Here is a 72089-nt window from a genome sequence, read left to right as displayed (position 1 = left end):
CTATCAACACCAGAGAGGCTGCCAGCCTGAGAGATGCCACCTAGCCTCAGAGGAGCTGGGTGAGGCTGCCAGATTCAGAAGAATACCGGGACATATGTCCTTCAAGAAAGCCCTGCCTAATGGACTTGGTGTGTAATTGACCAATACCCATCTATATTATGTACTGAAATCACCCATTACTCTCAGACCTTTTTTTTTTAAATAACTTTTTATTGACAGTCTCTCAGACCTTTTAAAGAGGAGTCTCTTACCCGCTCTTCTCTCTTCATTTTCCTTGGAATGTGTTCATAATGTTTTTACTAGACTTCTCTTTTTTTCAAACTTGCAAAGTGGTGCATCCCACATTGTACCACATGCCCCTTTATAACCTTCATTTGCTCTAGAATCCTCTCTCTCAAATAACTGATATAATTCTCCAATCTATGGAAATTACACTGCTATGGAACCATTTTTCCCCAATACATTTATTGTAATTATGTGGGAAAATGCTTTACACTATCCTGCATCACAATGATCAAATGTGTTGTGTACCTTTATTGCCCCACAGAAGCTTCTAAACAAATGATTTGGGTGGATTTTAGAATTTCACTTTGATTTAAATAGAGAAATGTTCATGTTATCCTCAGATTTTTATATAGCAGTTATTTAATATGGTATGACTGCATTATACTTGGGATATAGAATATTTGACTTATTTATATATTTGATTTGTCCAGAGCTAAAACTTTGTGAGAATGGTGAAAATCTTTCTAGGAAAACTTAGTAATTTTTCTGCGTTCCTCTAACGTAACTTACAGTTTGAGACCTGTTTCTGCAACTTATTATTAGCTAGATCATTTAACCAGAATAACAATTCTATTATTCCCTTCTGCAGGGCTGTTGTGAGGCTCAAATAAAAAAGTATGTAAAATGTAAAGCATTTAATCTATTAGAATATAAACTACTTTCTTTTGTAGCCTCAGAATTTAGCAACGTGGATACACAGACAATTAACAATTACTTGATGAGTAACTAATTTTGTAATCAAGAAGTATTATAAAAATATAAGCTAGTATCAAAAACATACAAAAGCAACAAGTGATTAGCAGTCAATGTTGAGAATAGTTATTATGTTTTATGTTATTTGTGCTGGCAACTATATAGTTACATCATCAATTTCTTAATGTCAACTAATAAGTTGGGGAAATTCAGAACAGGGATCTTAAAGTTTTCATTGCATTTCCAGTAATAAGCAAGCATCTACAAGAAAACAATAGAACTTTTCCTTCTCATTTTTCCAGTGACAAAAAAAAAACAACCTTGATACAATCCAACCAATAAATCTCTCTTTCTAGATTGGTTTGAATTATCAGTAACTATTCATGGTATATGATAGAAAAAAATCCTATTTTATACCTATAAAAAAAATTCAGGGAAATGCATGTTGAAGAAGTTTAGCTCAACGTCTATAGAATTTTCAGGGATTTGGTGTAACTTAAAATTTTTCTCTTGAGTTTCAAGACTATATCTGAGACCAGTGCAGCAATATGACATTGGACAGATCATTTAGCCTTAATTTCTTAATTATTGGTTTATGTCTCTATCCATCTCTCTCTCTCTGTGTCTCTCTCTATATGTGTATATATATATATATATATATATATATATATATATATATATATGTCTGTATCTCTCTCTCTTTCTCTTTCTCTCTCTCTCTCTCTCTCTCTCTCTCTCTCTTTCTCTTCTCTTCTCTCTCTCTCTCTCTCTCTCTCTCTCTCTCTCTCTCTCTTTTTCTCTCTCTTCTTTCTCTCTTATTTCACAGGGAGTTCCCTGAACTTCTCATGATAAATCTGAAACTTACCATCAAAGATTTTCTGAGACAGCGAAGTGTTAAGCTATTTGTCCATATTCCCTGTCACAAAATCATAGATTTAAAACTAGTAGGGTATGTAGAAAGTGTTGAGCCCATTTTACAACAGAGTAAATTAGGTTCTTCTCAGAGAGATTAAATGGTTTATCCTAGATCATACACCTAAGTGTAAGAGATAGTGTTTGGATGCAGATCTTCCTTACTCCAAGCTCAGAATTCTATTCTATCTACTGTAAGTACAGGGTAAAGGTTACAACTAATCCTGAGATCTTTTTAACTTCCAGGATGATTTTGCTATAAGCTACATTGTGTTGCCTCTAACATGTGCAGACATACTAGTAGAGACATACATGTATGTAAATATACATGAATGTAAATGTATGTTTATTACATACTGTGCATTATGGAAGAAGCATGGTATGTATATGTGTAATGTATGTGTATATGCAATATGAATGTGCATATATATGTATTGAGAACTAATTTATACCCTATGTAAAAAGAATATTAAAAAATCATGTAGAATAATTTCCTTAATGGAATGCCCCAACATATTGAAGCCATATTGTATAGTTTGGGGTTTTTCCTAGCAAAGATACAAGAGTGATTTGCCATTTCTTTCTCCAGATCATTTTACGAATAAGGAAACTGAGGCCAACAAGGATAAGTGATTTGCCCAGGGTCACACAACTAGTAAGTGTCAGAGGGCAGATTTGAACAAATCTCTGTGTTTGGGAAAGTCAGGAACAGTCTTCCTGATTTCAGGCCTGAGGGTTTATCCACTTCATTACGTAACTGCCCATTCCAAACAATAAACTATAATAAATAAATCAAGTTTTTATTGACTATGTGCCTAACACTGTGTGAAAGATGATTAGAAGAGATGTTAGTTATCTCACTTCTATGGCCTTTCAAGCTAGTTAGGAAAAAAAGATGAAATATTGATGAATGCAATTTAATCAATGTGTAAAATACAAATACGTACAATGTGTAAAACAAAAAAAATTATTTTACTTTAAAAAAAAACAATTTTCTGTGGTCCTACATTCAAATTCAAGATTTGTTCCTTGCTAAGTGTATGATCTTGGTCAAATCACTTCATCCTCATGAACTTATTTCATCCTTATGAACATATATTTGTAAAATAGGGGTGTTATATCAAAATAATAGGAATTAGAGCTGGCAAGGGCCAATGGTAGCATACTAAATGCTAATATTGCCATTATGTTTGTAATGCCAAGCATACACTAAGTGATCAAAAATTTTGTGATCTCTGATCATTATGATCTGATTTTTGGTATGGGCACAAGCCATCTCATTCTATTTCATTTTTTTTTTTTTTTTGGTCTGTAGCCTTCCATAAATCCTCCATAATAACTCTACTCAATGCCCTGGAGGAATTCTGGCTAATTTATACTCTGTGATTGTGTGTGCCCTCCCCAAACCTTCCAACTTTTATCCATGACTTTAAAATCCTTGCTATAAAATCCCTCACAACTAAGGTAAAAATTAATCAAAACGTCAACATATTACCTAAACAAATTTTGAAAGAATTGATGTGAATTCTTTCTGTGCCCACTAGGTCCAAAACAAAAATCTTTCCCTCAAATTGATTCAATTTGTTCTCTGTTAGAAGGAATATTCACTCAGACTTTCATTTCTTAAGATACTATAACCCCCTGACTTCTAGAGCTAAGGTCAAAAAAATAAAAACCTTTCTCTTTTAGTCTTTCCTATTGACCTTTTCTTGTTAGCTTAACCCACCGGAACAATTCTATAAGCTTCATTCTGTTGTTTTTTTCCTGAACCCTGTGATCTCATAGATAGAAAAGTGTCTCCTGGTTGGAAGATAATCCAAAATGAGAGGATTATAATGACACAAATTGCTTTCACTTGGATTTTTGGAGATGAGCTTTTGAAGCAAGAAGTCCATAGAGATTTGATAGGAAGTGGATATCAGAATACCTTAGAAGCAGAAGAAAAAAAAGAAAAGAGGGCAGAATATAAGAGAGGACCAAACAAGTGATAAAATTAAAAAGAGACAGTGAAATAAAGAGTAAAACAAAAATAAATTCAGAGACAAGAAAAAGACAATTTGTGAGAGTCCCTAACTAAATTTCTCAGTAGCAGGTTAATACAATTACACCATCATTTTATCGGGGGTACATAGGAAATTCTCCAAGAACTTTTTAAAAAATAGATAATCATTTATTTTGATTTAAGATATTTACTTTGCTGAAGGCAGGGGTATAAGAAGTATAATAACCTCCCCTATCAACTAAATATAAAAGTCCAAAAGTGTTTGAGAAGCTAAAAAAACATTAAATCATCCTGTCAGATAAAGATCAGGACCCAGAGACCCTTTTCCATCCCAAAGCTTTCACTAAATGGGAATATGAATGTCAACTAAGTTTCAATTGCACAGAAATCTCCCTCTATTCACTAGCATGAATCAGCATAGTCCTCCAGCTCAGGCTCCTGATCCTTTCCCCAGTTCTTGGTACTTCTAGACCCAGATAATAATCCTACAAAACATTCACTATACTGTGCTGATTTAAAGAAAGAATCTCCTGTTACCTCTGGGGCCAGACCAAAACACACTACCACCTTGAGAGGCTAATGTTTTGTGAATAACCTGTGAGTCCCCTATTTCCTTCTGCCAGACCCTGGGGATCAGATTCTTCCTTAAATCTGTGTTGAAACAATGAAACTGGATGGATTACATGATCTCAGAAAGGTTGCTTCCAATTAAATTTAATTCAGTTCAACAAATATTTATTATGTACCTACTGAGTGTAAAAGCACATTTTGAATACAAAGACAAAATATCTTTCCTTAAAGAACTTAGGTTCTTCTTGTAGCTGTTCTACTACATTGTACATAGGAGTTGGATTCTATTTTAAAAATCTTATTGTGAAAAATCTAAATGTATTCAAAAAATGAATTCGGTAAAGATTATTTCCTTTGCAATGAAATTCTTAGGTTTACAAAAGTATTCACCATAGAATTCTTATTGGCTTAATGCATTTAAAATATAATTCAATTCACAAAAGTTCAGTTCACAACAATTTTCAGGAACCTATCTATCAGGTAAAATATATACATGTTTGTATTAATTACTTATAATTATGTTCAAGTTTAAAGCTGAGGGATTTATATTTAAGTTCACATTAAATTCACACCAAATTTAAAGGGGGAAACTAATTTAATACTAGGAAAGAGACAATAAGCAAATGTTCCTGTAAAATTAACTATTTCATAACCATAGAAAATCATAGAGGTTCCTTCCAATGCTACCCTGTTATGATTTTCAATCTCTTAGAATATTTTTCTTTTTTCCTTTTCTCCATGAATTCTCCCCTGATCTCCCAGCTGAAGCTGACTTCTCCTTGCTCAAATTTTTCTACAATCTCAGTTTCTCTTTTTTCCTATCACACCCTCTCTCTTATTTATGTATATACCTAATATTAACCCTTATATAAGTTAGGTATCGTAAGGACAGGAATTGTCATTTTAAAAAAAATTCTCTGCATTCCCAAAATTTAGCATGATGCCTTGCACATAGTAAGTTCTTAATAAATGATAAGTGGATCAAAATGAATTGCATAGTCCTGTGTTTAGTTAAGGAGGCATTGAATTTTATGTGATATTTATATTCTATTTTCCCCTTTCTGAAAATACTTGGGGAAAATCTCAAACTTAAATAATTGCAAATATATCACAAAGATATCATATTCATCATTATATTAAGTATTGCCAAAGTTTCAAATAGCTATATGTACATAAAAAAAAACTAATCAATGTATTTGGAAGAAATGCATCTATGGTTATATCCATTTGTCCAATAAATTTGACTCATACACAATTTAAGCATTTAAGATGCTTTTAGATGGAATTTTTACATAGAATTATATTTGTAAATACATCATTTTATATAGTTTTGCTTTCATAAAAATAAGCTGATCAAAGTGTTTCTTTTAAAATGAATTGTATATACTGATACATAAGACATATAGAGAAATATATTACCAAGGCTCAGGACTTGAGATTTCATTGATATAGGCAACTCCTAGTTAAAGAAACTCCATATACAAATACTGGTAGATATTTTCCCTGAAACTTAAGAGTCTTAGAGAGTTAACTAGAATGATGAGTGATTAAGTGATGTGACCAGGATGATAAGGTCAGTACATATCAGAGATGGGACTTGAATCATGAGCTTTCTGAGTTCAAGACTAGTTTTCTATCAATTGCACCTTCATATTAATTAGAAGCTTATTCTTTTTTTTAAGCAATCAGGGGTTAAGTGACTTGACCAGAATCAGGTACTTATTAAGTATCTGAGACTGGATTAGAACTCAGGTCCTCAAAACTCCATAGCCACTGCTTTATCCACTGTGTCACCTTGTAATCTTAATGGAGCTCGTTTTTAGTTATTATGGGCCAGAACTCTGAAACAAGGATTCTTATAAGGTGTTAAGTCAGTGGAATTGATAAATACAATGGTTATCTAGTTTAGCATGATGATTAATAGTTCTCTAAATTCAATATGATTGATTTAATCTTACAACAAATAATGGTTTCCTAGTGATATAATGATTGGTTTATACTCAGTGTAGAGCATATAAATCAGGGTCAGAGCCAGAGACAGACTTAGAAGGGCTCAGAGAGAGCTCAGACTCAGAGCCAGAGAAGACAAAGGACTAGAGGTGGGAGTTCAAACTCAAGCCAACAAGAGAGATTCATTCTATCTTCGGTCAGGCTCCTGGTAACTCTCCTGGGGTACTCGGACTCAGAACCATATTCATTCACTTCATCTCATACCACTGTGGTGGCAGGCTCTCCTCCTCCGCTTCTCCACTAAAAGCAAGACTCTGGAGAACCTCCAGAAAGCTAGTTGAAGCCCCAGGCAAGGAAGCTAGACTTTGAAGGAGATAATAAAGGATTTGATTTTAACACCTGGCTTGACCTAAAGAATCAAATTCTTCAATCACAGGATATATTGAATCACATATATCCTGTCCTTTTTTAGCTTCAAGGAGTGCATTTTGTAATCTTGTCATAGGGGTGGACAAAGTTCCTGCATGGGTGGTGTCGATGGTGTCACTGCCCCTCCACCTCCACCTTCTCCCTCCAACCATGAAGGGTTAATTGAGGAGAATAGGTCAAGGGATGGGAAATGCCCTAATAGCTCCTGCTGGGAAGTTCTACACTCCTTACTTTCATCAGAATTGTACTTAACTCCTTTCTTGTCTAATTCTTCATTCTTTTCGACTAGTTTGTCAGTATCCTCCCCCTCCTGCACTTTTTTCATTTTTCTTATTTTAGTACTTTTTATAATTCCTTAAAGCCAATTACAATTGACTTAAGTTATATGTATAAAGTGTTTCTTTAGGAATTGAATCGGTACCATTATAATTAAATATTCACATAGTTGCTCTCCTACTAATTTCCACTCGTCTGGATCTAATTCTTTTTTCCTTAGAGAACCAATGAGATGTGTATTTTAATATTCTGAAGAGTTCAATGATTTGCATCCAAGTTACAATCAAACCTTGCTTTAGACACATTTGAAAAGGTGGAAAAGGCACTTTTCTAAATATTTGTCTCATTTCAGCCAAATTACTAGTTTAGCCCTTTAACAAAGTTTCCTTCTTATTTGTTTTTGTACTTACCTTAATTTTTGGGTCACAGATGTAGGTCCTTAGTCCCATGTTTGGATGCCAAAATGTAATGTTCTTGTTTGGTTTTCTAGAGGTCTTGGAGCAACCTTCCTTTCAGCAGATTAATCACAACAAGAATGGTCAGATATTAAAGTCCAAATCCTTTATTATCTCCTTCACTTAGTGATGTTTTGTAGTTCTCCAAGTAAAATTTATGGTGTCAGGAAGAGCAGGACTCATCACAATAACTAATTCATGGCCAAAATCAGATTTAAACTTCATCATTCTATATTTCCTTATTACCTACCACCCTGTTTTCATTCAGTCTTCCAGACGTATTGATACCAACATTCCAATTTCTGACTACCTCTCTGTCTCTCTACTCCTCATCTTAGTTAATGATACTTTTCATTACCTATCAGTTGGATGATTGTAATAGTGTTCTGCCTGTACTCTGATTTAAGTCTTTTACATAATCCATTCTTCATACATTCAGCCAACTCATCCTTCTAATGACTACAAGGCCCCTACCCATAAACATTCATTGTTTTTCTCTTATCTACCAGATAAAATATCAACATTTTAACCCGGCCTTCCAAAATCTGAAGTTGACCTTTCTTTCCAGTCTTGTTTTCATGTTTTTCTTCATCAGTTGAAAAAATACTTACTAAGTTACTATTGACAGACAAATGATTAAAATGAAGTGTTCTTTGTCTTCAAGAAGTTTCCCTTCCATTTGAATTGGAGTAGGGTTGGAAAAGTCAGTGAGAGAATTTTTCGGGTACTCTGTTTCAGTCCCACAATATTTATCTTTGTTTGTTTATAATTAAGTTCCCTGACCTCTGTCTATTGCTCATAATGTCTCCAGTGAAGTCTTTGATCTATTTTTTCTCTCCTGTTAATATCCCTCTCCTCCTTTAGGAATCAACTTAACTGCCTTCTCCTTCATGACATTTTCTGATATTTCTACTTAGGAATGAAACTTTTCTCCTCTCACTTTTTACATAGTCTGACATCTTCTAGGAAATTAATCATTTTCTAACTGAAATTCTAGTGAAACATGTATTATTTCTTCCTTCTACAGTACTATAAATTCCTTGAAAAAAGGGACCACATTATTTTCATCTTTGGATCTCCAACAACTAGCAGTATCTTGCATAGAGTACTTATATGATAAATATTTGTTGAAGTGAATTGATAAAATTCAGATTCTTAAGTTTATTAGTTATTCTTAATTAGGCTTGTGATTTCACTGGGATAGGGACCTCTTTGTAAGGTAATTTTAAATACCATTGTAAATTATCACTTAAACTTCCATTTTTATTCTGACTAGACATTGCCTAGAGCATTGGAGGCTAAGTCACTTGTACAGGGTCCACACACTGGTATATGTCAGCAGCAAAACTTGAATCCAAATATGCTTAACTCAATGGTCAATTCTTTCTTCATTAATCCACACTGCCTCTGATTGGAGTTCAAGTTCAGACATACCTAAAAGAAAGAACAATAATAATCCCAAGAATGTTTAAAGCAAATTAAAAACATGGGAAATCTTCCTTAATAATATAAAGGTAACATAGAAAAATGAGAATGCCATTAAAGATGAAGTATGTCATTGAGTGTCAATACCAATTGGCCCTCATTAAGTTGTCATCATAAGGTTCAGCAATCTTAAACAATAATTAGGTCACAAAAAACTACGAACATGCAATGATTTTTTTTTTTTTGTATCTTTGTAAACTCTTTAGTGAACAACTTCCTAATCCACTGAAATCCTGTCACCTGGAACCCTTCTAATAAGAACATGCTTTTTGTATGTTACTATTTTAGAAACTTCCTCTCCAATCTTAGTATGTGCTGGGTCATTTTTCAGTTGTGTCCAACGCTTCATGAAACCACTTGGGATTTTCTTGGCAAAGATATTGGAGTGATTTGCCATTTCCTTCTCCCAGTCATTTGATAGATGGGGAAAATAAGATAAATAAGATTAATGGACTTGTTCAGATATATGTTATGGGCCAGAACTTGAAACAAGGTGCTAAGTAAGTGGAATTGAGGAGACAGTGGTTAACTCTAGTTTAGCATTGATTTAATCCTACAACAAATAATGGTTTCCTAATTTATATAATGATTGGTGTATACTCAGTGTGGGGTATATAAGGAGGAGCTGTCAGGGCCAAAAAGGACAAATGCACTAGAAGCTTTCTGAGGCTGAGACAGATTCATTTCATCTTCCACCTTTGTTGTGGCTGGAGACTGAAGCAGAAACCTTTGGAAATCCAGGAGATTCAGAAGTCAGAGAAGGCAGGCCTTTCAGAACCAAGGAGAGAGATAGGCCTCCAGAAAAACTAGCCAAGCCCCAAGTGAAGGAGACAAGACTTTGAAGGAGACAGTAAAGGATTTGGACTTTAACTCCTGGCTGCATTTGGAGTGATTGCACTGAACTGAAAGGAAGGCTGTTCCCAGAAGCCCCCCCCCCCTTGCTCCCAGAGAAAATTATATTTTAGAGAAGAATATTACAGATACATACATCTAGTAAATATCTGAGGCTACCAGAGTTTAACTCAAAACAATAAGTCTTCCTGACTCCAGGCCTGGCACTTTATCCACTAAACCACCTAACTGGGGTTATCACCTGGAAAATTTATGTAACCAGAAACTCGGAGGGTAGGGAAGCAGAAGATGAAGGTTTGATCTAGATTTTGGAAGGCCAGGTTAAAATGTTAGTATTTTATCTGGCAGACAAGATAAAAACAATGAATGTTTATGAGTAGGGGCCTCATGTTCATTAGAAGGATGACTTTGCCAGTTGTGTGAAGAATGGATGGAGTGTGAAACATTTAAATCAAGGAGTACAGGTAGAACACAATTGGCAATGATCCAAGTGAGCAGGGAAAATGAGCAAAGAATAGAAAAAAATATTTTAACAGTTAAAAATTACTAAGGTGACAAGGAACATCAAAATACACAGTCAGAAGAAGATAACAAAATCAAAACTCCTACATCTAAAGTCTCCAAGAAAAATAAGAATTGATCTCAGGTCATGGAAGACCTCAAAGGAGATTTTGAAAATCAAGTAAGAGATAGAGAAAGAATTGGGAAGAGAATTGAGAATGGTGCAAAAGACAATACAAAAATCTAATCAGGAGAAGAATGCTTTAAAAATCAAAAATAGTCAAATAATAAAGGAAGTACAAAAGCTCACTGAGGAAAATAATTATTTAAAAATTAGAATTGAACAAATGGAAGCTAATAATTTTTGAGAAATAAAGATACAATAAAGCAAAACCAAAAAAAAAAAAAAAAAAAATAGGGGGACGGGTAGAATGTGAAATGTCTCATTAGAAAAACAACTGACCTGAAATAGATCCAAGAGAGATCATTTGAAAGTTATTGGACTATCTGATAATCACAATCAAAAAAAAAAAAAGATTCTGGAAATCATCTTTCAAGAATTTTCAAGGAAAACTTCCCTGATATTCCAGAACCAGAGGGTAAAAAAGAAATTGAAAGAATCTATAAATCACATCCTGAAAGAGATCCCAAGATAAAAAGCATAGCTAGGAATATTACAGCCAAATTACAGAACTCTAAAGTCAAGAAAAAAATATTGCAAACATCCAGAAAGAAACAATTTAAGTATAATGGAACCACCATCAGAACACAAGATATTGCATTTTCTACATTCAAGGTCTAGAAGGTTTGAAATGTGATATTTTGGAGGAATTACCTACCCAGAAAAGCTGAATATAAATCTTCAGGGAGAAAGATGGAAATTCAATAAAATAGAGGATTTTCAAGCATTCATAATGAAAAAAATAGAATATTTGAATTGAATAGAAAAATCGATTTTTAGAAACAGGACTCTGGAAAAGCATAAGGAGGTAATCAAGAAAGTGATATCATATGAGACTTAATAAGGCTTATCCCTTTACATTCCCACATGGGAGAATGATACTTGTAACTCAGAACTTTCTTTTTATTTTTTATTTTTATGACAGTTAGAAGGAGTATATGTAAGCAGAGACCACAATTGGTGAATTGGATATGAAGGGATAATAGCTTTTAAAAATGAAATTAAGAAATGAGAAAGGGATGTACTTGGAGACAGAGAAAGGGAGAAGTATTATGGTATAAATTATCTGCCTTGAAAAGAGACAAGAAAAATTTTACAATGAATGGAACAGGAAGAAGAAAGGAGGAGTACTCATCAGAATTGACTCAAATATGAGTATAGAAATCTCAGGAAAGTAGGAGGAGAATGAGATATGGGAAGGGGGAGGGTGATAAAAGAGAATGCATATTGGGGAGGGAGTGGTCAGTAGCAAAATACTTTTCAGGAAGGTAAAAGGAGTGAGATAATAGAATAAATGGGAGAGAAATACATTTAGCAATAGTAATGCTAAAAAGAATTAAGAATTTTGGAGCAAATTTCTCTGATAAGGCCTCATTTCTCAAACATAAAGAGAACTGAGTCAAATTTATTAAAAAAAAAAAAAAAAAAAAAAAAAAAAAACAAGAGCTATGCCCCAATTGATAAATGATCAAAAGATATGAACTATCCCCAAAGGGCTACAAAACCACATATATACTTTGTCATAACAATATCACTACTAGGCATGTATCCCAAAAGAGGTTTTTTTAAAAAAGAGAAAGGACCTATATATACCAAAAATATTTGTAGCAGTTCTTTTTCAGGTCAAAGAATTGAAAATTGAAGGAATTCCCATTAATTGAAGAATGGCTGGATAAATTGTGGTATATGGTTGTGATAGAATATAATAGTTCTATGGAAAATGATAAGTAACATACTCTCAGAAAAAAATTGAAAAGTTCTTCATGATCTCAAGCAAAATGAAATGTACTGTGTATAAAGTAATAGCGATTATTATAGGATGATCAGCTGTGAATGGCTTTACTATTCTCAGCAATGAAATGATCCACAACTACTTTGAAGAACTTTATGATGAGAAATGCTATACATATCCATAGAAAGAACTGATTATGTCTGAATACAGATTTAATCATACTCCCTTTTTTACTTTATTTTTCTTAAGGGGCTTTTTTGGAGGGGAGTTAGGATGGGGAATCTGTGTTTTCTTTCACAGCATGACTGCTTTGGAAATGGTTTGGATAACTTCATATGTGCCTTCTTAATTGGGAGTGGGGATGGGGAGGAAGGAAGAGAATCTTGAACTCAATGTTTTAAAAACAATGTTGTAAAAATTGTTTTATGTATAACTATGGAAAATAAAAGCATTAAAGAAAAAAAAGCAAATATTAGATTTCTATTCACCTTTTTTTCAGGTCCTAAATTTTATTTTTATTTTCAGTTACAAATTCTGTTCCTTTCTCTCTCTAACCCCTTCCCAAACCACTGAAATGATGAGAGATATGATATCCATTTTACATAGTCATACAAAACATATTTCTGCATTAGCCATGTTCTGTCCCCCTCTTCTCTAACTCCTCCCCAAACCAATAAAATAATGAGAAATATGATACCTATTTTACATAGGAAGCCATGAAAAACATTTCTATATTAGCCATGTTAGAGCTGGGGAAGACTGGGGGAGGAAAATCGAGGGAAAAAATGAAGGTTGTAAAAAATATGCTTCAGTCTGTATTATGAGTCCATCAATTCTTTATCTAAAGATGGATATCATTTTTTCATATACAAGTTCTTTTAGCATATCAATCATAGTTAATACAACTTTTATAGTTGTTTATTTTTTTACAGCATTGCTATTACTACATATATTGTTCTCCTGGTTATGATCACTTCATTTTGCATCAGTTCATGTAAGCCTTCCCGGCTTTTTCTGAAATTTTTCCCTTCATTATTCCTTATATTTTATCAATATTCCATAATTTGTGCAACAATTCCTCAATTGATGGGCATCTCTGCCAGTTCCAATTCTTTGCCAACACAAAAAGAATTCCTATAAATATTTTTGTACATGTGGGTCTTTTGTATTTTAAAATCTCCTTTATTTTTATCTTATCTCCATAATTACATATTTACCCTTAATTCTCATGCCTTTTCATCTACATGGTATGAGAATAGAAGAGGTTTTTTTTGGGGGGTAGAAAGTCTTATTTGTGGTAATTATGGATATATGCATTTACTACATATGTAATCATAGTCTGTTGCAAAAAAGACTTCAAAAGGCATTCAATTTCACCTATTCAATGCTAAGTGCCAGTAAAAATCATTTCTACAACATCCCTGACAAGTAGCTGCCCACCCTCTGCTCAGAGACCTTTAATAATCTGTCACTTTTATTCATTGATTTATTCCTTTCATTTAAAATGATATCCTATATGTGTTCAAACAATTTCTTTTTCAGTATGAAATATTTTGGATGCAGTCTAAGCCACATTTAGCAGTAAAACAAAGTACCAATAATGTTTACTAAATTTTGTTGTTGTTTTTCTTAAGCCTTGGTCCTTAGGTAATCTCCCTTTAAAAATTCCTGAAGGGTGTATATCTTAATTTTTTAAAATTTGGAATATGACTTTAGTATTCAATAATAAAATTAAATGTTTTATTTAAAGACATCAACTAAAGAAGAAGAAGCATAATTTATCTTAGGCATTGCCATGCTTATGATTGTTCCACTGAGAATCAATGTGATGGAGAATGTACTTGGCCTAATAAATGTGTCCATTATGGTTGAGGGAATTCATTTTTTCCATTTTAGAACCCTATCAGACATTGATGCTGCCTAAGTTTTCAACTGAATATGTGCTTATTGGGGTTCAATTCCATTTATACTTGGTAATTTTCTATTCTCTAAAAAACAAGGTTTGTTAAGCAGATATAAAACACCTGATAGATTTTTATAAATTATGTTTTATGATTTAAGTATAAATGAATTGAAAGCATATGGATTGAAGGTCTCAACACAATCACAATGCATAGGTTAAAAATAAAATGGGAAAGTGTAACCAAAAACAAATAGGTTTTAGAATGGTATGTGCACAAACTATAAATGGTTGAAAATTAGACATGTGCCAAAATCTACACTTGTCCCACCCCAAGATGCCAGTTAATTTTTCAGGATTATGTAGTGCTAGATAATGTTTCCTTTTACTCGATTAAAAAAATTACCTTTTTAAATAGACATTTTTAAAGAATGAATAACTTGCCTGTAGAATCTTTTGGAAGAATTTCTCACTCTTTTTTTTTTTTTTTTTTTTTTGTTGTTAATTGGGTTAGGGGGGAATTAAACTCAATGGATAATTTCTAGATTATGTCCAGTAAAGATAATTCACTGTGCACACTATTGGTTCCACTTGATGCCTTGATATTTTTAGTACTTAATAAAAAATTATTAATACAGATGAGCAACACAGAGATTTTGACAAAATAGTTCCCCAGCCTAGGCTGAGTTTGGAGGGTCCTCAGCCTCAGCAGATATTACATTTGTATTTGAGAATAGTATAGAACACAGGAGGTGGGAGAAACCCTTTGCCTTTCCCTGAGTTGGAGGTGTTCGCCTGCATTTTCCCTCTAACTCCACGAATAGGTAGAATGTGGTGAGTGAAGAAAATCAAAGGCTCTTGTTCACTACCCTGTGTTTTTGGAGTGTGTGCACACTGCAACCTCATCAGAATTTGTGGAACAGAAAAGGGGGATTTAAAATTATTCACCTGGATTTAAGTCAAATAGACTGGTGTTTGACCTTTATTTTCAAACACAAATAGGCAACTTTTAAATAAGCTCTTGAAGACTTGATTATTTTTCACATATGCTAATGGATTCTCTGTCTTGCCTACTTCATTTTAAAGGATTTCTTGGATCGCTGTGCAGCAGAAAGCTAAAAAGGATACCAGATCAATTTCTCATCCCACATATTCCCAGAATCTTGGCCCTCTTTTCCCTTCCCACTCATCCTGTAAACATGTGTATGTGTGTATATGTATAAATATGTATATATACATATATATGTATATTTATAGAGATATACACATGTGCCTATATGCCCATATATGCATATGTATCTGTATTATATGTATACATCTCTCATGTATATTAGTATAATGTGTATACATATTTTTATCTATAAAAATATTATATATACCTACACACACACACACACACACATTTATATATATATATATATATAATTGATGTCACAACACTCCTAAATTCTGGATGTCTCACTTTATCCAAATTCTCTTTTTTTATCTTATAAACTTCAAATATCAGCTTTCTGATTCCTCCCTCTGGTGTTCCCCCCACCACCACCACCAATTTACCTTATATATTTTCATTTATGTATGACTTCCTCTTTCCCACTTGAGAAGCAGGAATTGTTTCATTTTTGTTTTTCTATCCTCAAAACCTAAAACAGAGCCTTTTACATAGTAGGTACTAAATAAATGTTTATTGAGTAGCTGATTTTAGGAAAAAATATATCATTATAAGAATAATAGAAAGCAGAGGCAAAAGAAACTTGTTGAATTATATTGTAACTCTTCCTTCCCTTGTCTTTAACATATGCCCCCTAAAATGTAATTAACTTAGTTTAAATGTCTCAAAAAAAAAAAAAAGAAAGAAAAAGAAGAGTGCACTCATTAGGTACTAAGCAAGGTAGGTACTTGATGATATAGCATTCAGAAAACTTAAGTAAGTCCATCAAGATAACCTCCAGGGCCTGAAGGAAAACTGACTGCACATAAACTAAATTGTAATTAAATTTTGAAAGACAACACAGGAATTAAAGTATTCTATTCCTTTGTATTCTTACAAAATATAAGAGTTTAGTAAGAATATGAAAGCCTGAGATTTGTTGATCCTATTTCAAGGCTGGTTTACTCTGATATTTGATTCTTAATTGCATGGCTTTACCCTTTTAATTGGCTAAATGACGTCTTCAGTTTTGATATGCACACCCAAGTATATTATATACTTACCTATTTCAAATTCACTTAGCCACAATCTATTATTTTGTTATGAGTCAATCCTTCCAGCCCCTGAATTAATTACTTTGCCCTTCTCCAGACTCCTTCTACTACCCTAGGTCTTTCTTCATAATAAGGAATCCCAAACCAAATAGAAAGGTTCAGGATGCTCCTCCTCATTGAAATGAATTTCAAAATGAAAGACAGCACCTTAGCTACTTGACTTATTAACTTCTTGCCTATTTAATATTTCAGTAAACTTATTATTACTGGAAAGTGCCAACCAAAAATCAGATTTTCACAGTAGTTAGAATATATTTAATCATTTGAATCCCTCAATGACAAACTTAGGATATCTGATTTATAGTTATTTAATATTTAAGGATAGTTGATTCTCAGTGCACAAGTCCACAATTCCAATAAGTTTCAGAATAGATCCAACTGTCTTACTTCTTATCCAAACTTTGAGAGCAGAGATCTATACAAACCTCATATTACTTAGATTTCATTACATTCCATGGTAATAATAGTAATACTTCCCCCATACTACACATTTCTTCCAAGTGCTTTATAAACATGAACCCATTAATCCTTACAAATACTGTTTTCAACAAAGTATAATATTAGCAATGCACTATGAAGAATTATAATAAATAATTAACAGCAAACCATTCTGTCAAAATAAGGAAAAGGGCATTTTGCAATGCAGTACTCTTGATTTTTAATGTTTGTTCATACACTCACTAATTTGCAGAATTCTATAATCCACAATGGGTCTCCCTGTCATTAGTGCTAATTAGTGAGCTTCTACTGTACTAATAAATCAACATTACATGAACACACAGCATAGAGAGAAAACTTTTAATATATTCCTGCATGTAATTTTTTTTTAAAAAATTAGATGGAGCTTTACTAAAGCAGTAGTGATTCTCACTTACTAGATTTTAATGTGAAATGCACCATATGACTAGATTAATTTTTTCATATTGAACACAAGTCTTTTAAATCAAGTTTAATTATTCAGACTCAAACTTAATTATTCAAACTTATAAAATCAATGAATTAATACTCAGTGAGTTACACTATGTGCTAGATGTTGTGACCTCAGTTTTTTAGCCTATGTAGTATATCTGGTTATTTGGGTGCTTACTGAACCTGGTGGTAGGGACAGCATATCTTAGTGCCATCTGGAGGCTCAATGTTTTAATTCCTCTCTCTGTGTATGAATCTCCTATTCTCCTCTGAAGCCATGTGAAAGTTTATCTCCCCCAATATGTCCCAAAACTAATTTGGCAAAAAAAAAAAAAAAAAAAAAAAAAAAACATTTTGAGAGGGGAAATATATTAACAAAATCTTTAAATGCTGATACTGGGATCTTAGAAGCTTTTAAAGTGTCAGACTAAAGTAGAACAGAGGTGTATCCTAGCCAAATAAGTATACAGAAACATAAAACTGGAAGAGCTTTGAAAATACTTCTCCCAAATCTATCATTTCATAAATGGTGACACTGAGAACCACAGAATTTACATGTCTTGGCCAAGTTCGTATACAACTAATCAATTAACTCCCAGTCAATCCATTGTTCTTTCCCTTAATATCATCTTCCTTAGGAATAGTCAATTTTCAGATGAAGAAATTGAAACCATGTCTAGTCCTATAAAAAGGTGTTCTAAATCACTATTGATCAGAGAAATGCAAATTAAGAAAACTCTGAGATACCATTACACACCTCTCAGATTGGCTAAGATGACAGGAAAAGATCATGACAAATGGAGAGGATATGGGAAAACTGAGACACTAATACGTTGTTGGTAGAGTTGTGAACTGATACACCCTTTCTAGAGAGCATTGGAATTATGCCCAATGGGCTATCAAACTGTGCATACCCTTTGATCCAGAAGTGTTTCTATTGCTCTTATATCCCAAAGAGATCTTAAAGGAGGGAAAAAGACTCACATGTGCAAAAATGTTTGTGGCAGCCCTTCGTGTAATGGCAAGAAACTGGAAACTAAGTGGATACCTATCAGTTGGAGAATGGCTGAATAAGTTATGGTATATGAATGTTATAGAATATTATTGTTCCATAAGAAACGATCAGCAGAATGATTTCAGAGAGCTCTGGAGACTTACATGAATTGATGCTAAATGAAATGAGCAGAACCAGGAAATCATTGTACCCTCAGTAAGAAGATTATACAATGATCAATTCTGATAGACATGGATCTTTTCAACAATGACATAAATAAGGCCAGTTTCTCTTATGGGCCAGAACTTGAAACAAGGTGCTAAGTCAGTGGAATTGATAGAGACAATAGTTACCTAAGTTAGCATGGTTCTTAAGAGTTCTCTAGTTCAGTACAAATGTACTTAGTACTTACTGTAGTTCTACAAGATTCACTCCTTTGATAAGAGACTATATAAGCTAGGAGCCTCAGCCATTATTCAGTCAGGGACATTCAGAAGTCAGAGAAGGCAGGCAGGAACTCAAGCTCTCAGAACCGAGGCCAGACTGAAAGGCTCTCCAGAAAGCTGCCCAGCCCCAGGAAGAAGATAATAAAGGATCTGGACTATAAGAAAGCTAACCGGGCTGCAGGAAAGGAAAAAAGACTTGGAAAGAGACAATAAAGGATTTGGACTTGAACCCCTGTCTACTCATGTGGTGATTACTAAACTGAAAGGAAGGTTGCCTCCAGAGACCCTAAGAAAACCCCAACAAGAGAATATTACATTTTAAAGAGAATATTACAAGTTCCAATGATCTTGTGATGAAAAGAGCCATCTACACCCAGAGAGAGGACTGTGGGAACTTATTACAGATCACAACATGGCATTGTCATTCTCTTGTATTGTTCACTTGCATTTTATTTTCTTTCTCATTTTTTTTCTTTTTGATCTGATTTTTCTTGTGAAGCAAGATAACGATAAATATGTATGCATATATTGTATTTAACATATATTTTTTCCATGTTTAGCATATATTGGATTATTTGTCATTGAGGGGAGAGTGTGAGGGGAAGGAAGGAACACAAGGTTTTGCAAGGTTTGTTGAAAAATTATCCATGCATGTTTTGAAAATAAAAAAGCTTTAATAAAAAAAATCATCTTCCTTGCTCACACTAAATACAAGAAAGAATTACATGTAGACAGCTCCACATATTCATGTGAAAAATCAATCCCATGAAAATAGTTGCATTATTCAAAAATATAATGCATATTTTCATTGAATTGGAACCAATTACCAAGTTTCACATAAATAGAACTTCTAATAGTACAAATTCGAATACATGTTACCACTTCATGGAATTCATTGTTCACACTAATAAGAATTCTTTGTAAAGGGCTCCAAAAGAAAACGGTTTTCCCTTCATCTAAAGCAAAGAAAATCAAACTCAGAACCACCTTGCATTCAGGTCATATCCATTATTTTGTAACTTCCCATTCCTTTGGTTCTCAATAGTCCATGTATCTACTATCATTGCTAATCATGCAATCATTATTGTGACTTATTGTGACTATGAACATGTGCATAATCTTCCCCTGATTACAATGGTATAAGCATGCTCTAAAGCAAACAGATTTTATTACAAGAATATACCTCAACTGCTCTAGGCCTTTACCTTACCTGGTAATCATTTTTTGAACAATAAATATTTCTTTTAATCCCAGATCGTCATTTAATTATAATAAACTATTTTTTTCTTGGCCAGTTGGCATGCTGCAGGGTCATACAGTTACTGACCTATAACTGTACAGCTGTTTTTCAATTACCATACAGTCTGCAAACCCAAGTTCTCTGATTGGCCAGTAATGGCTTATATGTAATCCATGCATATGCCTTTTGACTCTATAGTTATTTCTCAATAAATAACATTTAATAGTAATGAAATACCTGGTATATCTCTTCATCTTTTATAAGAGGATAGGTAACAAACTATAGTTCTTGGATCCTAATATTAACAAACAATTCACTGACACATAAACAAACCAGAAGTCAATGAATCTCCTGTTTTGTAGAAACTTTTTTAAAAAGTATAGACAAGTCTTTCTCAGGTATGGTTTCAACACAGTCTTGCCTATGGCAGGGAGAATTGACTCAATGACCTTAGAAGGTCTCTTGCGCTTCCATAATTCCATAATTCTGTCAACAATCCCTTAGAATCTTGAAATTGTCCCAAAAACATTTTATGATTTTGTAATTGAATGTATATTTATATACTATGTATAGCCAGTTATGTTCAGTATGCATACTCAGTACATTTAAAATAAGTTTTCCCTCCTCAAAGCAAATTGCACATCTTACTAAAAGACACATTGATATGTTTCAGTGCTTTGTAATCAAAGATGGAAAAAAAACATGGTTTTTATTAAGGCTGGATAAAATAAGAAAGGCTTCAAGACCACATTTGGGCAAGTACCCCAAAGTTTGGCTGCTTATTCAAATTTTTGCAAATCTCTTGAGTGTGTAGCACCAGTCTGGAACGATTATAAGAAGGGTTCTCTTTCAAGGGTTATGGACCTTAACATATCTTTCCATCTGTTGTTATTCCTATTGGATTATAGGATAAACTTTGAGGTGTCTTGATTGAGTGAGGTGATGACCTTTCTATTGATCTGAGGTTGCTAACTCTGAGGAAAGAATGAGAGACTGCTGGCAACCTAAATTTATTATATTGAAGTCTTGGGATAAAAGATATATACTTCTCAGTATAAGATCTTAAGATCTGTTTAATACTTAAAAGAATTTGTAAAAAGATGATCTTTGATCAAAAAAGATATTGAGTCCTTGTCATAGATTAAAAATGTAAAGAAAATGATTTCCATTTCAAGACACCATTACTGTACATTCTGAGTGATGGAACGATACAGTTCAATTTATTTATTTTTTTTTATTTTAAATGTCTACTAATTTAATTGTTTAATAATAACAAGGAAACATTATTAGGCTCCCTTCTGAATAACATATTAATGAAACCAAAATGATCAGTAAATTATGTGAAATTGATTATTTTTTTACTTAATTGCATTTCTAGATTAAAATAATATGTAATACAATTCAACTCAAACAACATTTGTTAAGTACTTAGGGTGTGCAGAACCCTGTGTTTTTAGAGATATAAAGTTAATATGGAGTAGCTCCTACCTTTTTGAAACTTGCAGACAGGTATATGCTGGATTAGAATTTGACCAAAGTATTTTTAATAAATGAAAGTGATAGCGCAAGTACTATTTTAAAAATTAAACATTGTTGATAATTTTTCTTTCATATTGCCCAGTTTTTTCTTATATTTATCCCACTTTTCCTCTCAAAAATGCACTCTTGATAACAAAAAACTTTTTTAAAAATTAGAAAAAAACACATCAAAAATCAGTAACATGTATCAATATATCAAAAATAATCTGATATATATGTGATTTCACAACCATGGATCTTCCACTTCTGCAAAAGAGTTAGAGGGAATGCAATTTTTCATATCTCTGCTTTGGGACCACATATATTCTTTAAAATTTTGCAACATTAATTTTGCTTTCTAAATTGACTCAATTCTCTCAGGTAAATGAATATCCAGTTATGTATACCTTAGTTTTGTCAACTTTATATAAGATATATATATATATATATCTTATACATATAAAGCTATACAGCTTCCTCATAATATATATTTGTAATTTATTGTATTTCCATGTTATAGAATTTTAAATGTGACTCAAGTTAGATATCATACTTTCAATGTTCCTGTACTTCTATTTTCTTTTTTTTAATATCTTTTTGATTATTTACATCACCAAAATTTCTCCCAGCATTCACCCCCTTTCTCCTCTCAGACAGCTATTCTAAATGGCAAATATTTTAGGGCAAATAATATTTTATAGGAAAAAAGAATAAATTAAAAAATCAGAAAATCTCTTTGATACTTTGAAAAAATCTGAAAAATACATGCAAGGTATTACTACTGTGGACCTCCCATCTCTGCATTTAGGACAGAGGTATCTTCTTCCATTTCTTCCTTGGGGTTGTTTTGTTTTGTCATTTTGCAACATTCATTTTCTATCATTTTTTGGTAATTGCAATTGTGTGTATTGTTTTCCTAAATCTACTGACTTCACTTTGGATCAATTCATGTAAGCCATTTCAAGCTTCTCTATAGTAATTGAATTCTTCATTAAATATGACATAAACATTTCATTACACATATTCATATGCCCCAATTTGTTTATTCATTTCTCAGACTATAACTTTGCTTCCAATTCTTTGCTATCACAAAACAATGTTCTTATATTTTGGTACATATGGAGCATTTCTTTCAAGGCACCATTTTTTTTATTTAGTAAAGGAAGGCAAAATAAAGAATATGAATTAAAAAAACTTTTTATGCTTATGCTGTCTTTTATAAAATTATTGAAGTAATCACATAATTAAACAGCTTCTCAGTGTAATATAATAAGCAACAGAGTTACAAGGGAAAGGATTTATAAAAATGGGACCATAGGTAAAGCAAAAAAGAATACTGAATAATCAGCCCTGAAGTTTCCCAGGTGATGTGTATATATTCGAAGGATTAGTATAGTCTTCACCTGCTCAATGAACAACAACAACAAAATGTAGGCAGCTGGATCTAATGATTCAGGACATAATTATAATTAGTAATTACTATGTTATTCTAAACAGGAAGTTCATAAGAAAAGATCTTGAAATGATAGAAGTATTTAGCTCCAAGATTTCTTCATATTTTCAGATGTGGAAAAAAAGATACTGCTGTGTTTACCCAAATAGTAACACTACATCTTACTATTGTATTGAAAAATAACTCCCATTCTAGATTTCTCAAAGAACAAAAAAAAAAAAAAAAAAAAAAAAAAGGAGGATGGAGGAAAATGTTAAAAGTAGGAGAATATACATGTCTGTTTGTATGTTTTTATATTAGTAGAGAGAAGTCTGGGCTTTCTAAAAGATAAATGTTCTGAATATACCAAGTGGATTTTATCAATTGCAACTGTTACATGTATAGTATGCTTCACTAGATACAATATGACATTGATTGTTTCTCCCATCAGGAAATTTGCTGTTGAATTAATGTTGGGCTTCTCATTATGTTATGGTATTGTTTCTCTACTAGGGCATATTCAGGTGGTAGATATTGTGCTTGGATAAACGGAAGTGAGAAGAGGGAAAACAGCCGCCAACGTTAAATCTAACAGAGGTTAAGTGTCATCAGGTCAGTAACATATGATATAAAAGCTACAAGAGAGAATTCTGAACTGAGGCCTCCTTGTGGATAACTTTGATGGTTCTTTCTAGTAGGGTGCAGCTGCAAGGAAATCAGCCCCAAGCAGAAATCCCTTTGTCTCTCCTTATTTATCATCATCATCATTACTTTTTTCACTTTGGTTAGCAGATGTTTCTTTAGTGCTCTGACATCCTTTTTAATTTGCACATTTATTAATTTGGCTGATGGAAAGTACAGTAAACTTTATCTCCTAAATTCCCTCCAGCCTCTGGAATGATGTCATGCAAAATAAAAAACATGAATGGCTTGCCCAAAACATCCTACTAAGACATTTTCAACCCACAGAATTTTAAAACAGTATCATTTGATGACCAATGCAATTTTGGCTTCTTTGCTATCTGGCATTCCAAGTGAAAAGAACTGATTGCTCCAGAGTCCATTTACTCCTAGACCCCAGGGAAATTGTTTGGAATCTAATGTGTGTCATCACAACATCCCATTTATAGCGATGACAAAGAAATAAGCAATTAATCAGAATTCATTCTAACAATACTGACCTGCCAGCATTCAAATGCTTTAATTAAAATCACAGTGTAATATATGCCAATATTAACAGCATCTCAGTTCTAGCACAGGATAGAAGTATGTTTTCTTTACCAGCTCTGACTTCATCATAAAGGGCTGATGTCACTGATATGAGAGGAAGAGAAAGTTTCATGATGTGTGTGTGTGTCTATGTGTGTGTGTGTGTGTGTGCGCGCGCGTGCAGTCGCACATGGGTGTGTTTGGGTATGGGTTTAGGAGGTGTGAGTATGGTTCTGAAACCTTCAAAGGTAAATTACCATAAGGTATTAATTTTAGGTTCTTGGCCATAAAAGAATACACCGAAAAAAAGAGACTTCTCATCTATTAATCTTAGTAAGTCTTAATCCTTTTTCTATACCCCTTTCTTCTCAAAGTGACAAAGGAGAACCATGAGAGGCTATAAAACAATCCATTAAAATATGCAACTTTTGAAATAAAAAGTCAATGCAATGTTGAGGCATAAAACTTAAAATAGCAGTCAGCACAGAGGAAATTCACCTTTTACCAACAGCATTAATTTTTCCATATCTTAGGAATTTGGGGACTTGATCTTCATATTAAGACTCCCAATCCTCCCTTTATGAATAGGAATAATGGTAATTGTACCTTATATTTCTATAGTGCCTTCCTTCTGAGAACAAAGCTTTTCATTAATTCCCTCATTTTTATCCTAATTTTTAGATTAACATATTCATCTTAAATGGTTCAATCCTAAAAATATAAGCAAATGAATTACCATTATTTAATTCTACTTATTACCTTTTATTATTTTACGATAACAAATTTTACATTAGAAATATTTAAAAGTACCTGATAATATGTCAGGCCTGTCTAACCTTTGTTTCCCAAACTCCAAAAGCTCAGAGACCTTTATTTTTTTTTCTTTAAAAAGAAATACCATCCCTTATTTCAGTGAGCACAATTCTTATTTTATCCTTCTTGCTAGTTGTTTTATTAAGTCACTCTAATAGTGTGGCATAGTAAATAAAGTACTAATAGAGCCAGAAGGATCCATGTTCAAACACTTCCTGCTAAACAAAGTTGTGATTGTGGATAAGGCATTTAACCTTTTTAAATTTCAATTTCTTCAACCATAAAAAAGGATTATAATATCTATAGCATCAATATCACAGGGTTGTTGTGAAACTCACATGAGATAATATATATAAATTATTTAGCAATTTTTAAAATACTATATAAATGATTACTATTTATATTTTTCTTTAAAATATTTACCATTTCATCTGTTCCAGTGTGCTTATCATAACATAACTATTATTTATATCCTTTGTTTTTTGGTTTTGTTTGGGTTTTGTGATTCATATACCATTCTCTGATTCTACCACAGAATAGCTGTGCAAATGTTGGCATATCACTTGATCTACCTGAACCTCAGTTTCCTTCACTGTCATGTAAAGGGTATGAAATAGAGAGGTAATCTTTAAAAATTCCTCTTAACTCCAGGATATTTTGATTCTAATAGCTTATAACTTCCCTATGTTGGGAAAAATCATATCATTTCCCTAACCTCCCACCCCTGGCAATTCCCTACTATTAATGGTCTCATTCTTCCACTTCCTGGCTTCAAGTTCTGCTTTGTATATACTCTTCCCTGAGGATATCTACATGTTTTCCTTTTCTTTCTACTTCACTTCTCAGTCCTTTTAAAAATCCTATTTTTTCATATCTTGACCCTTTTCAAGATGTTATCCTTTTTCTCTTTGAAAGATTTTGTCTCTATCTACCATGGTTTTCAAGTTGAAAAGATGAAACTTCAAACTTTCCCCTTCCTCCCTCCCACATGCTTCTTCCCTTCTGTGTTTATTAAAATTATAACACAGAAATATAATTTCAGAGAAGACCTCTGGGTTTATCATTCCCAGTCCTCCTTCACAGGGAGGAAAATATACTAACTGCCTTTTAATCATATTGGCCTTATTATCATATAAGACAATAAACAGTCTCAACAGAGAAACCATGCATTCAGTTGGCAGTAGCCAAAGGTAATTTATTTACATATTAAAAGGGGAAATAAGAATGTCAGAAGATCGTGCCTGTTATATATATTCCTTAGTTTGATTTTCTTCTTACCTCTTCAGTCACTCTTCATGATCTTGTTTTGCAAATTCTTCTTCCTAAAAAGTATCTACAGTATTTTAAGTTTCTTTTATATTTTACTCTCATTCTCTTATGACATCAAAACAAATATACACAAACACACAAATCACATGCATTACCCGTAGTCACCCTTGCATACATACACATGCAAATACCAGCATGCATACACATGTATGCATTCAGATATTCTCACATGAATACATACATGCATGCATTCACACATCAACATAAATTCATGCATACATTTCCAACACATACACATACCTTGACTTTTCTATTTCTCCATTCTGATCACAGTGTGTTTCTTTTTATGTGGTTAAAAACTCAGAATTAGATTTTAATAGTTCAATGTATTATAATTATAGTTTTTTTTTTCTTTTCTTAACTGGCACGTGTGAAGCATCAGTCATTTTTCCTTTGATGATTCAGAAGGTACTTCAGGATCTTACAGCACTTTACAATCATCCTCAGCAATATCATTTTTCATTCTATTAGAGAAGTGCAAAGTGACAGCTAATAAAGATTTCTGGCTAAAAAGATCTAGACTAAATGAGGTTTTACTGCATTATTCACACATGTTTCATGTGGACTCCACTCCCTCCCTTGATTGTCTGAAAATGCTATTGCCCATACTGTTGCTAGTATTTTCTTATTTGGGTAAAGGATTAGGAGAGAGATAATAGCCAATAACATATAATGAAATAGCTGTTCTTTTGAGGGCCCTGCTTCTCCTCCCTGTTCCCAATTAATAGTTTAGATTTTTCTTTGTCTTATTTCCTTTTGATCTTCATCTCTATCTCACCATTTCATTTTATTATACTTCATACTCAAATTCTTACCTAGTCTTAATCACTGAATGGGCATAGCCTCAGACAAATTGAGATTTGAAAAAGACCTTTGTTTAAAAAAGACCAAAATCTTCCACTGCATCAAAGGCCATCTCCAGTCATCCTGATCTAAATCTTGCCAATGGATCCAGATGACTTGGAGGAAAGAATGAGACTGGTGACTTTGCACAGCTCTCCCTCACTTAAATCCAACTTGCTTGCAACTCAAGACATCATTCTCCTGGTGTCATTGGTCCTCTTCAAGAATGAAGGACAAATGACAACAAATGACCAACAATCCCTTTATGGGAAGCTAGATGATATGGTAGATAGAGTGCTAGACCTGGAGAAGGAAAAGCTCATCATCCTGAATTCAGATTTCAGCCTCACCTACAAATTGGTCACTGAGAGAAAGAAGACTTGCTTTATTTTGAGGTTTTGTTTTCACATTTATTGCATCATATGTGAATCCTTCACATCATCCATTTTTGGTCAACTGAAATAAAGGCTACCTTTTATTCAATATATTTTTGGTCTGACTGGTTTAATGGAATCTGAGTCACCATAGGCTATAAAGTTAGGGCTAAAAAGAACCCTAGAAGTCTAGCTAGCCTTCTTTTTCTATAAATGAGGACAATGAGGTCAAGAGAGGTTAAGTGATTTGTCCCAGATCATCAAGCAACAAGTGACAGGATTGTATTTTGAACAGGATGCCATTCCAGTATTCTTGCCACTACCCCTTGCAGACTTAGGAAAGAACTATATTCTGCTAAGACACTTAGAGAGGAAGAATGGAAACAAAGCAAATTCTAATGTTGATAGAGAGATTAGCAATAGAATTAGAGTTAGCATAGGGTCCAAAGGGAAATTTTTGATAGATGTCTATAAGATTGGTTCCATATAAATTCCCAGCTATGGTTCTGTGCCATGGGTATGCTTCCATTATTTAAATAAATTCTAAAACCTATATTTCTAGATTCTCCAGAAATTTAAGTATGTGTGTTGGGGGTCAAGATGCAGCCATATTCTTTCTCTCCTTCCCTTGTCATGCTCTTCCTGACCATATCCAATTATTTCTCACCTTTAAGAAGAAGAGCAGTGAAGATCTAAATAAGGAAAATGCAACAAGTGATCTGAAACATTTCAGGAAAGTTGAATTAAAACCACTATAGGGAATACACACACACACACACACAAACACACAAACACACATACACACACACACACATTTTGTCATGCACAGCTATTTATACCACTGATGCTGCTTGTTTAAAAAAAAAGATGTATTTTGGAACTTCTTGGGTAGTGTTTCTAATGAGTTTGGGCCATGAATTGTCTTTACCCATAAATGTTTATACTGGACCCTGAGATATCTTTTCTTGGAATGGGGGTGGAAAGAATATTTTTCAAGGGGTCTTCATTTCAAAGACTACTTTTTTCTGACCTAAAGGAATCTAAGACTCACTCAAGATTTATCATAGTGAAGTGGTCTTTGAAGAATCCTCACTGAATCAAGAGTAAAATAATTAACACATTTTGTTGATTGATTTTGCTTTTGAGTCTGAGAAGTATAGGTGAAAAGGAGACTTGTTCTGTCATTTCACTGAGAAGTAGAAAACCAGCCATTCTGGAAGATTTTTTAAATTATTAGTATTCTAATTTTGCACCAGAGGAGAGAGAGATAAGACTGAAAACTCTTCTGAGGATTTTTAGCTGAATAGGATTTATTAATAGTTTTGGAAACCACGTTATCAATATTGTCATATTTTCTTCTGTATTCACTTCATATTGTTTTCAACTTCATGCATTATTTGTGAAATTATAATTCTTTTTTTTTTCCTTTACAACTCTATACCCTTACTAAGACTCAAGATGGCTTTGGTATGGGAAAAATAAAGAAGTGGGATACTGGAAAATATCCTAGTTTATGATTGTAGCAATAGGATATCAGAATACCTGTCCCTGAAAATGGGATTTGGGTTTCAAATATCACAAACTATTCAATAAGAGGACAAGCCTAAGAACTATGGATGTATTGCAAGTTCTTTGCTCCGAGTTGAATTAGATTCCACTCAACTTCCTAGCCTTAAAAGTTTAAAAAGGTTAGATAATTACCAGCTGTCTAGCATATCATAGCAGGGGTTCCTATTTGTTTGGGGGTTTTTTTGACTAAAAATGACCTCTGAGATCCCAGAACTGAATTTTAATTCTGAAATTCAGTGATTCTATGATTGTGTACAAATGGAAAAAAGATAACATAATCAAAGATCAACATATAAAAGTGGCAAAACTCTGCAAGAATGTCAGGAATACAAAAGTCTAAAAATAGCTGATTCTTTTGCTTAATTCTAGGGACATTTAAAAGATTTTTCAAGAGCTATTTTAGTGGCAAGAAAAGGGATTGAACTACAACTTTGCTTGGATGAGATAATAAAGGGAAAAAAATGAAAAGAAAATGATGCCATTCAATTTTAAATTTGATTGCTTTCTCTATGAAGGAGAATTATTTCAAGTCTGCATAGGAAAAAAATCATTAAGGCAGTACTGAAATGTAAACTTAATAAGGTAAGTGAACACTTAGATGTCCCCTATGTCTTCAAGTAAACACACTGAGTACCAAGCAAACTATAGTCTTACATTTTAGAAAGGATACTGACGAGCTGAAGCATCTCTACAGAAGGGTTACCAGAAGGGTAAGATTATTCAAAATCACACCATCGTAGATTTAGTTAAAAGAGAAAAAGAAAGGTAGAAAGAGAGGAGAGAAAGAGCTGAAGAAAAGCATTTAGCTGTGACAAAATAAGGACCTTCAAATATTTGAAAAAAAAAAACATAATGTGGTAAAGGAATAGACTTAATTTAATTGGATCTAGAAGACAGAAGCAATAAGGGAGGTTTATGAACTTTATATCCCTATAATTAAACAGCAATAGGGTAGATTTTGGCTTAATATAAGGAAATACTTCTGGGCAGTTTAATGCAAAAGTGCAAAAAGTATAATGGGTTACAGTAACAAGAAGTGTAATGGGTTGCACCCATCTTTGAAGATCTTCAAATGAAGGCTAGATGACCAGTTACTGGACATGTTTTAGAAAGACTTCCTGTTTACGAGTGAATTGACTTTATTGTGAGTAAAAATCCCAAAGGTGTGCACAACAAATGAAGCATTTTCCTCAGGTTCACGAAACTGAAAGTCTTCAAACATGTAAGAAATATGCAACCACTATCTCCAATACACCAAGTCATCTAGATAGGAGAATTGTTTTGATCTTCTTGCCAGTGATGCAAAACTAGTCAGTTACAGTATTACCTCCTTCTACTGAGACACTATGATTCTATGAAGTTGTTTATTTAGTTGCAATTACAGATGCACTTTTAGCCAATTAGAAAGCCTACTGATTTCCCAACAAGTTAATATTTATGTAACTATATCATCTTCTTCTAAGTCAAAGCGTTATATGGCTTTGAATACATTATGACTAGAACAGACAGAACAGTTCCAAATGTAGGGATACAATTCTTTAAATTAATTACAAGCACAGCCTTTTTGTAACAGATAGTCATGGAGAACGTTAAACCAACAACTATTCAAGAATCCATGATTTCTGCTTATCACATGGTGTTCTTGCCATGATAATCTATAACCACCTATAGATATTTTAAAAGACCTAATTCTTTTAAAATATTACCCTCTTCATAGGGATAATGTAATGATTATTGAGATAATTCTATTAAAAAACCATGGATCTAAAGGAAAAAAGCACTCTGTTAATCTAAGGGGAATTTATTCAACATTGCATCATGGTAATATAGGAATGAGAGCAGAATCAAACTTAAAGAAGAGATTTTTAAAAACTAAATTAACACATTAAAGCTTTTTATTTTTATGACACTTGTTTATATGCACATAAGTAGAACATACTCAGTTGTTTCAGAAAAATAAAAATAATGATACCACAAAAAAGAGTCCTTTGAGAACACAATTTTCAGTATAATGTTTTTGATATATTATGTTTTTGTTTTGTTTTCAAAATGAACAGGATATTTTTCCTCATTAATTTTTAATTTATAAGGGCTTTTACCAAAGAGTAAGAAAAATCTTTAAATTCTTTTCCTGAATATTTATGTAATATAACTTTCAGGGCTCCCCCATGGAGCATTGAAATTTATGATACACCATCATCATCGTTACCATCATCATCATCATCATCATCATCATTGTCATCTAATGCTTTCATTCCTGAAGAAGACCATGACATCACAGAAGTGATGCTATGACATGCAAGTGAATTGGATTTAAATTAGGGAGCGCTGTGCAAGCTCACCTACCTCACTGTCCTCTCCAGAACCATCTGGGAACAGTAGGAGTAGGACAACTAGAGATAGCCCTAGATACAGTGCTCCCACTCTTGGGCCTTTTAAGCTATGGTCTTCAACAGGTTTCAGTTTGTCTGAGGCTATACCCATTTAGTGAGTAAGGGTAGGTAGAAATTGAGATAAAGAATGACCTCTTTCGCCCAATCAAATAAAAATCTAAATAAATAATCGGATAGTATACATATCAAAATAGTAGTTTAAAGTATTTTGGACAGATACATAACAGACATATGTTGGCTTTGCCAAACCAAGAGATACCTTTGATCCTTAGCTCCTAGACCAATGAGTTAATATTTTTAAAGTGTTATATAAATTATAGAATGTTATTGTTACAGCAGTTCAACAAGTCTACTAAGAGATCAAGTCTTGATCAATAAAACATTGGAAAATTCTATCCCCCTCCTTCCTATGCCACCACTACCAATCTGCTTTACACTTGGGTTTACAATCTTTCACAAGTTGTTTAGCTTGAGTAACTTTTGTGTTTTCCATTTTTTCTGGGGAGGAAGCTGTGGGTTCTGGATAAATTCAGGAATTTACTAGAACTAGCTCCTAGGGGATGAATTAAAACTCCAGGAATATGCAATAAACCTTAGGTGAGTAGTATCTGACTGATAAATTTCTTTCCTGCCAGAACTCATTTGTTTTTCTTTAAATGTGTTTGCCACAGTGGGATCCATGTAAATAATCAGACACAAGTCAGGAATGAGAGCAGCCAGATCCAGTAACACCTGGAGTTTACTTCCTTTTTTGTGTTTTCTCTTTTCTTGCCAGTGCCTCAAAGCAAGTCATAGTTAGTATAGCTAAAGTATCTTTGCCATTAGTTCATGCATTTATACTAACATACATAATAAACCCAGGTGGTAAAAAAATTAGTGTTCATGTCTCTTGGCTTCCCTGGCTTTCTTAAAGTCCCAGTTAAAATCTTGCCTTCAACAAGAAGTTGTTTTTTTTTTTTTTCTCAACCATCTCAACCCATCCTTAGCTAGTGCATTCCTTCTGAGATTATTTCCAATTTATGCTGTATATAGCTTATTTGTATATAGTTGTTTGCATATTGCCTCCTCTTTTAGAATGGGAGCTCCTTGAAAAACAGAATCATCTGTTGTACCTCCAATGTGTGTTGACTGACTGATATATACTTGCATTTATAGGAATGGGGAGTGGACCTGAGATTCCATTGGCATAGGAGGCTGAGTTAAGAAAAACACATCATTCCCTGTAATTTACAGTCTTCAAGAGCAACAGAGACAACTTAAATTATATACACATATGTATATTTAGGGTGCCCCAAAAATCTTAGTACTGTGTTAATGTAGTGCATTGAAATGTTTACTTTAAAGATATCCCAAGCACAAATGTACATTACCCTCCCCCTTCCCCACCACTAATCTCAAATATTTGTTATCCCTCAACTTCTGCTACCAGTCCTAGTCTAGGTTCATTATGGATGCCCTCATCATATTCTCTTTCTCAGTGCACTACAGAGAGAAGTGGAACTTTCTAGAAAGATTTTAGTTCAAAGGGAAAATAAAGTAAAATTAAATATTAAATTAACAGAGCATAGCATTGTCCAATTACAAAGACTAGGAACTTCAAAACAACCTTTAATCATTATATAATGAGGATATACACAAGCACAATGCCTTCACTTGCTTGTCTAATACAACTCTGAGACACTCTTGAGGACCATCTTCAGTCATCTTGATCTATATCTTGCCACTGGATCCAGATGGTTGTGGAGAAGAAAATGAGACTGGTTGATTTTGCACATCCCTCCCTCAATTCAGTTCAGTCCAGTTACATGTCATAGCATTATCTCCTTGAGGTTATGGTCCTCTTTGAGAACTAAGGAAAAACAAGAACAATAACACCACACTTTGAACTCATTGGTCCACTAATTTCATTTCAAAAGTGGCCTGACTGCTAGATGAAGCCTGCTCTAAGTTTCATTTGGTCACTCCCTAAATTCACTCTTACTTCCTCAAAGCATTGATGCTGAGCTGGCTAGAAGAATTGGCCAAAAGTGAGACTTTCTGTTTCTTTTGTCTTGCTTTCCTATTCTCTAGATTAAACACCTTCATTTAAAAAGTAATGAACAGAGAGACTTAGGCCTGAGGGTTTATTGTAGTTAATGGCATCAGAAGGGAGAAGGCCCCAAGATCCAATGTCTCATTTTCAGATGAAGAAATTGAAACCATTTCTAGTCATATGAAAAGGTACTCTAAATCACTATTGATCAGAGAAATGCAAATTAAGACAAATCTGAACACATTAACACACCCCTCAGATTGACTAAGATGAAAGGAAAAGATCATGATGAATATTAAACTGGGATACTAATACATTTTTGGTGGAGTTGTGAACTGATTTGACCATTCTACAGAGCAATTTGGAACTATGCCCGAAAGAGCTATCAAAATGTACATACCCTTTGATACGCCAGGGATTCTATTTAGCTTGTATCCCAAAGAGATCATAAAGGAGGGAAACATATCCAAATGTGCGAACACGTTTGTGGCAGCCCTTTTTGTAGTGGCAAGAAACTAGAAACTGAGTGCATGTCCATCAGTTGTAGAATGGCTGAATAAGTTGTGTTTTATGAATGTTATGGAATATTATTGTTCTATAAGAAACAACCAGCAGGATGATTTCAGAAAAGCCTGGAGAGACTTACATGAACTGATGCTAAATGAAATGAGCATAACTAGAAGATCATTATACATGGCAACAACAAGATTATACAATTATCAATTCTAATGGACATGGCTGTTTTTAGCAATGAGATGATTCAGACTAGCTCCAATAGTCTTATGATAAAGAGAGCCATCTATACTCAGAGAGAGGACTATGGGAACTGAGTGTGGGTCACAACATAGTATTTTCATTCTTATTGTTATTTGCTTGCATTTTGTTTTCTTTCTCATTTTTTTATCTGATTTTTCTTTTGCAGCATGATAATTATAGAAATATGTATAGAAGAATTACACATGTTTAGCTTGGATTACTTGCCATCCAGGGAAGGGAGTAGGGAGGAAGGGGGTGGGGAGGAAGAGGGAAATTTGGACACAAGATTTTGCAAGGATCAACGTTGAAAATTATCCATGTATATGTTTTGAAGATAAAAAGTTTTGATAAAAAAGGCCCAATGTCTCTAATCTACCACCATGAACAAAGGAGCAAGGCAAAGACATCCAAACGAACTAATACAGACTTTTTTGAAGTTTTCCAAAGTTTTGACTACAGAGTCACTTGACAAAAGTTTTTGCAACTAAATTGATGGAACCACAAAGATTTCATATACTGAAACCAGGTGCAGAAAGTTTTTGCATTTCAAAGTCTTTCCATCATAACTCTCTGAGAAACATGTTCCATAGCCTTCATTAGTCATATAAGTGAATCCGCTAAAAATGTGCCATAACCCTGTTACATGATAAAGGGTGGTATAAAGTTCTTTTTTGTAATTGGACATTTCTATACTCTACAAATTTTACCTTTATTTTTACTTTATTTTCCCTTAGTACTAAAGTTCTACTGAAAAACTCTTCCCCTCTCTGTAATGCACAGAGAAAGAGCAGAACAGGAACATCCATTCAGAATCTAGCCAGGACTGTTTGTGGCAATTGAGGGATACTGAATGAACTGCCATCCTAATAGCTTTCAAGTTCCAGCTAGTATACTAGGAATTTATCAGACTAAATTAAGTTGTTCTCCTCCCTGCCCACAGCCCTTTTCTTGCATACCCAAGAATAGATTAGCTGATTTCTCTATACACTGTGAGTATTCATTAAATAATACTTGCATTCAGACTGACTGACTAATTGGCCCAAACTCAGAGAAAAGACCCTTGGCCACCTCTAAACCAGAAGAGATCTCCTCTAATATCTACCATACAGTACTTAAGAGATGTGGAAATGAGAGAAATGTGCCTGGTAATGACGGGATGCCAAATGGTATTTGTGCCAGGGTATATGCTTTGAAAACCAGTGCCTATATGTTTCCAGTTGCTTTTGCCACATAGGAAAGTGGGCAAAATTGCTTAAATAGCAGGCTTCTGAACTGCTGGCTTGCCTAACTTACTTAAGTAAAAAATTATTCCCTGGAATTGGAAAATAACTTTCCTTACAGTTATATAAGAAGCACCATATTTTTATATAGAAAAGGTACTAGATTTTAAGTCAGATAATTCTGATTTAATTCTAGTTCTACTATTAAATGTTGTTATGTCCTTGTGTAAGTCACTTAATCAATTTAAAATATTACTTAGGTTCCTCATTTAAGAAAGAACTGTTGTTCCAGATACTCCCTGAGATCACTTATAGAACAACTTTTTAATATTTATTTTGAGTCACAAACCCCTTTAACAATCTGGTAAAGCTCATGGATCCCTTCTGAGAATAATGTTTTTAAATCCATAAATTCAGTTCATACTGAAAAATAGTTATCAAAATATTTTTAAAAGAAGCAAATTTATGGATCCTAGATTAAGAACCCCTGTCTTACAGCATTTAATCTCACATTAGATCTAGCCCTTTGATGAAGTAACAAAATTAGATAAGTATGTTTATGCTCATTTTTTACAAAAGTGAACCAGTTTAAAAGTTAAAGCTGAAAAAATTACTATTTGGAAAGAGACAAAATTTAGTACAAAGTGTTTTAACTTATTTGTCACAGGAAATCAGTGTCTCTGTGCATTTGTGTGTGTGTGTGTGTGTGTGTGTGTGTGTGTATACATGTGAAAGATAATTCAGAAAAAAATGAAAAATTGTCTGTACTTGTAAAGTTGCCATTTTGCATTATGGGCTAGAGAGGATATATAATATCACCTCATTTATCCAATTCTTATGACCCATAGAATGAAGTGTTCTATAAAAGTGAATTTTCCATATAGCAAAAGTTTACCATTTCAACTGCCAAAATTTTTAAAATCATTTTGCAGTGAATCCTTTCTCAAATGCATTTTACAGTTGTTTTTCTCCTTAGAGAAAATATATTTAACATAAATGGAAACTCTTCTTAATGACTAAGGGCTATTGTGAATAGCAACTATTCTACCATATAGATATAGCAGTGTCTTAAGGAATTAAGGAAGATAAATGGGATTGTGTAGTCCTGTGACAAATAATTCTAGACACAATAAAAAAAATACTCATTTTTTTGTTTCAAGTTATAGAATGTTAAAGATGGAAGGGAATTTTTTTCTTTCCTTCCATTTTCTTGGGGAATCAATTACCTCTTCCCACTCTTCTCACTTTGATTACCTCTAGCATGCTCCCTTCTTATTTGCTCCTTCTAGTTGATCATTGTCTGAGAAATTGAATAATAAAAAGCTTATTGAAATTAAATAAGATAAATAGGTGCCAAATATAGGTGTGTATTCATTCTCCTATGAATTTCTTAAAATCATAAGCTTGCAAGATACTTTTGAAATCGACTAATTCAACCTTCATGCAAATCATAAAGACCATAGATAACATTTCTAAAAAACACTTTGCATTGATTCTTTGTGTAGAGACTTCCAGCAATGGGATGCTCACTGTCTCTCAAGGAAGCTAAACTTTTAGATAGTAGGAAAGAAAATCTTCCTAGAAATCTACTTCCTTATGACTTCCACCCTTTGGTTATTGGTTGGTGGGAGGCAGAAGGAAGGGACAGAACAGTACAGAGACAAGCAGAAGCATTCTGATCCCATTTTCATTTTACATACTTTCATTTATTTGAGGGCAACATCCATATCTTTCCCAAGTCGTTTTTTCTCCAGGCTAAACCTTCCCAATTGATCCAACTTATTTTTATATATAAGGTTAGATTCGGGGTCCCTTATCTGATCTCTTCTGGACAAAAGCCAGCTTGTCAGTGTGGCACCCAAAACTGAATCCACCCCCTTTAAGTGTTCCCTGACTGGACCAAGACACCATATGACTATTTCTGCTTTTGTGTTATGAACTATTATATTTATTATTATTATCAATCATTATATTATTAATGCTACCTAAAAACTATATGAACAAATAAAGTAGATGAGCCTCTGTCTATATTTCATAACAAGTATTTTGAATACTGAAAAATATATTGTTTGGTTGATTTAGTTCTGAATTACTGACATTGCTGGATATGTTAGCTACTGTCATCAGGCTGACTTTGGAAATGATAAACTTCTGCAGAATTGGTCATTTTACTTGGCAAGGTAGTTTCAAAAAACCTCACCCCACTCTGTGGCTGATTATTTTCGTAATAGTTACCTGGTTATCCTTCTTATGGAAAACAAGAAAATCCCTCTCTTGGATAATAGATATAGTTTAGATCCCATTCTGATTTATATAATAATTTCATAATACAATGACAGATAAAAGAACTTTCCTTTTATTGTACTAAGTGCTATTTTACATAAAACAGACCATAATTCAGAATCTGTAATGTCTATGGAAAGGTTATACTCGTTACCATCCAAATAGGCTGAGCTAATAAAAATTATATTTGTTACAATCCAAATAGATTAACCGGCCTTAAGGGCTTAGCTATGTATACACTTTTCAATTTCCTTATAATTAAATTAATATAAAATAGTCTTCACAAATAAATGACTGTATCAGAAACAGTTGAGCTCTGTTTAACAAAAATAGCCACTCTATGTACATGTGCAGCAACACAGGTGGACCTGGGATAGGAAATAAGGACCTTCTCTGCAAAGTGGAATGAAAATGTCAAGCTTAGTGGGACTACGTGGGCTCAAGATTCCTCATCTTTTTTTACTTTGGCTTTAGCCACATTACTAACCAGCAGCTGACTACAAACCACAGATGTCTCTTTCCTATTCTCCCTGGATTGTAGAGGTCACTTCAGTATATCTGCCTCCTCTTCTGTGAGTACTCTTAGCTATCAGTCAGACTATAGGCTATGGTTGTGAGCCTTTGGTCCTGTTATCCTAATATCCTTAAAAGCTCCTTAACAAAGGTTATACTGATAATTCCATAGCTATATAGCCTTTTCAGGATGTTTTTTTCCCCTTCAACAGCATTGCCTCTGTCAGCACTCATGATTTTTGTTTTTTGTTTTGTTTTGTTTTTTCAGCTCCTTTACACCAATACAATTACTATATGGATTTTGAAATCCTACTGTTTAGAGCCATCACATTTCTCTAACTTATAAAAGGTTATGCAAGGCTAAATTCTGTCTCATCATTTTTGTCTCCCTGCTGAGAATCTCTTCCAATAAAATATCAGAAACCCCCAAGACTGTTGTAGGGATGGGGTCATGGTCCCCACAAAGCAGTCTGACAAATTTAGTTTTGCCCCTTTGTCTTGTGCTTCCTATCAAGCAAAGTGTTAAGATGCTATGGGCTTGTTGTTTTTAAACATTAAAATTCCATTCCTTCAGCTATGAAAAACAAGTAGCAAGATAAGCATGGATCCCCAAACCTAAAGGGGAATCACTGAGGAAGGCAGGAAGCAATAAAATATATTTTGGGAAAGCATTGAGTTATAGCATTCCAGGAAATTTAAGAAATGTAATGAAACTGTCACTCAAAGATTAACAGGCAGCATTCATATTAAACTTGGTTTTACAAGGACCTTAAAGCTAGTCAGAGAGGCTTCTCCTCCTTCTGCTACTCCCAGTTTAAAAGGGACACTTGTGGAGTAACTCACAAACCAACCTAAGAAGGTATCATTCCTTGAAGTGCATCTCTGATTTGATTGCATCAATCACAGGGTGTAATTAATTCAAAGGTGCTATGTAACATAAATATATAATATAAACAGTATTACCATTCTTCCTACTTGCACAGTGCCTTGTATTTTACGGTAGTCATTGTAGCTTTGTCAATAAAAAATGACTAAATATGCAAAATATCTTAATCATTCCAGAACAGATTATTCAAGTTCCTTATTTCTCTTGTTGGTCCCTGCTGACCACTTTTTGGCCATCCCATTACTCATTAGTACCTCTACCATTAGGTGAAGAGAGGAAATGGAGATGAAATTCAAGTGGGTTCATTTTGCTACTTATCAACTGTTCTTGCTAAAGGTTTAATGAGACAGGAGGCCCAGAGGAATGACTGAATTATTTGGGGAGGGGGAGAAGGAAAGGCAACATGGAAACAATATAAGTATCTATCAATTGGAGAAGTTAAATAAATGATATAGGAATCTAGTGAAATGTGATCTTGTCATAAGATATGATAAATTTAGGAAGATGTGTATGAAATGGTGTACAATTTTTAAAAAACAGAGGCTAACATAACATATAAATTGGCTATTACCATTTAGATAAAGCCTCCTTGTTCTTCAAACAAGTTGTTAGGTTGTTTCATTTGTTCCAATCCTTCATGACCCTATTTTGGAATTATCTTGGCAAAGATACTAAAATAGTTTGCCATTTTCTTCTCTAGCTCATTTTGCAGATGAGGAAATTGAAGGAAGTATGAATAAGTTGTTAGTGATTTGCCCATGATCTCACAATTAGTAAATTCCTGAAACTGTTCCTCCTGACTCCAGGGCAGAAGTTCTATCTATTAGGCTTCCTAGCTGCCCCCCTTGAAACAAGAGGCATTTCCCAATGCATGCATTTTCCCTGATTTTCTTCTCTCCTGGCTTCCCTGACTTTCTTCAAATCCTAGCGAAAAATCCCATATCCTGCAAGAATACTTTCCCAATTCCACTTAATGTTAGTGTCTTCCCCCTAAGATTAGCTCCAATTTATCTCATCAATATTGTAGCTGTTGGCATTGTTTTCTTTGCCAAAATTGAAGGTTGAATCAGAAGTATATTTTCCAGAACTGACTGTAAAAGCAAAACAAAAGGCATCACTAAATATATAGAAAATAAATTAAAATCATTATATGCAACTTTGTAATAGGGGTTAGCAAATAAAAATATCATTTATAACTATTTTATTTTAATTTGTTGGTTTCCTACTTACCTGATCATTTTTCTTATATTACTTTCTTATGTTTTTGCTCATATATTTGAAATGCTACATTTGTCAGTGGAAGTAAAAATAAAAAATAGAAAGAATGAAAGATAGACAAGTAAATATATGTTTAAAAAATGACTGCATCAGTTCACAAGTGCCTTTTCCTTTTTTTTTTTTTTTTTGGTCTATTTTTTTTATTATATAGCTTTTAATTCACAAGATACATGAATGGGTCAATTTTCAGCACTGACAATTGCGAACTCTTTTGTTCCAACTTTTCCCCTCCTTCCCCCTATCCCCCGCAGATGGCAGGTTGACCAATACATGTTAAATATGTTAAAGTATAAGTCAAATACAATATATGTATATGTGTCCATACAATTATTTTGCTGTACAAAAAGAATCGGACTCTGAAATATTGCACAATTAGCCTGTGAAGGAAATCTTAAAAATGCAGTCAGGAAAAAATATAGGGATTGGGATCAATGTAATGGTTCATAGAAATCTCCCAGAATTCTTTAGCTGAGTGAAGCTAATTCATTACTGCTCTATTGGAACTTATTTGGTTCATCTCATTGTTAAAGATGGCCACGTCCATCAGAATTGACCATCATATAGTATTGTTGTTGAAGTATATAATGATCTCCTGGTCCTGCTCATTTCACTCAGCATCAGTTCATGTAAGTCATTCCAGGCCTTTTTGAAATCATCCTGCTGGTCATTTCTTAATGACCATATTCCATAATATTCATATACCACAATTTATTCAGCCATTCTCCAATTGATGGGCATCCACTCAGTTTCCAGTTTTGGGCCATTACAAAGAGGTCTGCCACAAACATTTTTGCACATACAGGTTCCTTTCCCTTCTTTAAAATCTCTTTGGGATATAAGCTCAGTAGTAACACTGCTGGATCAAAGGGTATGCACAGTTTGATAACTTTTTGAGCTCAGTTCCAAATCACTCTTTAGAATGGTTGCATGCATTCACAATTTCACCAACAATGTATCAGTGTCCCAGTTTTCCCACGTCCCCTCCAACATTCTGCATTATCTTTCCCTGTCATTCTAGCCAATCTGACAGGTGTGTATCTTAGAGTTGTCTTAATTTGCATTTTTCTGATTAATAATGACTTGGAGCATTTTTTTCATATGGCTAGAAATAGTTTCAATTTCTTCGTCTGAGAATTGTCTGTTCATATCCTTTGACCATTTATCAATTGGAGAGTGGCTTGATTTCTTATAAATTAGAGTCAATTCTCTATATATTTTGGAAATGAGGCTTTTATCAGAACATTTGACTGTGAAAATGTTTTCCCAGTATTGCATCCCTTCTAATCTTGTCTGCATTAGTTTTGTTTGTACAAAAACTTTTCAATTTGATATAATCAAAATTTTCAATTTTGTGATCAATAATGATCTCTAGTTCTTCTTTGGTCATAAATTCCTTCCTCTTCCACAGGTCTGAGAGGTAAACTATCTTATGTTCTTCTAATTTATTTATAATCTCATTCTTTATGTCTAGGTCATGACTTGGTGTATCTTATCTTGGTGTACAGTGTTAAGTGTGGGTCAATGCCTAGTTTTTGCCATACTAATTTCCAATTTTTCCAGCAATTTTTGTCAAACAGTGAGTTCTTATCCCAAAAGATGGGGTCTTTGGGTCACAAGTGCCTTTTCAATGGGAGGAGAGAGGGTAGGAAGAGAGAATCTCAAAAAAATCTCTTCAAAAAAACTCAAAATTTTAAAAACAAATGTTAAAAATTGTTTTACATGTAACTGGTAAAAAATAAAATATTAAATAAAAATAATTTTTAAAAAAGAAATGTCTCCAATGAGATGTCTAAATAATGTACAGATTTAATTTATTTATGCTTTAAAAATCCCCCATTTCCATAGGTAATTCGGAGTTGGCTTCATATCTAAAAAAGTTAAAAGTCTTCATTCAAAACATTCCCAAAATAGCTGAGTAGATTGGTGAAGCTAGAGATAGAATCTGTTATTTCATTGGTACAGGAAACTTTCGGATGAGAAAACTACTTGTACCATGAAAGACTGACAACTCCTCTGTGATTTATCACCTTAATGGACAGCCTAAAACACTGAAAGATTATGTGATTTGACCAGGGTCACAATGAGTTAAGCTATGAGCAGTTTTATCAGAAGTAGGACTTAAACTCAGATCTTCCTGGCTCAAAACCAGCCCTTTATCATACTGCCTCTTTAATGGTTTGGTAAAATATTCTATAACTTATATTTTATAAATGTAGAAATTAAATATCTCAAATATTTTGTTTTCACACTTTCTCTTTCATTATAGTGTATACTGGAAGACACTATCTGGGAATATATGAAGTATATACCTGGGAGTATATGAAGAAGGCATCAGAATGGAGACTGAAAGTAGCTAAAACATGCTTGCCCTAGAACAGAATGATTGGTACCAATCAATGAGCAGTTGGAAAGAAGAATTCAACAAATTATGAAAGTTGCCACTGAATGAAGATGAAAAACAAAAAGTTTTATAGCTAATTGCAGGGGGTGCAGAATTTGAAGCAAGTTTCTCCAATAAATGCTTCATTTCATAAAATACATAAAGAACTGTTTCTTGTATAATTAAAAGAGCCATTCCCTAATTAATAAATGGTCAAAAGATACAAAAAAAAAAAAACTTTAAAGTGAAGAAATCCAAATTATATAAGGCCATTTGAAAAAAAAATGTTTTCAATCACTATTAGGGAAATGAATTAAAGCAACTGTGAGGTTTCATTTCACATTCTTGAGATCAGTAAAACAAAAAGTAAATGATAATGGGCTGCAGGAAAATAAGAATATTGGTGCATTGTTGAAACTGATTTACTCTGGCCATTCTGAAAAAAAAAATTGGAGCTATTCTCCAAGAAGATCTCAAAAAAATCTCTTCAAAAAAAAACTCAAAATTTTAAAAACAAATGATAAAAATTGTTTTTGTGAGCCCTTTAAACCAATAATATCACAACTAGACTTTTGGCAACTTTTTGTGGTAATAAAGAATTGGAAATTAAGGTCAATTGAAGAATAGCTGAACAAAATTGTAGCATATGAATGAAATGTAATAACATTATTTTGCTGTAAAAAATGAAGGGATGATTTCAGGAAGACTTGTCAATGAAATGAGCAGAATTAAAACAAGATATACTGTAACATCAACATTGTAAAAATGAACAATTCAGAAAGATTTGATAATTCTGACAAGTACAATGATCAATCACAATTCCAAAGAACTAATGATGAGAAATGATACCTACTTCTAAAGACAAAAGTAATGAACTAATGCATAATAAGGTTTCTGAACCTGATCAATATGAAAATTTGTTTTGCTTGACTGTGCTTATTTGTTACAATGATTTTCTTTTTTTATCCTCTAGGTTGGAGGATGGGTATTGAAGAAGGAAAAAAAATAAACATATGTAATTTTAAAAAATAAAAATGTTGAGAGGAAAGTTATGTAAATCCATGATGTTAAGACCAGAGTTTCCCATGAGTTAGAAAGAAATCTATGAGATCAATGAACTTTTAAATAAAATGCTTTCATGAAAAAATTGCTTACAAATTCTCATGCAAAACTTCCCGAGTGAAAACTAGAGAACTTTTACCAAAGCTACTTTTTCCTACCTCACAATTTTCATACATTTTAAATTTTTCTTTCAAAGCACTTTGAGATATATCATTCTTGACTGTTTTTCTAGACATAAGACATAAGAATAGCATAAAACCTTCCTGCTCCGAGTTCTCATTGAGAAATATCATCCCAGAACCTGAATTCACTAGGTGTATATATATCCATAAAGTTTACTTTATATGTATATAACTCATGTTCCCTCAGATTCCATTCTCTTGAGTCTTAGAACTGTGGTCACCAAAACCACAACAGTGACATGTTGAGAGTGTTTCTATGAGCTTTTCCATAAGCTTATCTTCTAGCTGCCACCCAGCTAGCAACCATCTATCCCTAAAACCTTAATATTTCTTTTGCTTTTCTGTCACTCACTAGTATGGTTCCTTCAACACATATGGAATTGACTGATATCCCTGGTTTAAAGTATATCAGCTCATCCAAATGATCAAAAGCTCAATATTTTGTGCTTTTTACTACACCATTTGTCTTCATAGATTTTGTTTTAATTGAATCCAATTTTTAACTAATGCTATAATTCTAAGCTTCACTATGTCTCATCTAGCCTATGATTTCAGTTTCAAAATATTTTTCCCAGTCCCAAAATTGACCAATACATGCATATACAAGTATATGCTTATATAATTCAGCTGTGTACCTTTCTACTGCTTCATACAACTAAATATAAGAAAATAAAGTAAAACCAAAGGAAATAATGAAATAGACAAATTAAAATAATAATGAAAATGTGTTCTTAATGTGTGTCAATAAAATAAGTCTATGCATCCATAAATCTTTAAATGGCTTGTTAGTGGTTGTCAAATCTGAGTGAAATTTACCTTTGCAATACTATGAAATATGCAATACTGATATTTAATAAGCATTAAATTTTATATCTGAAAGAAAGCTGAAGAATACAAGCTAGACTAAAAGAAAAATGAGTCTTCTAGCTTAACAATGGACAAAAAACACCAGTGAAGTTATATTATCAATCAATCAGCAAGCATTTATTAAGTACTTACTAAGCCCTGGAAGTACAAAGACAAAAGTAAAACAGTCCCTACCCCAAGAAAATGTATATTCTAATGTAGGACACACATTTACATATAAGTGGATAACAAATATATATAAAATGAATTAAAGGTAGACTTGGAAGGGGGTACACTAGCCATTGAGAGGACTACTGGGAGAAAGGCTTCATATAGAACTAAGTACTTGAAGATGAGTCTTGGAAAAGCTTGGCATTTTCTCCCTTGCCATTTCAGATGAATGTTTTTGTTTTTGTTTTGTTTTGTTTCTTTAATGTGTGCACTTTTACTTGAACTGATAATGTCAGTGCACAAGTAAAACTCCTCAACTTCCACAAATACTGGCACCAAAATCAAAGCTGTAAAGTGTTCACTATCATCTATGTTGGGAACAGGGAGGGAATTTGGAGTCATCATTTATGAATTATTATTATTATTAAAGGAACAAGTATTTTTATTTGTAGTTTAAAGGACAATTGTCTTTTTATTACACTGTTATGAAAATGCTTATTTAATTTTAATTTTAATTTAAAAATAAAATGAATAAAATACATAACAAGTCATTTTTCCAGACCTAATCATCTTTGTTACTTATACTTTATTAATACCCTTTGCTTTTATGATTGGAGGATGGAGCCATCAATGCCCCCAAATGAAGGAATGAGGACAGGACAGCCATCTCCTCAGTCATCTCCTCTTCTTTTCCACAGGAAAACTCATTTCAAATTGCTTTGACTTCTCTATCATGTAGCTTCATCAAGAACCTCCTCTTACTCACTTTTCAATTTTCTTCTCTTTTTTATATTATCTTTCCCCATTAGATTGTTTTTTTCTTTTTTTAACTTTTTATTTTCAAAACATATGCATAATTTTCAACATTCACCCTTGCAAAACACTTTGTTCCAAATTTTTTTCTCTTAACCTTTCCCCCACCCCTTCCCTTATACAGCAAGTAATTTAAAATATGTTTAACATATTTATCATAACATAGAAATTTTTCTATACATATTTCCACAATTATTCTGTGCGAGAAAAATCAGATCAAAAAGAAACAACGAAATGAGAAAGAAAACAAAATGCAAGAAAACAACAAAAAAAGTGAATATACTATATTGTGATCCACACTCAGTCCCCATAGTCCTCTCTCTAGGTGTAGATGGCTCTCTCCATCACAAGACCATTGGAACTTGCTGAATCACTTCATAGTTGAAGAGAGTCATGTCCATCAGAATTGATCATCGTATAATCTTGTTGCCATGTACAATGATCTCCTGGTTCTGCTCACTTCACTTAGCATCAGTTCATGTAAATCTCTCCAGGCCTCTCTGAAATCATCCTGCTCGCTGTTTCTTATAGAATAATAATATTCCACAGTATTCACTTACCATAACTTATTTAGCCATTCTCCAATGGGCATCCACCCAGTTTCCAGTTCAAAAAGAACAAGTATTAAGGCAGAAAATACAAAAAGAGTTTTTTTTAAGTATTACATAATTTATATGTAAAGCAATACTATTACTTTCCTCTTCTCTCCCTCCCTATCTGTTCTATCTGTGCAGGACAGCCTTCACAGAGACAAGTAACTCTCTGTAACAATGCAATATATAATATTCGGAATGACTAGGAACGAGATGAGGTGAGATCTTTCAAGACAGGTTGTCAAAATTGAGTAAGGCTTCATCTACTTCAGAGTTTGAGTAGACCTGAAGGATATTAAGCATTGATTCAAGGGCATACTTAAGTCCCCTTTGTGCTATATTCACTCCCATGACATCATTTTCTCCCTATTTCAATCATGTAAGAGCAACTGTGTACTTATTGATCAAGTTCAATTTCTTGGGTAGTTCCCACATTTAAAATGTAAGACCTTCAGCCAATGAGAATGAGGGTCAGTGGTGGGAGGTGGTATTTGCGTTAGGGATTTAAGTGTTAACCCTGCCCCCAGGAGGTGCTTCCTCCCTTTGATCATCTGCTCAAGGGGTGGGACACTCTTCTTGTGAGAATGTATAATAAACTTTGCTTTGCTTCTAGAGATCTCTCCAGCTTTTTTATTAAATGGTGACCCCCTCACCATTTCTGAACCATACAACTAATTTTTGTTTTGTTTTTGTTGTTGTTGTTGTTGTTGTTGTTGTTGTTTTTGAAGTACAGAATCCTGAAGACTCTTTGAAGAACTTTAGAGATATGTACTTCCAAATATATTTAAACTTCTCATTACCTTCACCATTCCAATTTTTAAATCCTGAAATCAAGCCATCAAAAATTAAAAAAAAAAACATGCCAATCTCATTTCTTTTTTTGGTGGGAGGGGTTGGGAGGATAAGCAGAAGGCAATTGGCATAAAGAGCCATATGGATGTCAACATCACACTTCATCATTGAATTGAACATAGTTTCGTGCATTCCACAGTATTCCATACTAAGAAAGATGGTTGGAAGAGAACTTCTGGCATCAGAACCTCTCATTATCAATACTTATAACCTGACCATCAGGGAGCTTGTAGCTCTTTTCCAGAAAAGAGCTTAATGCAGCAGACATCATCTCCTCCTAAAAGTCCAGGACAAACATATTACAGCTTCTCCTTGATACTAACACAACTTCCCTCCCAGATGTGATTGTGAAGCAGTACCTTCTCTTTCATGGTCTGCTAGATCTAGGTGGAGAATGGCATGGGAAAAGGTATACCCTCCATAGATGAGCATCATCACTGGAGTCCATAACAATACTAGTGTACAAGCAGAAGTATAAGGTACAGACAGCCTGGATGGAAATGTACATGCATGGAATGTTGAAGGTCTCAAACATCATCTGAGACATCTTTTTTCTGTTGGCTTTGGGATTTAGGGAGGCTTCTGTGAGTAGCACAAGGTGCTCTTCAGAGTCCACATAGAGCTCATTGTAGAAAGTATGATGCCAGGTCTTCCCAAATCATTCCAGGTGGTGACAAAACCATGTCCAATAAAATATTTCAGATACTTCTCTTGCTCTGGCTGTCTTTTTGGCCCATACTCACCATCATACACTGATGTCTATGCCACCTGACAGTGGAAGGGAAAACAACTAACGGGTCTCCTGCAAAGCCAGATTTGCACATTCCAGAGCAATTGTCAATAACAAGAGCAGCAATATCATCATTCATTGTGAAATGAATGAAATGAAGTGGCAAGTTTAAATCCTTGAGAAATGAAGTGTGCACATCTGGAGGCAGAGGGGAGGCAAGAATATGCTGGGTAGAAGAGTTTACAGTCCCAAATGAATATTCTTCTCAGTTTCTCATTTTAAGAATGTTTCCCCTATCTTTTTTTGAAAGTGGGTATCTATTTTCTTTATCAGCTTCCTAGCCCAATATAAATGCTGGTTTTGGTGGGGGTAGTGCTGGTACCATGTACTTAAAAAAACTCACCAACCCTCTCAAGATAATTATTATAGTCTCATCTGTTCAATGAAAAATATTAAGAATGATTTGTGGGAAATTCTTCATTACGCTGTAGTTGTAGAAGAATTATTACACCATACAAATCCAATGTTATGTGAGTAAAGATTATCCATACCCAGAATATTGCTTTACTTGAGTAACGTTTTAGAATTTCCAGAGAGGTCTACATGAATCTCCCAGACACCAGGACCACCCAGAAAAAGAGAGACAGTCTCTCTCTCTCTCTCTCTCTCTCTCTCTCTCTCTCTCTCTCTCTCTCTCTCTCTCTTTCCTCTCTCTCCTCTGTCTTTTTCCCTTTCTTTTTTTTTTACCAAATCAATTTCAAAATTTCATTCTAACACCATTTCAGATTTGAAGATCTGTTCTCATGAACAAGATGAATAAATGCTACTATGAATTTAACAATGTTTTTGAATGAATTAATATTTTAGTACACTATAAAAACATCTACATAAATTTGAAGAAACCATACATATATGAGACAGCTAGATGGTATAGCAGATAGAATGTCAGGCCTGAAATTTAGAAGACATCTTTCCCAGGTCAAATCCAGCCTCCGATTTATACTACCTATGTGACCCAGGGCAAATCACTTAATGTTGTTTGCCTCAGTTCCTCATCTGTAAAATGAGCTGGATAAGGAAATGACAAACTAGTATCTTTGCCAAGAAAACCCCAAATGAAGTTACATAGAGCCAAACATGACTGAAATGATAGAACAACAGCAATTATAATTATGCATGCGCACACACACACATACACACACGCACACATACACACACACACACACACACACACACACACACGAGCTGTCAGACTTCTTGCAAAACTCCATATCTTCCAAGGATCCATAGAACCATGATTTTTAACCAGCTCCTTATTTGTAAAATGGGGATACATGAAATGACTTGTACAAAACCATATGATTAGTTACTGAAGAAACTGATCTCTTGGCTCATGGTTTATGTCCATTCCCTTAAACCACACTGACTGCTTTGATATAAGATTTCTCTTGTAAAGTCAAGCAAAAAAAATCTCAAAACAAGGATAACCCTAAAAATCTGTTTTAAAAGGATTAAAATATTTCTAATACAGTTCATTTATTAGTAATTTTGAAGATTTTGAAAGTTGGTATTATCATTTTACTTGGCAATAAAATAACTTTTTTCATATCACCATTTCTGCTCCTTGTTTCTTCTGTCTGTATTATGGACACACATATATCCTCACTTATAAAATCAAAAAGATACAAAGTAGATGGGTAATCAATTATCTTGTTCAAATATGGACCAGGAAAAGCTAATGAAGCTACCATATTTTATGTTCATCCTTTTTCTTTCTTTGATAGAAAAATTCTATATTTCTTTCCTTGCATTTCACTTTTTGTTCATTTCAGTTTTTTGCTTCATTGGACTTCCTATTTAGATGTTTTCTCCTCTTTTTATATGTGGGTCCATTTTCCCTCCTAGCTTCCTATTCCTCTTTTCAAATTCTCTTTGATGAAACTTAGAATAGTTTTTTGTAGTACATCTGATATTTTGTGTTCAATGATTTTAGACAAGAAGAGAATTTTAGAGAAAATAAAGAAATGTTCCTCCTTGCTTTTTGTAGCTGACTTGTGCCATGGCACTCAAGGCTATAGTAATAACTTTCAGTGGTCCAATAGAGTTGGTTCAAATAAGAACTTCAATGTTAGAAATCTCTGAACCTAAAAAAGGATAATAAGGATTTTCAAGAAAATGTAATTTTTACCTCAAATTTAATCGGTATTATAATGCTAGTGTCTTGATCACTGTCTTGAAAAGGAAGCTTTAGAATAGAAAATCCCATCCTAGTAATCTAGAAACTTCATCATAATTGGAAGGTTCTCTCCAACATTTACAATTCTCTCTAGCTAAGAGAGAGAGAGAGAGAGAGAGAGAGAGAGAGAGAGAGAGAGAGAGAGAATATAAAGAAGTGTGAAAAGAATCTTAACCAGATCATAAAATCTGATAACATAATACATACCTCATGGTAGCCCACTGTACCTCTTGCCACTCATTTCTTTCTTTGACATTTCTTGGAAGTACCCCATTATTACCACCTTGAATCAGAAATAATCTTTTCTTCAACATTTCAACATATTAAAAGAAATCTAGAATTTCATCAGTGTGGGTACTCCCATTTCAATGAAGTTTGTACTCCTTCTTCTATCTTAGTAGATGGTCTAGGTCCAAAACAATTTTTAAAATATTTATTAACATAAACTGTTTGAATATTACTTTGTTGTGCACTTGTGATGCAAAGATAATAATTAGTTTCTACACTTGAAGAGGTACCATTCTACTAAGGATATGTATGTGTGTGTACGCATGTATGTATATATACCTACATAAACATACATAAAACATAATCATAATTTCATAAATAGAAATTTTACATTGGAAAGAAATTGCACTATGGCTATGCTTGAAATAGGCAATTCTGAGAGGCAGAGGTTAGGTAGAAATATATTCTAAATATAGGGGATGAAAGAAGGAGTGTTCAAGAAAGTTTGAGAAAGTTATCTAATACTTTAATTCACTAGAACATAGAGAATTTGAGAAAGATCAAGTATAATAAAACTAGAAACGTGCATTGGAACAAAATTATAAGGGCTTTAACTAGGTTGCAGTCCAGGTGAGATTTAAGGAATAAACATCCATGTATATGAGAGACTTATATAGAAGACATATAAAACATTTTATATTTGCCATCATATAAATAGAAGCAGTTATTGTTCTTGTAGTTGTGGCAGTGGTAATAGTATAATAATGGTAGCATCAGTGGTCATGATAGAAGCAGCAGCAGTACTAGTAGTACTATAAAGAAAAGGAGGAGAAGAAGGAGGATAAGCATAAGGATTGGAATTGAAAAGAAGATTATAAACTATTATGAACACAGAAGAAAAGAAAGAAAAAGACCCAGGGAATTGAGTGATGCAGAAAGAGTAAATTTCAAATGTATGGGAGTCTGGAAATTGTAGCAATGTAGATATAGCATTGAAAAACAAAGAATATTCTGATGCTGCCTCATAAACTGACACAAAAAGGAACATGGGAAAAGACACAGGCAGCATTGTAAGGTATAGCAGGAGATAAAATGATATCCAAAAGGAGTTAAGGTTCCATGAACATAGGATGTTGGGAGAAATGTGTGAGAATGTGTGAGAAAACAAGATATAAGATGAAGAAGATTTTGCAAATGATGGTCCAAGAGAATTAGAGAAGAGAAGGCAGAGAACAGAGACTGGGAAGGGGAAGGCCAAAGTTAGATATAGAATATTGTTGAAGGGGCAAATCCAAGATGGCTGGGGATAGACAAGTCGTTGTTTAAGCTCTTCCTGGCTTCCCTCAGTTCAACATCAGATCAAGCCTTTGAACTGATTTTTGGAGTGACAGAACCCACAAACATTTGGAGTATAACAAATTTTCAGCAGAAGATATTTTGAAAGAACTTCAGGAAAGATCTGTTTCAATTGGTCAGAGGTGAGAGAGGCAGTCCAGCACAGGCACAGAACAGGGATCCAGGGTGGAGAGGTTTCTGCACACCAGGGGAATCTACTACTAACCAAAATACAGCAGCCTTGGCTACTCTGTCCCAGTTCAGGAGCCAGTGGATCAGTGAGACCTCCAACACAACTACAGAAGGCAAATAGTGTCCCCCTGTACCTCAGAATAACACAAACTTGGCCACAACCACCCACACAGGAAGGAAGCCAACAGCACAGCTTGCAGCTACTGTTGTCTGTAGATAGAGCTTGGGACAATCTACCATTTGCCTTAAGAGCAGATCTCAACCTTTAAAAATGAACAAAAAAAGCAAAAAGAGCTCTGATCATAGATAGCTTTTGTGGAGAGAGAAGACCAGACCTCAAATTCTAAGGACAATAAAGGCAAAACTTTTCCAGATGATGCCTAAAAGGGTAAAATTACTTCATCTCCATGTTGCAAGGCTCTCTTGGAAGAATTCAAAAAGGATCTTAAGAGGGTTAGAAGAAAAATGAGGAAAGGAAATGAGAACTTGAAGCAGAGTTTGGAAAAGGAAACACAGAAATTATCTGAAGAAAAGTCCTTTTAAAATACGTTTAGCAAAATAGAAAAAGCATATAAGTCATTTTAAAATAGATTTGACAAGATGGAAAAAGAAAACAACTGCTTGAAAAAACAGAATTTCTGAAATGGAAAAATATTCCAATGAACAAAACAACTTATTTCAAGGTACAATTGACCAAATCCAAAAGGAGATAAAAAAGCTAACTGAAGAAAATAATTCACCAAAAATATGAAGTGAACAAATAGAAGTAAAAGACCCAATAAAACAATAAGTATCAGTCAAACAAACAAAAGGGAATTTTTTTTTTAATATTGGAAATTTATTGGAAAAACAACTGACTTGAAAAATAGATCCAAGAGATACAATCTAAGAATCATTGGACTACCTGAAAACCATAATGGAAAAAAAAAAGAGCCTAGACAATGTATTTCAAAAAAAAATCATCAAGGAAAATTGCCCTAATGTCCTAGAACCAGAATGTAAAATGGGCCATTGAAAGAATTCACTAATCATCTCCTGAAAGAGACCCCAAAATGAAAACTCCAAGAAATATCATAGCTAAATTTCAGAATTATAAGATCAGGTGAAAATACAACAAAGCAGTCAGAAAGAAACAATTCAAATATCAAAGAGCCTCAGCAGCTTCCACTTCAAAGGATCAAAGACTTGGAATATGATATTCCCAATGGCAAAGAAGCTTGGATAACAGCCAAGAAAACTATCTGGCAAAATTAAGCATTATCTTTCAGGAACAAACATGGACATTCAATGAAATCAATGAATTTCATTTATTTTTGATGAAAACACAGCTGATAGAAAATTTGATCTTCAAATATCAAACTCAAGAGAAGTGTAAAAAAGTAAAAAGAAAAGAAAAAAACTTTTTTTGAAAAAACTTAATTCTTGAGAACTTTATCTTTGTTAGGAATCTACTTAGAGGTATAGGTATAATTTGACTTTATTGTGATGATATAAAAAGGAAACTAAGGATAGAAAAGGAATTGCACTGGAAGAAGAGGAAAAAGAAGGGAAATGGGATAAATTATATCATATGAAGAGGCAAAAAAGACTTATTACAATTGAGAGAAAGAAGGGAGAGGAATGACCATTGTGTGAACTTTAATCTCATCCGATTGGGCTCAAAGCCATAATATGTGACATATTTAGCTCCATAGAGAAATCTGTCTCACCCTATAGGGAAATAGGAGAGGGAAAGGAAAAGGAAAAAGGAGGCTAATAGAAGTGAGAACAGCAGTACAAGGGGAAAGGAATAAGAAAGAGAAGAGGGCTGTAAAAGGGAAAGGCTCTTTGAAGAAGGTTGTGGTCAGAAGCAAAACACTGGGGAGAAAGGAAAGGGGAAAATGAAAGAGAAAAGTATAATGGGGTGAAAAAAGATGGCAGGAAATACAGTTAGTAATCTTTACTGCCAACATGAATAGGATGAATTCTCCCATAAAATAGAAGCAAATAGCAGACTGCATTAAAAACCTGAATCCTACAATATTTTGTTTACCAAAAAAAACACATTTAAAACAGAGTGATACATACAGAGTAAAGGTAAAAGCTGGAGCAGAATCTATTATGTTTCAGCAGAAGTAAAAAAAAAAAAAAAAAAAAAAAAAAAAAAACAGGGCTAGTGATCCTGATCTCAGATCAAGCAAAAGCAAAAATAGATCTAATTAAATGAGATAAAGAAACTACATTTTGCTAAAGGGTACCCTAGATAATGAAGGAATATCTATGCTAAATATATACATACCAAGTAATATAGTATCCAGATTCCTAGAGCAGAAATTGAGAGCTACAAAAAGAAATAAACACCAAAACTATACTAGTGGGAGATATCAACCTTTCTCTATGAAAAATAGATAAATAGATTTACAAAATGGATAAGAAAGAAGTTAAGGAAGTAAATAGAATTTTAGAAAACTTAGCAATTATAGACCTTTGGAGAAAATTGAATGGAGATAGAAAGAAATACACTTTTTTCTTGGTGGCACATGAAACCTACACAAAAATTGATCATGTATTACGGTATAAAAAGCTCAAAATCAAATGCAGAAAGGCAGAAATGATTAATATATCTTTTTCAGATCATGATGCAATAAAAATTACATGTAATAAAGGACTAGGGAAAAATAGACCAAATGTTGATTGAAAACTAAATAATCTAATACTAAAGAATGAATGGGTGAAAAAAACAAATCATAGACACAATCAATAATTTTATCCAAGAGAATGACAAAAATGAGAAAACATACTGAAATTTATATGATGCAGCCAAAGCAGTTTTCAGGGGAAGTTTTATATCTCTAGATGCTTACTTACATAAAATGGAGAAAGAGAAGATCAATGAATTGGGCATGCAACTAAAAGAGCTAGAAAAAGAACATATTTTAAAAACCCCAATTAAATAGCAAATTTAAAATTCTAAAAATAAAAATGGAAATTAACAAAATTTAAAGAAAATTATTAAATTACTAAACACAACTAAACAGAGTTTAGTTTAGGAAAGTAATTTTTACTTTCAACAGAATTGGTTTATGAAAAAGAACAGCAAAACAGGTAACCTTTTAGTTAATTTGATTAGAAAAATGAAACAAGAAGATTAAATTGTTAGTATCAAAAATGAAAAAGGTGAACTTTCCATCAAAGAAGAGAAAATTAGAGCAGTAATTAGGAGCTATTTTGTTCAACTGTATGTCAATAAATCTGATAATTTAAGTAAAATTGAAAATCTAAGTACAAAAATTGCCCAGATTAAGAGGAGGAAATAAATTACTTAAATAGCCTCATTTTATAAAAACAATTGAAAAAGTTATTAATCACCTTCCTAAGAAAAAAATTTCCAGGGCCAGATGGATTTACATGTGAATTCTACCAAATATTTAAAGAACAATTAATTCAAATGCCATTCAAACTCTTTGGAAAAATAAGGAAAGAAGAAGTCATATCAAATTCGTTTTATGACACAGACAAGGTACTGATACCTAAACCAAATAGGGCTAAAACAAAGAAAGAAAATTATAGACCAAGTTCCCTAATGAATATTGATGCAAAAATCTTAAATAAAATATTAACAAAGAGATTACAATAAGTTATCCCCCAGATAATACACTATGATAAGTAGGATTTATACAAGGAATATTAGGAAAACAATTAGCATAATTGACTATATCAGTAACCAAATTAACAAAAATCATATGATTATCTCAATAGATGCTGAAAAAGCATTTGATAAAATCCAGCCCCCATTCCTATTAAAAATGCTTAAAGAGAATAGGAATAAATGGACTTTTCCTTAATATGATCAATAGCATCTATTTAAAACCATAAACTGCTAAGCATCATATGTGGGATAAATTAGAACCATTCCCAGTAAAATCAGGAATGAAACAAGGTTGCTCACTATCACCATTACTATTCGATAGTGTATTTAAAATGTTAGCTTTAGCAATAAGAGAAGAAAAAGAAATTAAGGGAATTAGATTGGGTAATGAAGAAACCAAATTATCACTCTTTACGATGATATGATGGCCTACTTAAAGAATCCTAGGGGACAGCTAGGTGGTACAGTAATTAGAGCACTGCCCTGAAGTCAGGAGGATCTGAGTTCAAATCTAGTCTCTGATACTTAATAGGGCCTAGTTGTGTGACCCTATTGCCTCAGGAAAAAAAAAAGAATCCTAGAAATCAACTAAAAAACTACCAGAAACAATTCACAGCTTTAGCAAAGTTGCAGGATATTTAACAAAATAAATCCATATAAATCATCAGCATTCCTATATATTACCAACAAAATCCAGCAGCAAGACATACAAAGAAAAATCTCATTTAAAATAACTGTAGACAAAATAAAATATTTGGGAATCTACCTGCCAAGAAAAAATCAGGAACTATATGAACAAATTACAAAACACTTTCTACACAAATAAAGTCAGATCTAGCCAACTGGAAGAATAACAAATGCCCACATGTAGGCCTAACTAATATAATAAAAATGACAATTCTACCTAAATTAATCTACAAATTCAGTGCCATACCAATCAAACTCCCAAGAAATTATTTTACAGAGCTAGAAAAATAATAACAAAGTTCATATGAAAAAACAAAAGGTCAACAATTTTAAAGGAATTAATTAAAAAATGCAATGAAGGTGGCCTAGCTGTACCATACCTAAAAGTGTATTATAAAGCTGTGATCATCAAAACCATTTGTTACTGGCTAAGAAACAAAGTAGTCAATTGATGGAATAGGTTAGGTTCACAAGACACAATAGTCAATGACTATAGTAATTTAGTGTTTGATAAACCCAAAGACCCCAGCTTCTGGGATTAGAAGCTTCCTATTTGACAAAAAGTGCTGAAAATTGGAAATTTAGTATGACAGAAATTAGGCATTGATCCACACCTAGTACCATATACCAAGATAAGGCCTATGATTTAGACATAAAGAGTGATATTATAAGCAAATTAGAAGAACAAAGGAGAATCTGCCTCTTAGATCTGTGGAGAAGGAAGAATGTGGCTAAATAAAAACTAGAGTCCATTATGTAATGCAAAATGATCATTTTGATTATATTAAATTAAAAGATTTTTGTACAAACAAAACCAATGAAGACAATATTAGAAGGGAAGCAGTAAACTGGGGAAAAAAATTTATATCCAAGGGTTAGGATAAAGCCCTCATTTCTAAAACATACAGAGAATTGACTCAAATTTATACAATACAAGCCATTTTCCAGTTGATATGAACAGGATATGAACAAAGGATATGAAGACAATTTTCAAATGAAGACATTAAAATCATTTCTAGTCATATGTCTAAATCACTATTGATCAGAGAAATGCAGATTAAGACAATTCTGAGGTACCACTACACATTTCTCAGACTGGCTAAGATGACAGGAAAAGATAATGATCAATGTTGGAGGGGATGTGGGAAAACTGGGACACTAATATATTGTTGGTGAGTTGTGAACTGATCCAACCATTGTGGAGAGAAATTTGGAACTATGCCCACAGCATTATCAAACTGTGAATCATTTGATTCAGCAGTGTCTCTACTGGGCCTATATCCCAAAGAGATCATAAAAAAGAGAAAAGGATCCACATATGCAAAAAATGTTTGTAGCAGCCCTTTTTGTAGTGACAAAGAATTGGAAACTGAGTGAATGTTATGGAATGTTCTTGTTCTGAGAAATGATCAGCAGCATGATTTCAGAAAAGCCTGGAGAGACTTGCATGAATTGATGCAAAGTGAAGTGAGTAAACCAAGAGAACATTGTACACAGCAACAACAATATTATATGATGAACAATTCTGATGGATGTGGCTCTTTTCAACTATGAAGTGATTCAGGCCAGTTTCAATGGTATTATGATGGAGAGAACTATCTATATCCAGAGAGAGGACTGTGGAGACTGAGTATGGATTGCAACATAGCATTTTTATTTTTGTTGTTGTTTGCTTGCATTTCGGTTTCTTTCTCATTTTTTTTTCCTTTTTGTTCTGATTTTTCTTGTGCAGCATATTATGGAAATATGTATAGAAGAATTGCACATGTTTAACATATATTGAATTACTTTGCCAATAAGGCGAGGGAATGGAAATGGAAGGAGGGAAATATTTGGAATACAAGGTTTTGCAAGGGTGAATGTTGAAAATTCTCTTTGCATATGTTTTGAAAATAAAAAGCTTTAAATGACAGAGTTCTCAAGGTATGGTTTTCTTGTAGAGTGGTTAATATCAGATAGCACAAAGTTAACAAACAAAGTAAAGAATCAAGTCCACTTACCTCTCTACTCAACAATGACAGATCCCCCTTGACCAACCTGGGTCCTTGCCCTGGAGCAAAAATGGCTGGTAGCTAGTTTCCGGATATAAACATCCAATTTCTGAATGTCATTTAGGAGGATAATTAGACTGGTCATTGGTTGGCAGATACACATGCAAGGAAGAGGCCAAACTCTCAGCCTTTACAGCTTGGTAAGACATGCCAGTACCTGCAGGATATTGGCATAGTCCTTAAGAATCCAGAATCAAGGCAACACTATTTTGAAGAGCTGGTATATGAATTTATTAGAAAATGTAATCCCTGCCTATTTTAAATTGAGTTAACTTATTCATTCCAGGGTATTTTCCATGTGCCTCTATTGTAAACAGATTTCTATCCCATTCTGACTGGTTCCCATCTCAAGAGAAGGAATACATATCCAGGTGATTCAAAGTGTACTAAGCCTGATACTGACCCTGGAGACACAAAATATTTGACTTTTTATTTTAGTCTGAAGCTTTGAATGAATCTTGGACTTTTGGGGACAATATAGGAAGAATTTCGCTGTTGTGCTGAGGCCTCTATTATAATACATATCTTAATCCAGTGATTTGTGCATGTTTTTACATGGTTTTTATCAATATAATTGGTCTTTTAAAGTTTTCTTCTTTTATATGCACATCCTAGAAATCCAGAAGAAAAGTTACACAACCAAAATAATGTGGTTTGTATCATACCCACCTCCAACTTTTGTGATGCAGAAATTAATTGGCTAATTTCTATTTAATCAAAGCTTTGAATACAGTAATCAGTTTATGAAGCAAGTCAGAGAAGGAAGTAAAAAACTCAAAAGCAGCAGCCATTTCATATATATCTCCCGTCTCATACCTGCTGGAAATTATCCAGCTTGGGTGATGGGTACAGGTTTTACAATCAATCAGGAGCAATGTATTGCATATTTGTCTCTGGGGCATGTTCTCCTGGTACAAACTATGAAAACTTTATAAAAACACATATAGAGGTTTCCCCCTTCATTCTGAATTATGCCCAAGGGAAGAGAATCTCCATAGTGCCCTGAAGGTTACTTCTGGACAGACACTGTGTTTAATCAAGGGAAAGTTTGTGCAGAGGATAGATCATAGCCTGGAGAAGAGGGGCAGGAGTGAAGGCGAAGCACATAGAGTGCAAGAATATATATAAATATATATATATATATATATATATATATATATATATATATATATACACACATACATATATATATATATATATATATATATATATATATATATATACACACACACACACACACACACATATATAAACTTTGTTTCATTGCCATCTGTATATATAAAATTTTAACATAGGCTAATACATCTTAAAATTTTGAAATTATGATTAAAATATATAGTCATTGGTATCTGCTTTGATGAGAAATAGTATAAACCTAAGCTCGTGATTCATTATAAGGAAGAAAAGTGGTAAGCTTCTATAGCTAAAAACAAACAAAAGTATTAACTATTCATTGAATTTAGGAAGGAAGGAAAATGAATATCAACCCATGTTAGGTCATAGGTTCAGAAAAAGTTTCTGTTATGCATTTTGTTTGGCTTTTTAATTGAAAGTTAGAGGCTGGGATGAGATTGTTTACTGAAAAGTGATGGGGAGCAGAAGCACTGAAAGATTATGTATATTATTTTATTAATTTTTTCAAGACCTTTCTTGTTACTCTCCCTCCTTATATCCTGGGAAGGCAGAGAAGGACGGAAGGGAAGGAGGAAGGGAGGGAAAGAGAAAGAGGGAAGAAGGGAAGAAGGGGGGAAGGAGAGAGGAAAGGAAGAAGGTAGGGAGGAAGGGAGGGAGGAAGGAAGGAAGGAAGGAAAGAAAGAAAGAAAGAAAAGGAAAGAAGGAAGGAAAGAAAGAAAGAGAGAGGAAGAAAGAAAGGAAGGAAGAAAGGAAGGAAGGAAGGAAGAAGGAAGGAAGGAAGGAAGGAAGGAAGGAAGGAAGGAAGGAAGGAAGGAAGGAAGGAAGGAAAAAAGGAAGGAAGGAAAGAAAGAAAAAAGAAAGAAAGAAAGAAAGAAAGAAGGAAGGAAGGAAAGAAAAAAGAAAGAAAGAAGAAAAGAAAGAAAAGAGAGAGGAAGGAAGGAAGGAAGGGAGGGAGGGAGGAAGGAAGGGAGGGAGGAAGAAGGGGAAGGAGGAAAGGAGGAAGGGAGGGAAGAGAGGAAGACAGGAAGGAATAAAGGGAGGAAGGGAAAGAGTGAGGAAGAAAGGGAGGAAGGGAGAGTGGGAGGTAAGAGGAAGGGAAGGAAGCATATATAATATAGATCAAAATATAGCTCCCAAAACAAGGCTGCATATATTAAAAGCCTCATATAACAATCTATGTAATAATACTATTTTCTGATATCAGCATTATGAAAAGATTCCACAGTATATGAATATAAATGCATTCAATGCATTATGAATTCATGCCTTGCTCTTTATCTAAAGGACCAGGGACTTAACATATTTGAAAGATCTAGGCCCCAGTAAGTCTTTTAATTTTTCCCATCCCTGATCACAGAACTTTCCAGTTCATTAGTATTGACATTCGATGTGACCTTCTTAAGAAAAGCACAGTTTTATGGTTAATAGAAACAGTTCAGATTGGGTTACAGAGGTTGTTTTCCTTCTAAAATGGTACACTGAACTAAGGGGGTTGGAGGGGAGGAATACTTCCAAGATTTTTGATGTGAATTAAAGCTCTTGGGGTGGATTTCCAAAGTCTCAGTCATCTTGTTTTCCTGACACATCATCTATTATGTAATGGACTTCCTCACAGCCGAAGATTCAAAGCTGATATTGTGATTATTCAGTTTGATACATTTCCTTCTGAGGCAACAATATGACCTGCAGATTTGAATCTTCTAATGATGTAGTAAGCAAAAACATCAAGGGGAGAATTAAAATGCATTTGAGTATAGTATCCCAAGGAAGGATAAAGCTAATATAATCAAAAGGATGATGGAAAACAATGATGAAGCATCTCTATTTAGATATTCTGTTTGTTTTAAAGCATGCCATATAAGAGGAACACAGGGCATACACAAATGAATTTAAATTTTGTTTACCCAAAATATTCAGATCTTATTTATAGGAACTTCCTATGAGGACCAAACAGGACTATGATACTGCATGTTACCACATTAAAGATGCACTTTAGTTAAAACTGAAAAAGACCTTTGAATTCATTGATTACATTCCCTTCCAAAACAAGATAACATCAACTTTCAATTATACACATTAATGGAAAGAACCACCAGTGCAAATTATCTAAAATGATGTATATTCAAAAAAAATTCATAGTTGGGATTAGAATGCATTTTTGTTTTATTTTGAAAAGATTTTCAAATTTCTTTAATTGGTAAAATAAGTAAGCATATGCCACCTGAAAATAAGAATGGGATAGTCCTAAAGCAGGCTCAATAGCAGGGAAAAAGAAGCTGAGCATTCATTAGTCATAGATAAACACTAGCCCAAAGGTCAACTGAATAGATTTATTTTAAGATATTACCTGTGAACACCTTATTTAAATTAGTTGAAAGCTGAGAAGCATCACCTATCAAAAAAATAAATATTTGAAAAAATATTTCAAAATAAAAATATGATCATTTTATTGTTATACCTTGTAATATTTTAACAACAGCAAGGATTTTCAAGACTTTATTTTGAGTGGAAAAATATTTTGAGTGTCTTAAATATTAAGCAAGGTACAAATAAATACATTGAAAGTGCTTTGTTTTCCCTTCTAGTGAGTAGTTTACACAGTCATGTATATAATATCAGATATATAAGGAGAAGAGAAAATGTGGGCCAATCAACAGAAAACAAACACATAAAAAAACCTGTAGTTTAAAAATTAGTAAGGTAGTATTTTTAAGACACAAATAGTTACTATCCCAGTACCCTGATTATAAGCTCATTTTACGAAGCTTTTCTATGTGTATTTCATATGTTTTTTCTACATGATCAAGAGTGAGTCAGAAAATGGCTGGCTAAAGCAGGAGGAAATAGAATTTTCCTTCCCACAATTCCTTTGGGCAGCTTTATCATATATACAATTTCATTTATTTAAATAAAGAGCACACAAGATATGTCATACAAGGGAAGTGCATGGAGGAGGGGCAGGGCAGCCGATTTTTGTAAAGAGAATAACTTTATTAAAATAAAAGGAAAAAATAAATGGAAGTGATTTAGAAGTTATTATGCATTTATTGAACAAACACTACTAAAGACATTTCAGCACTCTGTGTGTTTAAAAAGTAATAAATAGCTATTGTGCTTACTTCATAAACTTGTCAGACTGTCTTCATTTTATTTTCCTGAACAAACTGAATTTCTGTACTGCTCATCCCCAGCCAGTTAATAAATATATCACCCTAAAAAGTGCTGTGGTATTAAATTTACAGCAGATAAAATATGGATGAAGTTGCTGGGCTTCAGGTACGTCAAGTGTGATTTAATATCTCTCACTACTCTTATGAGGAGTAAAAGATTACTCTGCTCCACCAACAGCTAGATACTGACCTCTGCTCCCAAGTAACAGCCACTCAGCAAATAGTACCAAATGAACAAGTAGAATAACATATAGATTTGCCATAAGAAAAAATTGATCCAAATCCATATATCAAATCTGCTGATCAGAGCTCTGTAGAAGTACCTCATAATATTTAGTATGCAATTGGAGAAACTTTGGGAGGAAAAGAAACTGCTTTGTCTTATGAAAAGTAAATGAGAATTGGGTTCTTGCTTGGTTTTTTTTGGGGGGGAGTTATTTTCCAGTCTTCATGTCTCATTGGAACTTATTCATAGAAGAAAAAACTTATTGATCTATTGGTTTATTGGTGAAAGCTATAAAGATTAATCAAAGTCTCCTTTTTTTATAGAGATATAGGGAACTTTAAGATATTTGAGAGTTTTATCATATCATAGAATCTTATAAATGAGAGAGGTCTTCCTCTGGGAAATTTCACAATAATCTAATTTAATTTATATCTTTAACAAAGAGAGAGATTCCAGCTAAAGGTGATAAAATGTCCAAGGGAAACTAAGAAAATAAATTCTTATGATTTACATTTTGTCATCAAAAAAAAAAAGACTGTCTGAAAATATATTTCAGGACCCCAAAACATGGTAAATGTTATAAGTTTAATAAAAAACAAGTTCCCTGATCCCAAATCCCCCCATCCCACCAACTCAATAGACACATACACACACACACACACACACACACACACACACACGTATGCAGGCACACATGCACAAGCAAATTGTGTGCTGAACTATTTTTACTTCAAGTATATTAAAAATGTCAGGAATAGTCCCAAGTAATTCTTCAAAGTACATAGAGCAAGGAGTCTTCCTCTAAAATTGTTTTGAAAAAAACAACAGCAATTAGAAGGAATTTTTCCTTTCATGGAAATGATCTGAGTGCCCCAGTGTCCTGGAGACTCCAGATACTTCTATATTCTCAGGGAGCAGGATAACTAAGTCCTATATCTTTGTGAGTCTTTACAAATAAAGCCTTTTGTTCCCACCCAAAAATGAGTCCTTTTCATGGCTGGAAGTTTTTTTATTTGTTTTGCACTGTATAATTAGGGGCTGGGAACAAACCTGTTTATTTCAGATTTCTTTGAATAGTGAATGTTGAGGCTTTGGCAATAACAGATAGATTTGGGCAAACACTGATTCAAAAGAAGAAGAAGGAGGAAGAGGAGAAAGTGGAGGAGGAAGAGGAGGAGGAGCAGGAGAAGGAGAAGGATAAGAAGAAGGAGGAGGAGGAGGAGGAAGAGGAAGAAGAGGAGGAGAAGGAGGAAGAGGAGGAGGAGGAAGAGGAGAAGAAGAAAAAAGAAGAAAAGGAACAATCTGACTTGGATTTTTTTAACCAAGTGAGAAAAAAAGGGATAGTAGTGGTTTGGGGAATGGGGAGGAGTAATGTATGAATATGTTAATAGAGGATCATATATGTATCTACATAGAAGCTAATCTATAACAAAATTAAAGCTTTTTTTTTAGAAAAAAGATCAACTGAATAGGCAATCACTCCATCAGTCCCATTGGCCCAGATGTCAATGGTTCAAACAGAAGTCACCCATAAACCTATCTAAACAAGTGTTCTCTGTTCCAATTGTACAATAGATTTGCTTGGGTAGAATGACATTTTCTTGAGTGACATTTATGTGTGCTGTAGCAATTCTACTGATGTTCATGACTTCCTTACAGAGAAGCTGCTACTTGAGGATCTTAGACTGCTCCCTTTGTTTGCATTTGTGGCAAAGAGAGATAGAAATTCAGGAAGAGAAGAGGAGGGAGGGATTGAGAGTAAGGAAGGAGAGAGTTAGGGGGAAGAGAGAGAGAAAGAGAATGAGACAGAGACAGAGACAGACAGAGAGAAGCAAAGAGAAACAGAGAGACAGAGAGAGAAATTACACCTTTAGACTTTACTCTTTATACTTTATATTTGGTGTGTGTGTGTGTGTGTGTGTGTGTGTGTGTATCAGGGGAGGGGAGTTGAGGCCAGCTGGAAAAGTCAGAGGGCTTCTGGGTGTGCATGGGGCCATGAATATTTTAATGACACCTCAAACCACCATCACCAAAAAAATCTTAATGAACACTTTTTTCAGAATGATAAGAAATAACAGTCATGGGAAAGATATCAAAAGAAGGAGGGAATTAAGAAAAAGGTAATAAATAATTTTGTATTTTTAATTATATAGTATTTTTTAAAAGATTAGTTAGCTGTGCTTATTCCATCACCTGTTTTTCTCTTCTTGCTTTAACCTCTGTATCTTTGCAGCAATCAAAACCATTCCTTGGAAGTGACACTGAGACTTTATTTATTTTCACAGAGTTGGAGAGATTATCTAGTTTGGTGCTCCCCAACAGAATGAGATTGTGTTGTACTTTGTCCAATCCAAGGGACTTCCTTAGCTACTACCTCTTTGATTAAGTTTATATCTTACATCTACTCAGAACCATTTTATGAGATATTTTGACTTTTGCATCATTACCATCACCATCATCATCATCATTATAAACTTGGCTAACTAGAAATGTTTTCAAAATCATTCATTTGCATTTCAAAACAAGCACTGAGCAGCCATTTATTTTCTAATTTTTTTAAAAAAAGCTTACAATCTTATTAATTATCACCTTTTTATGAATCCAGCCCAATGGCTGTTTACTTGCTTGGAATAAGCATTATATTGTGATTAAGTGTTGATGACATCATGCTATAGTATATTACAGCATCTCTGGATGCAACATGCTGCAACATGGATCCATAAAGCTCTTTCCCTACATATCAAATGTGGAGAGCATCTTAAAATAGCTGGTACTTCAACTACTATGATGCCTATATTTCTTCCTTTAATCCTTGTGTGGCAGATAAGCTTAGTTAATAGAGCATCTGTCTTTTATATTAAAATGTAAAACAACATTGTTTCCCCTCTCCTTTAAAACATGATTACTCAGAATTCTTCCCACTTCTTTCCAAATCAGTCACAATGATGAACATGTAAGTGTCTTTCTTTATTTGGATTTAAACTAAATTCATGTCATATATGCAAGTATTTAAAAGCATATTTCTCTTAAATGTCATGAACCTATGAAAAGATTTTTTAAAACTTTGAGCCTGAATTTGGCCAAATTTAAAAAAAAAAAAAGATCACCCTGCCTTCAAAAACTTACATACTAATGAGCATAATCAGAGATGTAGTGGCAGCAAGAGGTATTTTGGTTTGGGAAATCATAAAGATGGTGAATGGAACTATGTAGAAATTGATTGAATATCCTTTCCAGTAGTCATGCCAGTATTCATTTGAATGTCATTCAAGAGGTGGAAGAGGTGGGGAAGGAAAGATATTAGGCAGAAATTAGAGAATGGAATAAAAGTGGGCAAGTTACACTTGGGAGAATTATGGATAGTAAGAAATGTACAAGGTGAAATTAGAAGTATGAGTAGAGCTCATTAATTACAGTGAGCCATATGACCACTTATCAGTCAGGAAAACTTCAAGAACACCCAAGTTGAGAAGTTAAGTTCCTCAAAAGGATGAAACAATAGGCAAATAGCAAGAGACATGGAAATACAATTGTGTTTTTCATTTGGGAATTGCAAGAATAATACCTTAGGTTTATATATCACTTAATAGCGCAAAAGTATTTTCACATTGATTGGTTGTGCCACTATTTAATTCAATCCTGAACAACCCCATGAAGTAGGTGGTGCAATTATTAGCACTCCAAATTTATCACTGAGGAAACTGAGATCCAGAGTCACAACCAAGATCACATAGCTTAAGAGTAATGGAACCAGAATTTGAATGTCTTTAAATTCCAGCACCAATCAGATCTAGTAAATGCTTGTTACTATTCTCCATAAGGCTGACCATCTTTGCACCACAGTTTGTTCGCTTGAATCTACACTAAAACTGAAGGGGTTTGAAAAAAAGAGTCATTACCCCATCCTGTAAACATAACATAAGACTTTTCTAACAATACTAAGTTGTTTTAGCCCTCTGTAAAAATTCCTTTGTACCATTTTCCATGGATAGTGTTAAAATAAGGCAAGAAATTAATCTGACTTCACGTGACTCATCAGTTTTTCAGAAAGCAAATTTCCTCCAAACAAATTTCAAGAAGAAATCCAAATATTAAGGCAATGTTTCCACAGGTCTTTTTACCTCTCCATCCTCAATAACACACCTTTTGAATTTAATTATTTGTATATTTCTTAAAATAAAGTGAAACTGTTAGTTTTCCTTTTAAAAACTCATAATAATTTCATTACATTTTAATTTCCATTCACAAGTGTAAGCATTAAATATACAATGAAGAACAAAGGAAAAGAAAACAAAATCACCAATAAGAAACCCAAACATAATAAAATTAAAGTGCCTGAGAATATATAGGTTTTTAAAAAAAAAACCTGTGTATCCATTTATATGTATGTGTATATAACATGTGTTATACATGTATATCTATAACTTTGAACAATATAGCAACAAAATTGTCAGATTAGTTTTTGTGATTTCTAATACATTTTTGTATAGATGTAAAATTTAGAACTTTTATTATGTTTTCTATAATTTACATAATTGCTATTGGTACACATGTCCCTTTAGTTCATCTTATACTATCTCTTCCCTCATTTCTGTTTTTTTATTATTTTATGGTACAGTAATTTTCCATTAAATTCATATACCATCATTTGTTCAGATATTTCCTTCCTAAATGTTAGACTTATAGTCTTTTTCCAGTACTTTTTTTCCATTAAAAAATTAAGGGAAAACTGGTACAATGTAATGCTCACTAAGTCTCAGTTGTGCATTTTTAAAATAATGGAATAAGGCTCTATGACCTCTAAGGTCTCTCTCAGTTCTAAATGCAGGATTTTACTAGGAATTTTTTTTTTTTGTCTAAAAGGTATCATTTATAGACAAAAAAAATTTTCTAGTAAGATCCTGGATATCTTATCCATACATAAATGATTCTTTTTGTTTTCAGTCAATAACTTTTTTAGGATAAATATCATTGGATCAAAGGTTATTATTATATTTGTAATTCTTCTTGCATAATTTCATATTAGTATCATAAAAAGACAAATCAAAAATCATTGGTGGTATAAAAATGTATCTCTTTTCCTTAACCATGCCAATGATGAATTTTGTCATGTTTTTATCTTGCCATTTTGATAAGTTGTAACGAATTGTTTCAGAGTTGTTTTAATGTTCATTTCTCTAGTAGAGATATGTTAATGTTTTTTCTCATAAACTTGGTGATAATTATGTCTTATCTTTGTCTGTTCATATGCTTTAACCACTTATCTTTTAGACAATTTGCTTATTTATTTACATCAATTCTTAACACATTGTGGGATGTTTGATTTTTATTCAAATAATTGATTTTAAACATTTTCTTTTTATTCTGAAAATGTTTTTTGACTGTATAAGCTAGGTACATATACATACATGTATATAATATATTTGCATGTATAATTTAATTTCTTTATTTTTTTAAAAATACTATCTCCTAATTAAGAATGGCTGAGGATTTGTTCCTCTCTCTACAGTTGGGAAAGATATTGCCTATCCTATTTTTGTGAGGTGATTTTAAAAATATAATTAGAACACTGATCCATATAAATTTTACTGTGATACATGGTATGAGATTTGGATTTATCTTCCATTTTTCACCCAACTCTTAGACAGTTTTTCCAGGTTTTGTTGAATAAATAATTCCTTCCTCACTTTTGCAACTTTAAGCAAGTTCTATATAATGAACAAAAAAGTTTTTTTAAGAGTTGTGAAGAATATTAACATATCCAATATGTATTTAAAGATCTTCATAAACTAGTCCCAGTTGATATTCCCAGTCTTATTTTCCATTACTCCTCTATCTATACTTTGGAGTCTTGACCAGCTGAACTTCTTACTATTTCTCACTCTCATTTAAAAAAAAAAAAAAAGCTAAATATAATTATACAGTTATAATATACAAATATAGGTGTAAAATTAAGTTATGGTGTCATCCATTAAAAGAAAACAAAGTTGCATGAAGGATTATGATTGATCTTCAAGGAATAAAGATAACATATAAGTAGCTGAAAGGCTTTATTGATCAGATTCATTTGCTCTTATGTAATCACCACCTATTCATGGATCTCTTGTTGTACAGTAGTGTTCAACTCTTCATGATTCTATTTGGGGTTTTTCTTAGCAAAGATATATAGTAATTTTTTATTTCTTTCTCCAGATCATTTTATAGTTGAGGAAACTAAAGCAATGAGGGTCAAATGACTTGCCCAGTATCACACAGATAGTAAGTATCTAAGATTGGATTTAAACTTGGGTTTTCTTTATTTCAAGTCCAGCCTTATATCTACTGAGATACCTAGCTACTTTCTCATGGCCTTTACCTCATGGCTACAAAAAGTAAATAATTCAGACATGATCTTTTAGACATAGAATGAATAAATATATCCAATGGAAAAATATTTTGAAATAGATTTGATGAAACTTTAAGAACAGATTAAGTAAACGATTTTCTTTTCTTCATTCAGTTTTTTTTTTAAACTCTATATCCTGTAAAATAGCATTAGCTAAAAAACAATAAAGGTCACTTTTGGTCAATGACCAAATTAAGTCATGATTACTAAGGGTCCCTAAATCTCTCAATGAATAATGAGCCAGAAAGTTGTTATATCCTTAAGAGAAGTATTTAGCTTTAAATTAGACTCATCAAAGCCTCAAAGAACTATTTTGTTATTGATTTGTCATTTCTCAGTCATTTCTGGTTCTTTGTGTCCTCTCTTTGGGTTTCCTTGGCAAAAATATTGGAGTGGTTTGTAATTTCATTCTCCAGTTCATTTTACATATGAGGAAACTGAGGCAAACAGGGTTAAGTGATTTGTCCAAAGTCACATAGCTAATAAATGTCTGAGGCCAGATTTGAACTTAGGACTTTTTGACTCTTGTCCTGGAGCTCCAATCACTGCCCTTTAGAATAACTGAAGGTAATCCACAGGGAAGAGATTAGAATAACCCAAAAATCTTTATCTCCATCAAACTGTTGAATTCTAGCTATTTTTGTAAAGTATGATAAGACAACAAATAAAAATGCAATTGTGTATTAAAATGCTTTATAAAAGACAATATTTTAGTGTCCCTTATAATGAACTGAAAAAGCAGCAAAAGTGGCAAGACTACTTCTATTTGAGACATAAATGTTTATATTGAGACTATCACCACATAAGAAAAAAAGGTGTGGTATAATGAAAAGATCCTTAGATCAAAAGTAAGAGAATCTATGTTCTAGTACCATGTTGACCACTAGTTAAGTATGACTTTTAGCAAGTCATTTCACCTTGCTTAGCTCAGTTTACCCTTCTATGAAATTAATGAGCTGCATATTCATCTCCATGTTTTTTTTTAATTTTCTTTTTGTTAAAATTATTACATTAGTTAAAAAAAATACACTATCCCAATATAAGTATACTTATTTATAAATTATGTACCTTTATTGGTGAACTAGTTGATGATATAAAGTATGTTATAATACATTAGCAAAATATATTTTTTAAAGGATAAGATAAATATTAAATCAACTTGTTTTTATGTGTATGGAAGCCTAGATAATGTCTGTGTAAACGTAAACCAATGATCACTATTTGGATGCATTTAAAAAATGAAAAATCAATAGCATCCCCTAAACCCTTTATTCATTTTTGTCTCTGAAATAAATGACAAATCCACATTCAGAAATTATATTGAAATGCATACACACATATATCCCCATGTCATATTGTTGTGTTCAGTCATTAAATTGTGTCTGATTCTTTATGACCCCAATTGGGGATTTCTAAATAAGATACCAAATGGTTTTCCATTTGCTTCTCTAGCCCATTTTATAGATGCGGAAACTGAGGCAAACAGAGTTAAGTGACTTTCCCAAGGTCACACAGCTAGTAAGTGACTAAAGTCGACTTTGAACTCACAAAGATGATTCCTTCTGACTCCGAGGCCTGCACTCTTATCTACCACACAACCTAGCTGTCATATTTTATGTTACACATATGTATGTATATGTATATATACACATATATATGTATATATACATGTTATTAATTAAAAATTATAAATTGAAGATATTGGGTATGATTATTGGTTTTATCTCACTTGTTCATACTGTCCTGTGAACCAAGAGCATAACTTCAAGATATAGAACAGGTTGAATACCAACAGATTTATTTGCTTTGGTTTTTTATTGTCATAACATTTTGTCTGTCTGTTTTACATTGTGCTGATGACCATTTGAAAACCAAAAACCTAGGGAATTTAGGTGGTATATTAGATAGAGTACCAGGTCTCAAGTCAAGAAGATTCATCATCCTGAGTTCAAATCTAGGCTTAGACAATTATGAGCTGTGTGACCCAATTCATTTAATGCTGTTTGCCTCAGTTCATGTATGAAATGAGCAGGAAAAGGATATGGCAAATGACTTCAATATTTTGCCAAGAAAACCCCAAGAAAAAAAAAAACAAAGTTGGACACAAGTGAAATAACTGAACAATGACAATTAAAACAAAAACAACCAGACACAAAACCTTTTTTTTCAATAATAATTTTTAAATGTCTTCATCAGGAGGAGGAGAAGAAGAAGGAAAGGGAAGGTAAGAAGTTGGTGAAGGAGAAGTAGTAGTACTAATGGTAGTAGTAGTAATAGTGGTGGTAGTAGTAGTAGTAGTAGTAGTAGTAGTAGTAGTAGTAGTCGTAGTAGTAGTAGTAATAGTAGTAATGACATGTTCAAAGAATATTAAAAAAGAGTTGGCTACTGGCTCTCCACTACAAGTTTAAAACCTTTTCTTGAAGTTGTCAAGAATCTCTCTTAACCTATCTCCTCAAGTTTTCTTTTAATATATGCAGTTGGGACTATCTCCAGTTGTCCCAATCTGTATCTTGCCACTGAACCCAGATAACTCCTGGAGAGAAAGTGAGGATGGTAACTTTGCATAGTTTTTCCTTACTTAAATCCAATTCATTTGCAAGTCATTCCATGATCTTCCAGAAGTCATGGTCTTCCTCAAGAACAGAGGACAAACAGCAATAGCC

At 33.3% G+C, this 72089-nt stretch overlaps 1 pseudogene; it reads right to left on the bottom strand.

The window, feature by feature from the left end:
* Positions 1-31347: 31347 nt before the first annotated feature.
* LOC116422541 lies at positions 31348-48293 on the bottom strand (annotated as a pseudogene).
* Positions 48294-72089: the final 23796 nt, after the last annotated feature.

The sequence above is a fragment of the Sarcophilus harrisii genome, chromosome 3, assembly GCF_902635505.1.
Source record: "Sarcophilus harrisii chromosome 3, mSarHar1.11, whole genome shotgun sequence".
Lineage (NCBI taxonomy): Eukaryota > Metazoa > Chordata > Mammalia > Dasyuromorphia > Dasyuridae > Sarcophilus > Sarcophilus harrisii.
This window is presented reverse-complemented; position numbering and strand designations above follow the sequence as displayed.